The following is a 72089-nucleotide window of genomic DNA, read 5'->3' as shown; positions in this document are numbered from 1 at the left end:
AATAATAATTTATTTAACCCAAATTATATTGGATTAAAATTAAAATTAATTATATTATGAATTAATACACATAATTTGGACCATCTTTAGCCGAAAAATTAATTTGTCTCGGTGCCTCAAAAATCACTTCTTGGTTTTGCGCTTTTAGCAGTGTCTGTCGAGCCAATTCTCGCCCTTTATGCAATTCTGTCGAAAATAATCAAAATTAATTAAAATTTATTATAAATTTAATTAAAATTAATTATGTTAATAATTTAAGTACAAAATAATTATTTTATAATATTTATATATTTTTTGACAATAATTTTACCGAAACTGCATGAATTTGAGTTAAAAAAGGCATGAAAAAGTGTGTATATTTTCGTGTTTCTAAACTCACAAACAACAGGTACAGATTCAATCTTTGATTCAGACACCTTTGTATCCAGTACGTATGCAAGATATGCTTCACAACCCTTTTTCATACATTTTTGAGCTAACATAGACGATATCACAGTAGGTAATTCACTCGAATCATCAGACTCAATCCGAAGAATTTCACTGTTCTGACATTTCAATTCGATAATGTTTCATCTACAATTCACAACTGCATCACGCATAGTCAAATAATCCTTACCCAAAATCACATCGAACTTATCAAATGGCAAAAGCATCAAATCAGCCGAAAAACAGTGACCCCGAACCATTAAAGGATAATTCTTGCATACTTTGACAACTAGAGCCTAAGGGGTTTGATACTCTAATCACAAACTCAGTAGACTCAACAGATAAAATTTTATTAGACAACATATTCATACATATATATGAATGAGTTGATCTAGGATCAATCAATGCAATAACATTAGTGTCGTAAAAATAAAATGTACCGGTAATAACATCTGGTGATAACATATCTTCGCAAGCGCAAATAGCGTAAGCTCTAGCAAGTACTATGACCTCAGATCTCACTGTAGAATCTTTCGTTGTACCACGATTACCACTTGCATTTCTCGTATTTCTTGGCAGCCTCCCTCGAGTAGCTATATTTCTTGATCTTTCAGAGATTTATCTTTTTCATTTAACTCAGGACAATCTCAGATAAAATGATATCGTGAACCAGAACTGTAACAGGCTTTATTATTATTTTTCATCCAACAATCTCCAAAATGCCATCTTCCACACTGTTAACACTCAAGTTTAACATCTTTCACATTTCCAACACTCGATATCGATGTGGCTTGAGTTGTCGATAGGTTATAATAGTCTCAGGATTTCTTCGACGAGGATTGATAAGGTTTACTCATCGATCTTTTCCTCGAGTCTCTTACCTCTGAATCAGCCTTTCTCTTTTCTCGACTAAAATCTTCGATTTTGCAAGCCCGATCAACTAACACCACAAATTCTTTCAAATCCAATATCCCGAACAAAATTTTAATGTCTTCGTTCAACCCGTCAACAAACCACTTGCACATAATCTCTTAGATAGAAACATACTCCTGAGCATACTTGCTCAACCGTACAAATTCTCTCTAGTACTCAATTACTGTCATGCGGCCTTGTTTTAATTCTAAAAACTCTTTATGCTTTTGATCCAGAAAGCCTTGACTAGTGTATTTCTTTTGAAACTCAGTCTGAAAGAATTCCCAGGTGACTCTCACCCTCGGCACCATCGATACTAATGTATTCCACCACTGATACGTGATATCTCTCAAAAGGGATATAGCACACTTTAACCAATCAGATGGCGTGCAATAAAGCTTGTCAAACACTCGAATCATATTTTCAAGCCAAAACTGGGCTCTGTCAGGGTCATCATCAATATTAGCTATGAACTCTTCAACCTCGTGTTTACTGATCATGTCAACTAGAGGCTTATTCAATCTTAAAAGCTCAACTTCTTGAGGAGCTACAGGAATCGGTTGGGGGTTAAGAGGGGGTAGAGGTTGTTGAGCAGCCGGGTTCATACAAATATATTGAGTGAACCACTCGTTCGTCATTTAGAAGAAGGCTTCTTTAGCCTCTCCTCCCTAACTGCCCGTTACAGGTCTAGAATCAGACGGTGTTGTCCTTTGAGCGGGAGCGGGCACATTACTCTAAACCTCATCAGCTATAGCTCGATTGGGATCCATTTACTATATGAAAGCACCTTTAAAAATGCCAGGAGTCATCACACTATCACAATTTATATATGGCATGTATAGCTAGACTCTTACATATGCTACGTTAGTCCTAGAATAGACTAAACCGCAACTCTGATACCAATAAATGTAACAGTCCTCACTATTATTCAACATCAAAGTAGGGTTACAGAGCATTACAGAACTTACAACACTTTTAAACATATATTTCATATACAATTATCAATTGAAATACAACGAAATCATAACCAATCACAGTGTCCCTTAAATAAGCCTAAGAAGCCTTAAACATGCATTGAGAATGGTTTAGGACTAAACTGGATACTCAGGAAATTTTTCAAAAATTAGCAAAATTTTTCTCAAAATAGGGTGTACTGACTTATGCAACACGGCCAAGTCACACACCCGTGTGCCAGGTTGTATGCAAATTAGGGGGTATTCTGACTCGTACCACACGACCGATCACACGCCCGTGTGTGAGACCGTGTGGAGCATACTGACTTCATTTTAATTTCAACACCAGGGGACACATGACCGTGCAGTGTGACCATGTGTGACATACGGCTGAGACACACGCCCGTGTCTCTACCTATGTGGACAAAAATAGGCTATTTACCAAGCCAATTTGCCACCCAAATTTGCATATACCTACACAACCAAAATGGTACCAATTCAAAGTCTAAATAAACATCCAATTCAGCCACAATCAAGACAAATTTATACCATATCAATATTCTAACAAGTTTATAACTTCAAATCTTACTCTATTAAAACGTGCCAAAATACATATACAAATTGACTAGATAACCCTTTACTTAACATGCATTATTTTGTTTCTGTAACATCCTGATTTTCGGGTTTTTCGCGATTCCTGATATTTTAAGTAATTTTCTAAAATTTGGTATGTGATTATGGAATTCATAATTTGGGTGTGTAAATGGGCTTATGGAAGGCTTATGAGTTAGCCAAAACCCGGTTGAATTTTTAAATTTTGGACTTAGGAGTTAGGGGTTCTGGTTAGGTGCCCTTATATTAAGTTGTGGGTAAAGTGTATCACAAAAGAGCTTTGGTAGAGTGGCAAGGGTGACGCCACTAAGCTCCTAAAAAGGTGGCATGTGGAGCATAAGGGAAGACACAGGATCGATTCCTGTGGTGGCAAATAAGATTATTTATTTTATGTGCGGGAAGGGTAAGTGTTGGAACTTAAGTGGATTCGTAAGAGGAGAGTTGGATCAAGTCAAACGCATGGATTAAGGAGGGATAAGGGGAGAGATTTTAGGGATTTGAGAGAAGGATAGAGCTTAGCCGTTTGGAAGGGGTTAGAGAGGGGAATTCGGCAGAAGGGTATTAGGTTAGTAATTTCGGCATTAGGGTCTTAGCTGTGCCGTTTTCTCCTTTGTTTTAGTTTTTCTCTTCTTTCTTCTTCCCTGGCCGAATCTACCATCTTTCCTCTCATCTTTTCTCCATTTTCTTCTTCAAAAACCAGCCCGTTACTTTCCTCTACTCATTTATTGTTCTTTCCTTAATCTCTACTTCTACCGAAATACCGCAAAAAAAGCCGAAATCAGTGAAGATAGGGGGTGCCAATTCTTTGTGACCAGCAACCTTTTCTTTTCTTTTTAATTGTTGGCGTCCAATTCCTTTACCTTTTAGGCATCCGGATTCAAGAGGAGAAAGACTGTGGTAAGTGCTCAAACTCTAAACAATTCCTAGGGTAACTTTTGGCCAAAAGCCGAAACCCCTCTAGTTTAGGGAGGTGGCCGAATGTGGGTGTAGGCCTTATGGGGTCTCCTTTTAATATTTTTGTGGTTTATTTAGTGGAGGAGCAGCAAGGTGTAGTGTCGACTTGGAGTAGCTTGGATCACCGGAGTGGCTAGACCTAGTCATCAATCGCGACAAAGGTAAGATTCCTAAGGCCATTATGTATGGTGGCCGAATGTGTAAGTATTAGTATTAGATGATTTTTGGTTTGGTTCAATTATGGGAAGCTGATTATTAACGATGGATTATAGGAGAAATCGTGTAGGAGATCTCGTCGAGGAATATCGCCAAACAGGTGTGTAACGAACCCTTTTTCATAGCTTAAAGCGATAAATGCCGAAAAGCCGAAATGCCAAAACTCTGGCATTTCGAGGACTTGTGAGCAAGCGAACACTCATTAGTACAATAGATTCGTTGAGATGATGATCGTGAAGGTTGGAAAAGGTAAGAGCGTGATTTTTGGCATTCACGGTAAGTTGGGCATCGAGGGGCTAAAATAGGGCCCAATGGGCATTCGGGCCCATTTGAGTAAAATTGGTAGAATATGGAAACTTGTTAAATTCCGCATAGAGACTGATAAAACTGTTATGGAATATAGTCTGAATAGGCCTAGATGACAAAATTGGCTAAGTAGGGCCATTAGGGGTTTTAGGCCCAATAACTCGATTTCGCTAAAAAATGGGCCAGAATCACTGTTTGCACCTATGAATTGTTAGTAACCGTTAATGAACATGGAAACCCTAATTTTTGGTAAAATTACAAGATTACCCTTATAACATGAAAATGACCATTTTGCCCCTAGGTAAAAATGACCATTATACCCCTAGGGTTTATGGATGATTTTAATACCTGGGATTTTGATAAACATGGTATGTATGATATGCACATGACATGTATGATATGCACATGATATGTATGATATGCACATGATGTAATCATAAATGCATTGGGTTGGGTTTTATATGAATGGAGGAAGTGAAAAGGGCTTATGCCCGTTATTAAAGGGCTTATGCCCCGATTATCAAAAGGGCTTATGCCTCGATTATCAAAAGGGCTTATGCCCGATTATTAAAGGGCTTATGCCCGATTATTAAAAGGGCTTTTGCCCGATTATTAAAAGAGGCTAGGCCTCGGATATATGATAAAGCACTATCTTTGCCGTTGGAGAGTTATGGCGGGGTGGGTCGAGTTAATCCCACATGGTGTCTTTGGTTGGTATGGGTGGAGAGTAGCGGAAGGTGGGTTGAGTAGTCTCCCAAATGGGTTGCATTCTTTCATTGACATTACATGTGTTATAAAAGCAGGCCTTTGGGCCACAATGTTTCTGATAAAGGCTTGGCCCGGTGTTATGAAATATGAAATATGAAAAGGGTTATGGCCCAATACATGTTGAGATTGGATGTGGGCTTAGGCCCAACAGTCGTTATTGTTTTGGGCTCGAAAGGGGCTTGTTGCACTCGAGTTTCCAAACTCACCCTCTTTCCTTAACCTTGCGGGTGAGCCTTGATGTGGGGACTTGGTAGGAGGGATTGAGTGGGCCACGGTGATTGTCTTTGGACTTTTAAATAAGCGTTGGTTTTTTAAATTTCCTTTAAAATTATTTATTTTTGGGTTGTAATAAGGCCATTCTAACTTTCCTTTTATTTCTTTTGGGATTATTTTAATTTTAATAACTTTAAAATTGGTTGATAATTATTCAAATGGGCTAGACTTAGGACGTGTTTTCAAAAGCGATAATTGTTTTAAAATATCTCAACGCCACGATTAATTGATTTATCAAAGACGTCCACTTAAACAAATTTAAACTCAAGATAACAAAGTGTGGCTATGGTTGTGGGCATGTCTAGGATTGGATCCAATCAAAGAGCTTGGTACTTAGCGACCTTCATGGCTCACCTCCCGCCTCGGATACCTACACGGTGCCTAGCTTCCATACACTTTGTTAACTCGGCCAAAATATATGGCTTTTAAAACACTAAAACGAAACACGAATTTTTAACTCCAATGTGGCACGTCAGATTTGGCCATAACATCTGGGCCGGGTTTGGGGTGTTACATTTAGTGGTATCAGAGCCTAGGTTGCAACAACTCGGCTGTGGATCGGGTCCAAAAATGTTTTCGGAGACTTAGGCCTAAAAGGGTATTTTTGAAAATGGTTTTTTTTGAGATGTTTTGCGGGGAATATATGTTAAAAAGGTACAAGTTTTCTATTTTAAATCAAGAGTTCAAAATAAAGGGAGTTTTCAAACCAAAGTTTTTAAATTTCTATTTTTGGTGATTAAAAACATGGTTTTTCAAGTTCTGGATTGAAGAAAGAAGTGGCATGCTTGAATCCCGGCACCAAGTCGTAAGTATATTTTCTTTATGATATATGATATTATGAATAGTATTGAGACCCTACTATGATACTTTAGCTAGGGTAGAGCTGTAAACGGTAGGAATGAGACTGTAGCTAGGCTACGATGATACGAAAACAATCCTTGAACTGCTACACCTCCGTAAGACATTTTCTTAATAAACAGTGGAACGTTATACTAATTTCATAAAAATCGCCAAACAGAAAATTCGATATGAGTACAAGAGGAGCTCGTGAACGAGGCCGCGGACGTGGTCGTGGAAGGGTGCAAGCTGAATCTTCATCCTTTGGGCATAGGCCAGCTGAGGAGCCATCTGTGCCACAAGGAACGGAGACTGGGTCTTATGATTGGGCTGCGGGGGATGATGCTTTATCCCAAGCCATGTTAAGGGTTTTAGAATGAGTGGCTGGAGCTAGTACTGGGACGGTGAATAGGGGGTCTATATCGGAGCGACTCAAGCCAACTGAGCGTAAGTATTTAGGGTGTATCTGGAGTAGCCCCAAATGTGGCGAATATTGGCTAGAGGCAACAGAAGCGGATCATGGACGATCTAGGCGCTCGATGGAGCAAAAGTGAAAGGAGCCGTGTCATTTGCTACGGGACGAGGCATACCATTGGTGGATCACCGTAAGGAGAGTACCCCAATTGAGCAAGTAACTTGGGAATTGTTCAAAGCGCTTTTAAAGGGAGGTATGTTGGAGCAAGCTATGTGGATGCTCGTCGGAAGGAATTCTTGAATTTGACTCGGGATGATAAGGCTATGGCAGTATGAGGCGAATTTTTGAGGTGAGTCGATATGCTAGTGGCATAGTGGCAAGCGAATATGAGCGCATGATGTCCGCCGAGGATGGTCTCGCGATGAGCTTAGGATATTGATAGCTCCATAGAGGGGCGTGGTTTTCTTTGCATTGGTAGAAAAGGCTAAGATAGCCGAGGAGGTGAAGGTGAGTGAGCGGAGAATCGTGAGAAGGATCGACCCATTCAAGAGGATTTTAGACCGTCAAGTGCCACGAATCGAAATGTTAAAAGAGCAAGGATGGAGGAACAGGTTCGGCAGTTCGATAAATACTTATAGACCGCAGCTTGCAAGGATTGTGGTAAGGTGCATATAGAAGTCTTTGAAACGAATGGAGCATGTTTTCGATGTGGGTCTAAGGAGCATAAGTTCGAAAGTGTCCTCGGAGGATAGCTCGGGAGCTAGCGGCGAGCAAAGGGATGTCCAACCATGGCGAGGAGGACCACCATCACGAGAGGGTCGTGGGCAAGGTAGAGGTGGCAATGGTAATGGGCGAGGGCGTGGGGCACTGGCGGAGGTCTTGGACATCTTTCAAGCTCGACAACCGCATTGGTTTATCTTGTCACGATGTCGTGAGGAGGAGACGCCTCGATGTTATAACGGTACGTTCTTCATTCATAGCATGCCTTACATCGCTTTGATTGATGTGGGTTCCACTCACTCGTATGTTTCTTGTGATGTATTTGGGGCTTTGGATGTGCGTTCGAGGAGGCTGTGAGTGGGGTATTGGTGAAAAGCCCATTAGGACATTCGATTAAGGTAGATAAAATTTTTAGAGGCGATCTGTCGGTGACACAAGATAAAATCTTTGAAGGAGATTTGATGGAGCGCCATTTGGGGATTTTGATCTTATCTTGGGAATGGATGGTTAACTAAGCACAAGGCGACGTTGGATTGTCTTTGCAAAGAGGATGGTACTAAGAGCTGCCGAAGATGAGGAGATAATGGTCATAGGGGAACGAAGGATTATTTATCCAATGTTGTTTTGCGTTAAGAGCGAGAAGTTGATTCGGAAAGGATGTGAGGCGTACTTGGCCCTTGTAAGTCAAACGGGACTTGAGGAGATAACGGTGGAGTCGGTTAGGACTATTAAGGAATTTCAGGATGTATTCCCAGATGAACTTCCTGGATTACCTCCGAACAGAGAAGTCGAGTTTGGAATTGACTTACTACCTGGAACAGCTCTTGTGTCCATTGCGCCTTATCGGATGACACCAAAGGAGTTGGTAAAATTGAAAGCTCAGATTCAAGAGTCATTGGATAGAGGGTTTATAAGACCAAGTGTTTCTCCGTGGGGCACCGCATCTTGTTCAGTAAAGAAGAAAGATGGGACTATGCGAATGTGTATTGACTATCGACAGTTGAATAAGCTGACTATCAAGAACAAGTATCTGTTACCAAGAATCGATGATCTGTTCGACCAATTAAAAGGAGCCTCGGTGTTTTCTAAGATCGACCTTGGTCGAGGATATCATCAATTAAGAGTTAAAGAGGGGATATTTATAAGGCGGTGTTCGGGACTCGACATCTTGTCATTACGAGTTTCGGTAATGCCATTTGGGTTGACTAATGCACCGTGACATTCATGGATTTGATGAATCGGTGTTCCAACCATACTTGGATCGGTTCGTAGTCGTTTTTATTGACGATATCTTGGTGTATTTGGAAACGGAAGAGATGCATGATGAGTATCTTCGTGTAGTGCTGCAAGTGTTAAGGGAGAAGCAACTTTATGCAAAGTTTAGTAAGTGCGAGTTTTGGTGAAGGAATTTACCTTCTTGGGGCATGTTGTGTCTGCCGGGGATCAAGGCGGACCCTCTAAGATTGAAGCAATTTTGGAATGGAAGCCACCAAGTCGATATAAAGAGATTCAAGTTTTACGGGGTTGGCGAGGTTATTATCGGAGATTCGTGGAAAGATTTTACGTGTTGGCAAGGGCAGATAATCGAAACTTATAAGGAAGGAGCACCTTTTGTTTGGACAACTAAGCGCAAGAGGCTTTTGAGAAGTTGAAGAAGGTTTTGACAAAAGCGCCAATTTTGATTCACCAGAGTCCGGTAAGGATTTCCTTGTGTCTGCGATCGTCACATGTAGGTTTGGGCTGCGTGTTGATGCAAGAGGGTAAAGTGGTCGCTATGCTTCACGACGACTTAAGTCGCACGAGGTGAACTACCCTACGCATGACTTGGAATTGGCGTGTAATCTTTGCACTCAAGATATGGAGGCATTACGTATGGAGAGAAATGCATCATCTATACGGATCACAAGAGTCTTAAGTACTTGCTAACTCAAAAGGAGCTGAATCTTAGGCAGCGAAGGTGGATAGAGTTGTTAAAGGACTATGACTGTTCGATCGAGTATCATTCAGGTAAGGCGAATGTCGTGGGTGATGCGCTAAGTTGAAGGGCTGTGGCAGAATTAAAGGCGATGTTTGCTCGTCTAAGTTTGTATGACGACGGAAGTTTATTGGCGAGTTGCAAGTAAGACCGACTTGGGTAGAACAGATTAAGAAGCAACAGTTGGAGGACGAGTCGTTGGTTTCTCGGTTTCAGCAAGTTGGGAAGGGGGAGAATCCTAACTTTGGGTTAAATAGTGAAGGAGTTCTTTGTTTTCGAGGAAGAAGTTGTATGCCGAAAGACTCCGACTTGAGATTGATGATTTTGAAAGAGGCACATAATGGACCTTGTGCTATGCATCCAGGAGGGAGTAAGTTGTATCGAGACTTGCGAGAGCAATATTGGTGGCACTGGCTTAGCGAGAAGTGACCAAATTTGTAGGGAGATGTTTGACATGTCAACAAGTGAAGGCCGAGCATCAACTACCTTGAGATTGTTACTGATAGGTAAAGATACCACTTTGGAAGTGGGAAAGGGTAACTATGGACTTTGTGAGTGGGTTGCCGTTGACACCTTCTAAGAAGGATTCGGTTTGGGTGATTGTGGATAGGCTCACGAAATCTACTCATTTTATACTGTCTCGAACCAATTACTCACTTGAAGTTGGCTAAATTGTATGTGGCGGAAATAAAGTGCGGTTGCATGGTGTGCGATGTCGATAATTTTAGACCGAGACCCAAGGTTTACATCTCGGTTTTGGCGAAGTTGCATAAGGCATTGGGAAGCGATTGGATTTCATCGGCTTTTCACCCTCGATCGGATGGGCGATCGAGAGGGTTATTCAGATTTTAGAGGATATGTTGAGGGTTGTGCTATTGAGTTTAGAGGCACTGGAGGACCATTTGCCATTGGCGAGTTCGCGTATAACAACAGTTACCAAGCAAGTATTCAGATGGCTCTATATGAGGAACTATATGGGCGAAGGTGTCGTTTGCCTACTTGTTGGGCAGAATTAGGGGAAGGGACAATACTTGGACCAGAGTTGGTAGCAGATACTAAAGACAAGATTAAGGTGATCAGGAAGAGGTTAAAAGAGGCGGCGAATCGACCAAAGTCTTATGCCGATCTAAAGCGTAAGGATATTGAATATGCGGTAGGAGACATGGTCTTTTTGAAGGTTTCACCTTGGAAGAAGATTTTGAGATTTGGTAAGAAGGGTAAGTTGAGCCCACGGTTTATTGGGCCTTAGAATCACTAAGCGGATAGGGCGGTGGCTTATCGGCTAGAGTTACCTCCGAAGCTGGATCGCATTCACGATGTCTTCCATGTGTCCATGCTAAGGCGATATCATTCGACCCAACTCATATCGTGCGATTCACGAAGTTGAGGTACGGTCGGATTTGACCTTTGAAGAGGAACTGTGCAAATACTTGATCGTGATGTCAAGGTGTTGAGAAGGAGGTCGATCCGTTGGTGAAGGTACTTTGGAGGAACCATGGCAAGGAAGAAGCTACTTGGGAGACCAAAGAGGCAATGCGTCGTGATACCCTCAACTGTTTGGATTATGTAAATTTCGAGGCGAAATTTCTTTAAGGAGGGTAGAGTTGTAACATCCTGATTTTCCGGTTTTTCGCGATTCCTGATATTTTAAGTAATTTTCTAAAATTTGGTATGTGATTATGGAATTCATAATTTGGGTGTGTAAATGGGCTTATAGAAGGCTTATGAGTTAGCCAAAACCCGGTTGAATTTTTAAATTTTGGACTTAGGAGTTAGGGGTTCTGGCTAGGTGCCCTTATATTAAGTTGTGGGTAAAGTGTATCACAAAAAGAGCTTTGGTAGAGTGGCAAGGGTGACACCACTAAGCTCCTAAAAAGGTGGCGTGTGGAGCATAAGGGAAGACCTGGGATCGATTCCCTATGGTGGCAAATAAGATTATTTATTTTTATGTGCAGGAAGGGTAAGTGTTGGAACCTAAGTGGATTCTGTAAGAGGAGAGTTAGATCAAGTCAAACGCATGGATTAAGGAGGGATAAGGGAGAGATTTTAGGGATTTGAGAGAAGGATAGAGCTTAGCCGTTTGGAAGGGGTTAGAGAGGGAATTGACAGAAGGGTATTAGGTTAGTAATTTCGGCATTAGGGTCTTAGGCGTGCTGTTTTCTCCTTTGTTTTAGTTTTCTCTTCTTTCTTCTTCCCGCCAAATCTACCATCTTTCCTCTCATCTTTTCTCCTTTTCTTATTCAAAACCAGCCGTTACTTTCCTCTACTCATTTATTGTTCTTTCCTTAATCTCTACTTCTACCGAAATACCGTAAAAAAAGCCGAAATCAGTGAAGACAGGGGGTGCCGATTCTTTGTGACCAGCAACCTTTTCTTTTCTTTTTAATTGTTGGCATCCAATTCCTTTACCTTTTAGGCATCCGGATTCAAGAGGTGAAAGACTGTGGTAAGTGCTCAAACTTTAAACAATTCCTAGGGTAACTTTTGGCCAAAAGCCGAAACCCCTCTAGTTTAGGGAGGTGGCCGAATGTGGGTGTAGGCCTTATGGGGTCTCCTTTTAATATTTTTGTGGTTTATCTAGTGGAGGAGCAGCAAGGTGTAGTGTCGACTTAGAGTAGCTTGGATCACCGGAGTGGCTAGACTTAGTCATCAATCGCGACAAAGGTAAGATTCCTAAGGCCATTATGGATGGTGGCCGAATGTGTAAGTATTAGTATTAGATGATTTTTGGTTTGGTTCAATTATGGGAAGCTGATTATTAACGATGGATTATAGGAGAAATCGTGTAGGAGATCTCGTCGAGGAATATCGCCAAACAGGTGTGTAACGAACCTTTTTTCATAGATTAAAGCGATAAATGCCGAAAAGCCGAAATGCCAAAACTCTGGCATTTCGAGGACTTGTGAGCAAGCGAACGCTCATTAGTAAATTAGATTCGTTGAGATGATGATCGTGAAGGTTGGAAAAGGTAAGAGCGTGATTTTTGGCATTCACGGTAAGTTGGGCATCGAGGGGCTGAAATAGGGCCCAATGGGCATTCGGGCCCATTTGAGTAAAATTTGTAGAATATGGAAACTTGTTAAATTCCGCATAGAGACTGATAAACCGTTATGGAATATAGGCTGAATAGGCCTAGATGACAAAATCGGCTAAGTAGGGCCATTAGGGGTTTTAGGCCCAATAACTCGATTTTGCTAAAAAAATAGGCCAGAATCATTGTTTGCACCCATGAATTGTTAGTAACCGTTAATGAACATGGAAACCCTAATTTTTGGTAAAATTACAAGATTACCCTTATAACATGAAAATAACCGTTTTGCCCCTAGGTAAAAATGACCATTATACCCCTAGGGTTTGTGGATGATTTTAATACATAGGATTTTGATAAACATGGTATGTATGATATGCACATGACATGTATGATATGCACATGATATGTATGATATGCACATGATGTAATCATAAATGCATTGGGTTGGGTTTTTATATGAATGGAGGAAGTGAAAAAGGGCTTATGCCCTAGTTATTAAAGGGCTTATGCCCCAGTTATCAAAAGGGCTTATGCCCCAGTTATCGAAAGGGCTTATGCCCCAGTTATTAAAGGGCTTATGCCCCAGTTATTAAAAGGGCTTTTGCCCCAGTTATTAAAAGAGGCTAGGCCTCCAGATATATGATAAAGTAGCTATGCTACCAGTGGAGAGTTTTGGCGGGGTGGGTCGAGTTAATCCCCACATGGTATGCTGGTTGGTATGGGTAGAGAGTAGCGGAAGGTGGGTTGAGTAGTCTCCCCAAACGGGTTGCATTCTTTCATTGACATTACATGTGTTATAAAATGGGCCTTTGGGCCTAGCGTTCTGATAGAAAGGCTTGCCCAAGAATATGAAATATGGAAAGGCTTTGGCCCAGTGTTATGAAATATGAAATATGAAAAGGGCTATGGCCCAATACATGTTGAGATTGGATGTGGGCTTAGGCCCAACAGTCGTTATTGTTTTGGGCTCGAAAGGGCTTGTTGCACTGCTGAGTTTCCAAACTCACCCCTTTCCTTAACCTTGCAGGTGAGCCTTGATGTGGGGACTTGGGCCGGAGGGGATTCAGAGTGGCCACGGTGATTGTCTTTGGACTTTTAAATAAGCATTGGTTTTTTTTTAAATTTCCTTTAAAAATTATTTATTTTTGGGTTGTAATAAGGCCATTCTAACTTTCCTTTTATTTCTTTTCGGGATTATTTTAATTTTAATAACTTTAAAATTGGTTGATAATTATTCAAATGGGCTAGACTTAGGACGTGTTTTCAAAATGATAATTGTTTTTAAAATATCTCAACGCCACGATTAATTGATTTATCAAAGACGTCCACTTAAACAAATTTAAACTCAGTATAACAAAGTGTGGCTATGGTTGTGGGCATGTCTAGGATTGGATCCAATCAAAGAGCTTGATACTTAAGCAGCCTTCATGGCTCACCTCCTCTGCCTCGATACCTACCCGGTGCCTAGCTTCCATACACTTTGTTAACTCAGCAAAATATATGGCTTTTAAAACACTAAAACGAAACACGGATTTTTAACTCCAATGTGGCACGTCAGATTTGGCCATAACGTCTGGGCCGGGTTTGGGGTGTTACAGTTTCCATTCACAAGCATGATATCATTCATTCACATATCTATCTATAAATTCAACTAAGAACGATATATGCACATATATGTACATAACCAAATACACCAAATTAAGCCAAGTCTCATGGCTATATGTACAAACCGAAACATGACCATTCACCAACCATTTCAATTGTTAAGACTCACTACCAAAATACATATAAAAAAACAACCATAATCCTATACATGCCATATGACCAAACCAAAAGCTCAGAAGTACCAAAGTGATAGTAGATAGTATGGTGGAGCCTCCAATGATCCACGAATCCGAGTTAGCTTTAAATCACTATAAAAATAACAAAACAAACAATGTAAGCTATATAGCTTAGTAAGTTCATATGAAAAATGATAAGCAAATCTCATCAATTTTTTACCAATCAAATGCTTGAAATTCAATGAACAACAATTTAATTAAGTCTCAAAGCTACAATACCTCATTCACATAACTTATCAAAGAATTCATCAAATACATAATTTCAATATTCGAATAGTATTCCATACATACCTGTACCACTCCGTAATAAACTTGTATCCAAAGGGAAAGTGTTGAATACTCAAATTCTCGCACACTAAGTGCCAATACATAGCCGAAGCTATTATAATCCTGTACACTAAGCACCTTATATAGTCGAAGCTAACTCAGTCTCACACACTAAGTGCCATATATAACCGAAGCTATTCTGAATTGCACACTAAGTGCCATAAAAAGCCGAAGCTATCTCGAATTGCACACTAAGTGCCATATATATATACAATCATTGTCAATCATGACTATAATCTCATATATACAATTTATGAAATATCAAAACATTTAAAGCATAATTGTAACAATGTTTATAACATACGAACTTACCTCGGATATAAAAATGATAATGCCAATCAACTAATCCGACACCTTGTTCTTCCCTCGATCTAAGTTCGTATTTTTCTTTTCTTGATGTATATAATATCAAATTCAACCCATTTAATCATCTATTTATTCAATTTAATCCAAAATTTACTTTAAGGCATTTTTACACAATTGCCCCTAATATTTTACATCTTTTACAATTTAGTCCTTATTTCATAAAATCTCAAATTCATGCAATTTAACCACAACCCATGCTTGCTAAACTTCTATAGTAATCATATTAGCCCATATTTCTCATTTATTTCACATTTCTACCACAAAATTTACGTATTTCTCAATTTAATCCCTATTTTGCATTTTCACTAAAAATCACTTTTCAAAACTTATTTATCTAACATCAAATATTCATAATCTATCATCAAACTTCAAAATACTCATGTATTTATCAATGAATCATTCAAAATCTTTAACAGTTTTGCAAATTAGTCCCTGGGCTAGCTAGTACTAGTTGCAACGATCACAAAAACATAGAAATCATTAAAAACCGAGTAAAAAATCACTTATATGCTCAATATACCATGGTCGAACCTTCAAAAGAATAAAAATGGAGTTTTTTCTTCCTTAGTTTCGGGTAAATGAAGATGAAAGCATAAAAGTTTGTATTTTTTTATTTATTTTATCTTTAATTAACAATTACCAAAATTAACCTTAACTAAAAACCATCAAATTACATGATAATATGTCCAATAATGTCCACTCAATTTAATTATGGTCTATTACAGCATAAGGGCCCTTAAATTAATATTTCATAGCTATTAAGATACCTTTAGCTAATGGAATTGTACTTTTGCATTTTACATGATTTAATGCTTTTTATCAAATTAACTATTCAAACGATAAAATTTCTTCACGGAACTTTCACACATACATACTATCATGTTGTAAACACTTAAAATAATATTAAAATAATTTTACGAGCTCGGATTTATAGTCCCAAAACCACTATTCTGATTTAACTAAAAATGGGTTGTTACATAAATAAAGAAAGATAATAGCAATTATGATTTAAACAGTTCCCTAATTCCTTTTTTGTGGGTCACTACCACATTTAAACATTTCGATCTCACCATTTAGTTTCATGATTAATTCATTCTTTTTAAGGTCAATAGTGGACTAGAAGTGGCCAAAAATGGCTTACTCAATAGAATCAAAATTTCCTAATCTTTCTCAAAATCAAGAATTACAAAATCAACAACGATTATGAGTTAACTCACCTTAACTAATACATAGTCAAGTACACCTTTTGGATGTACCAAAGATCTATCAGCCAATGTAGTGTGATTAAAGTATTTTTGAGCTCCCCCAACCCGAGTTTCTTATATGTACATAAGGGCATAAAGTTGATACGGGCTCCTAAATCATATAGGGCCTTTCCAAATTTATGTCCCCTACCTATATGGGAATGGTAAAACCACCTGAGTCTTTCAATTTCGGGGGTATTTTCTAGTGATAATTGCACTACATAAAGCGTATATATTAATTTGTTCACCCTTTTTAATTTTCCTATGGCTAGCCATTATTTCCTTTAAGTATTTCGTATATTAAGGTATTTTCTCGATAAGCTCAATTAAAGGCAGATTTACATTAAGAGATTTAAATAAGTTTAAGAAACATACAAATTCCACTTCATCCCTATAACACCCCTAACCCGTATTCGTTGCCGGAATAGGGTCCTGAGGTATTACTGAACAAAAGTACAACTCTGAACATTCACACAAGTCATATTCATATATGAAAACGAATGTCCAGTTAATTGTTAATCATGAATTTATTAATACATAATAAAAAATACAAATCATATAATGAACATTGTAATGATATTCGAATATCTAGTAAACATCAATCATTTTAAGTCACATTTCTATACATGTACAAATTAAATCAAATAAGATCTAACACATGGCATTTTAGTCATTACCTTATACGGCATTAATAATCCATAAAGGGTCAAATAAATTTCAATAAATAAATAAAACTTATACACATTTTAATCATAATGAAATGGAACTATTGTCAAACATCAATAATGATGATAATCAAGGTTAGTTCACATACTTAATCATTTATTTAGAGTTAATCATTTTATAACACAAGTAGCAACTTGAATTGCACTCATTTTACATACCAAAATGTATACACACAACTAGTCTTTTTATCACCAATTTGGACATTTAAACATTTCATAAAATGCATATACTCTTGAATATCACCTGTCTAATACATATTATACCTTAGTTAGCTTAATAACCATTATTTACCTTGTGGTTGATGCATATAAACCAAACTCCTTAACATTACATATATTGGACAAACCTTCTATATAAGTCCAAACCAAGGTCAATTGTATACATAACGATGAGCATTACAATCAACTGTATTCATTATCTCATTTTAACAAATCATATCAACCAACTTCACACATATTTATATATATAAATACCATAGCCGAATCAACTAATATACTTACGAACAGATATTTTTATTTGAACCATGACATATACATCATATACTTAGATATTTAAATGCAAAAGCCGAATCATCAATCAATTTATTCAATACATAAATCCAGCATCACACCGAATATACTTGTCAACCAAATTTAACTATTACTATCATCATAAGTCATAATTGAATCATTTTAACTAAGAGTGACACATCAACATAATTCATACCATATGTATATCATGTCCTACTCTTTCAAACCACATCCAAATCATCAAGCAACTTCAACGTACAAAGGCATATATCATATATACTTCTATTCACGAATAACTTTAGCCGAACCATTCACATGCACATCCTAAGTCGTCAACCATTTTTAAAGCATATATTACCTAACACAAATATTATACATTCATAGCACATAACCACGTGACTAAAATGAACATAAACCATACTTAGCATAACCAAATTCAAACATAAAAGATCAGTCATTTTCGCATGGCTTAGATTACACACAACCAAAATCCAACATTTCAAAATGTAATCCGGCCTATACATGCCATAGGTCCAAATATTCAGCTTATAAATACCGAAGACTATCGATAGTGTGATAACCTTCTCTGGCGATTCCCAAGCTCGTAACTTGAATCCAAAATCAATAAAATACAAAACAAACATACACACATAAAGTAAGCTTTTATAGCTTAGTAAGTCATAAGCAAATAAACCATTCAAGGACATAATCCATACATTTAAACTATATCAAATTATACTCTCATATTCAAATTAAACTTCAAAATCTTATGATTTAACATTTATCTTATACTTTCACATATAACTTATTTAAGCTCCTTCCGGTTTCAAAGCTCAATCATTAAATAACCACGTACATGTATACACATAAACATATACTCATGAATTAAAATATAGCTTCTTATGCATAAGCATATCAATGACCGAATGAACACTTATATCATTCAATGGCTAAGCCAAATCATCTTTATCATACCAAATATATGTACACTTATATGCATATACTCGTAAGTCAAAGTATAACAATTACACATATATGTATTTATATCAATGGCTGAACATACCACCATTTGCACATATTCAAAAATCATTTCAATAATACTCATATTATTTATTTTCAAGGTTTAATATATTTTTCACATTCACTTACATTCTTCCTTTACTTCAAATATGAGTTGCAACAAATATTAAGTAACTTACTTACCTTGTTCAAGTAGGTGATAAACCAATTCATACCTGATCACTTTAGCTCATTTTGCACATTTGATCACAACTTATTGATGCCTGATGAACCATTCAGAATTGGATAGGACACTCGGATAATCACACATATCGTACAATGCCAATATCCCAGACGTGGTCTTACATGTAATCACATATCGATGCCACTGTCCCAGACAGGGTTTTACTTGCACACATATATTGGAATCACATATCGATGCCATGGCCTTACTTGCACATCACATATCGGAGTCACATATCGATGCCAAAATATTAAACGTGGTCTTACTCGCTCACATATATAGGAATCACAAATCGATGCCATCTCTTACTTGCACATCACATATCGGAATTCACATGTTGATGCCTCATATACGTCCTTGTATCAACTTTAAATTGGTCAGAGCATACATATGTACATTAATAAAATTTTCATTTACTACCAAGATCACAATATCATCATATAATCGAATATACATATAAATATATGTCCATGATTCATACTTTAACATCACATACATAAACATATCTTATTTTGCCGAATATAAAATTGAAATTTATAAACAAATAATCAATATTTTAATATGTATAGCTCGTGTCACCACTTTTAATACTAGAACTCATTCATTACTTTATCATCAAACGTAAATTATTTTCATTACTCAATGTCGATTCATAATTTACTTCATATTACTATAGCTATTTATTGATCATACATATATTAAAATTTAACCACATCTACTTGCTTAAAAACTTATCTCGGACGATATAAAACGGAACGAGACAGCTAGTCGACAACTTTCGTTTTCCCCCAATTCAAATCTGATTTCTTTGGTTCTTGATCTAAACATATTCAAATTAAGCTCATTCAAACATATTTTCATTCAATTTAGTCCAAAAACACATAAACAGGCAAATTACCATTTTACCCTAACATTTACGCTTTTTACAATTTAGTCCCTATTGCATAAAACACAAAATATACAAAATTTCAACACACCCATGTTAGACCGAATCTTACCCACATTCATACAAGTCCATATATTTCATTTATTTCACATTTTAGTCCTTCAAATCATTATTTTTTCAATTTAGTCCTAATTACTCAAAATCATCAAAAATTCCAATACAAAACATGTTAACCCAAAACATATCTTTCATATTTCATCATCAAACAACAAAAATCACAAGCTTTCGACAATGGCATAACTTAAAATATCACCAAAATCAAAAATTCAAGCATGGGTTTACTAGTACTCGAAGCAATGATTTCAAAAAACGTAAAAATTATCAAAAACCGAGGAAAAACGAACCTTGAATCAAGCTTGAAAGGTGGCCGAATATTTGAAAGCTTCAAACCCATTTTTTTTCTTTTGTTTCGGCAAGAACATGATATAAACAATAAATGGCTTTTAATTTTTATGTTATAATATAACATATATTACTTAATGTTTAATTTACATTTTTAACCTTAATAAATTAATATGGAAACTATATAATATATGCCTAATGCTGCCCATTTATTTGGTCAATGGCATAATTGCAACATAAAACCTCCATATTAAAATAACAAGAACAATTTGGCCCTTTACAATTAACCATCAAATTTTCATTTTACGTGATTAAGTCCTTTTATTTAATCGGGCACCTAAACGACAAAATTAAATCATGAAAATTTCTCAAATATTAATTCACACATAATAAAAACATAAAATAATTTTAAAATATTTTTCTGACTCATATTCATGGTCCTAAAACCATCATTTTGACTAGGGTCTAAATCGAGCTATTACAATCCCCTTTTTTGCTTATTCTCTAATCGTGAGGGGAATGGATTATTTTATGTTTTTATTAATGTTTGGAAATGTATAGTTTTACGTTTCATTTATACAGTAGTTCTCTATAACCCTATTCTGAGGGGTGTTACAATCAAACTTACAGAACATTTAAAATAAATCGGGATCAAATTTGGATTATGATCGCGTGATTTCGTGATAGGTTTTAAATATTTATAATTAATTGTTCTTGAAACTAACTATTATCGCGATGTAGGCAAGTGTACCTATCGAACAGTAGTATAGTTTTAGGAAGACCGGATTGTGGAACCCAAAGGAACTAAAAGTACTACTAATGATTGTCTTCTTATTATCTAACCTAAAAATAAAGAGGTTTTTGTTTTAACTAACTAATTATCTAAACTAAGAATTCACAGAGGATGGAATTGGGGAATTGCTTTTGGGAAAATCGATTGAATTAAGACAATACCTAAGGAAAAATCCATCTAGACTGTACTTATTATTCTGGCTCTGAATCGGACGATTTATTCATTTAACTTGTTCCGCAGAGATCCCTAAGTTATGTTATTATCCCTATTCAAGACTAATAACGTCTAATCCCTAGATTGAATAATTGAGACCTTTCTCTAATTAACACCCTAGGGTTGCATTAACTCGATCTATGGATCCCCTTATTAAGTTTCACCCTAATCCAGCAAAATCTTGTCACCCTATGTCTAGGTGCGCAAACAACTCCACTTAATTATGACAATTGTACTCTTAGACAGGGTCTATTCCTCCTCTGAATAAGAGCTTATCTTGAATCAGTATCCTGGGATATCAAAACAAGAATTAAGAACACATAATTAAGAACAAGTTAAATATTTATCATACAATTCAGAAAATAATAACAAGATTCGTCTTAGGTTTCATTCCCCTTAGGTATTTAGGGGTTTTAGTTCATAACTAAATAAGGAAACATCTCAGAATAATAAAGAATACAAAACATAAAGAAAACCCAAAACTCCTGAAGGGGAAATTGAGGAGAGATCTTCAGTCTTAATGGAGAATCCGACTTCTGAGATGGATCAATCGGCTTCCTTGGAGTAATTCCTTACTCCCTATTTTGTGCCTCCTTTTCTTCCTCCTCTAGGGTGTATTTATAGGCTTTGGAATGCCTAAGAGCCCTCAAAATTAGCCTTTTTTGGATTGGACTCAACTTGGGCTCGGCAGGGACACGCCCTTGTGACACGCCTGTGTGAATCGTGCTTCGAAACTGCCAAATTCACACAACCGTATGGTCTGCCCATGTGAGGAAGTCCAGGCCGTGTTGATTTCGTAGTTTGGCCTATTTTCTATGTTTTTGCCCTGTTTCTCGTTCCTTTTTCTCTCTTATGCTCTCCTAAGTATAAAACATGAAATTAAAGCATTAGGAGCATCGAATTCACCAATTCTAATAAAAAATCATCCATAAAATGCTTTAATCATGGGGTAAAAATATGTATAAATTACAGTTTATCAAATACCCCCACACTTAAGCATTTGCTTGTCCTCAAGAAAAATTTTCAACTTATAATCAAAATAAATTCTTCTCAACTTATAATTTCTATCGATAATATCTCAAAGTAATCCATAGGTAATCATACATTGAGAATTCAACTAAAAGAACATAAAAGTTTCAAACATTCCAAGTTGAGTATTTAATCATGCAAACATAGGTGTCTTCCCTTATCTAAGTAATTACCTTTGATTCAGAATATCACAGAGTTTCACATCCTCACTAAAGATTCACTCAAATCGCTTGAGGTGTTTAAGGACAATAAATGAAGCACTCAATTTTCAATAATGAAAAGTCTTACCATAGGCTTGCATGGAAATCAAATCTCCACCACTATAATTTAAGATGATACATCGATCAAAAGGTCTTTAGAGGATTGTAATGAGGCTTGGCTAGGGGGAGTGGTCACAAGCTGAAAGAAAGGGTTAGAATCAAGATTGAGTTGAAAATTTACCTAACTAGACAAAAAAACTCGTTATCAATTGTGTACAACAGAGCTTTTCTCAGAATATGGAATTTAACTTCTTTAGCTCAGAAGATTACTACTTTTAAGACGTATACACACACTTTTTTTTTAGGAACACATAATTACAAAGTAGAATAAAACATATCTAAGCAACTATTTCAATTCAAATCTCGACAAAAAATGAGGCTCAAATTAATTTAGGGGATTTCAACAATAATGGGTTAAAGGTTAATATTACGGGTAATACAAGAAATGGCTTGTTAGGCTCAAGGGGGTTTACTAGAGGTTAATCGTGGAGGTAGGCTTTTCATGGCATGAGTGGGCATGAGTGGATTAATCCTAATTGCCTTAATCATTTTGACATATCAAATCAAATGGTATGGTCTCGACATGCATAATCAAGCAAGTTCTAGAATAACAGTTCAATAATGATGCACTCAAAGCAATAATAAAGGTGAGCATGAAAGAATTAATAGGTGCTCAAAAGGCTCAAAAATCTCAAAAAAATTATGGCTTTTTGATGTTTAAAACTTTTGAATTCCAACTCAAAGTAATACCTAAACTTTGGGGAAACAACCTAAGATTTTAAATTCTTAAAAATCAACTTATCATGCTTGATTCTCTAATGTCTTGAGGTTTAAACAATCAATGCATAAATGCCTATGTTTTAATTCAAGATATATCAACAAAAATCATAAATCAATCAAAATTGATCCTAAATACAATGTGAGAGCTTTGCAAGAGAACAAGGCAGTTACTCAGGGATTTTTCTGATAATGAAATAAATACCCCTCACACTTAAGATGTACATTGCCTTCAATGTACAAAGATAGGTATTAGAGTATAAAAATAAGATAGGGAGAGAAGTGAAACTTCCTGTATGATGAATTCCTCGAACTGGAGTTTTGGAGAGTAATTGGTTCGAAAGTGGAGGAGGATACTCCGGTGGTCGTAGAGGTTCGTTAGTCCATAAGTCCTGTGCCAAAAGAATATTATATCTAGTGGTAGATATGGTCGTGGTCGATCAGGACATGACAGTCATGAAGAACCTTTCCCGGTGGAGTTGTTAGTTCTTATGCGACGATGAGCTTAAGAGCTCTATATAACCGTGATAAAATCAGAAACCTTTTTAGGGGATATTAGGAAGAATAATTACTCATAAAGAAATAACCGAAATTGATAATTAAAAATAAAATTCTAAAATTTAATAAAAATAAAAAGTAGTTTTAATAAAAATTAAAAACGTAAAATAATAAATAAATGTTTTTAAACATCTTCATCGCTGGATGTTTCGCGAGGTGAGACTGGCGATGAGATGTGGAGGTGCTGACAAATCTGCTGTAGAGTAGCATCAATGTTGTCAAATCGTTGAAAACACTACTGCTTGAATCGATTGAGGCATTCAGAGATGTCAGCATATGAAGCCGCCACATGAACTGAATGAGAAGGTGGTGGTGGCTGAGTCGGTGGGTCCTCGTGCTGTGGAGGGACATCTTCAGAAATGTCCTCGTAGGCCTCCTCCTCGGTAGATTGGGCGAGACGATATTAGGGAGGGTAGGTTCCTCGGCGCCTCTCGATCATCCTCATGCTAAGCATGCTTGAGATGCCTTGTGGAGACATCTGGCCGATAAGGGCAAGGGATGATTCTTTGGCCGCGGTGCTGAGCAGCCCGAAGTGTCGAGCTAACTGAGTAACATAGGGGCCAATGGAGATGACCCCCTTCCTATGCCACTTCGTCTGGTGCTAAATTGCAAGGGCGATGAAATAGGCAAGGCCGATGACGTGCCCATGTGACATGCACCATAAGAAGTAGGTGTCGTGAGTGTTGACGACGCTAGTGCTCTCTCGCCTCCCTGTAATCGTGTGAGCCAAAATGGTGTGTAGGTACCTCAGGGATGGTGGGAGAACTGGTGTGTTGGAGAGGTTAGGATTGTAGGAGGCTGTGCCAGGGCCAAAGTGTGCCAGCACTTTAAGGGAGAGAAATGTATGTGGCGAGTGAGAGCATGTAGTTCATTCTCCTCCTTGAACTTTTTCGTATATAAGCCAAGTGCAGCACCAAACTCTGGGACGCTTAACTGGCAGACTAATCCTCCCAGGCGAAATTGGACCATGCCATGATCATCCTAGTTCGTCATTACAGTCTGAAGATGGAATGTTGAGCATAGTTCTATCGTGAGCTTGAGGTATGTTGGTTCGATGATCCCAAAGAACAGCTCCCAAGGGTCGGTGGTTAGGAGGGCCCGAATTGCATCAGCCAACTGAACTTGTTCTATGGCAACCCGGTCGATGCAATGGCCCGCAATTAAAGGTCAGACCCGAAGAATTTGGAAAAGTTCTTCTTGGGGCCCACGAGGGAACTGCAGGAGAGGGTGACGAATTTCTGTGGTTGGACCCGCGGAAGATGATGCTCCCTTCCTCTTCTTTGAAGCAGGGACAGTGGCCTTCTTTCCTCGTGAAGACAACATTATAAACCTGTAATATAAAGAATAATAATAGTAGGTAAACGAATTTGAAAAAGTAAAAAGTCATGAATTTGAACTAACTATTTCAGCCAAAACTACTAATATGAAACAAACTCAACCAAAATAACTATGAGAATGAGAATAGTAATATCATGGGTACAAGGTTTTCCTTATCTTGATTTAACACGCAATGTATGATAACTAACCTAAGAATGCAAAATAAATGATAGATATTGGCATGGTAATAGCATGAGAATGAGCATAGTAATGTCATGGGTATGAGGTTTTCCTAATAACTCGACTTAACACGAAATGTATGATAACTAACCTAAGAATACAAATTAAATGATAGAATAATGAGCAAAATGGAAAATAGTTCAAAAGAAATGAAGATTATGTTGATAATAAGCATTAGAAATAAATAAAATAGAAGTGAAAGGAGTAAATAAACGTGAAGGGAGAAAGATTGAGCGTCAAAAATGGAGTGGGAAACGGCACACGAGCGTGGCAGGGAGGGCGTGTGGACTTGCAGTGACTAGGGTTAGGGTTTTTGAATGGTGAGGAAAGTGAATAGTGCAAGGTATTTATAGATTTTAGGGCACACGGCTAGGTAACACGCCCGTGTTCCCTAATTTCAGCTCGTGTGATTCGCGAATTTTGAATTTGGGCGCGTCTGACATTTAGTACACACCCGTGTTACTTGGGCGTGTAGGTGCACACGGCTGTGTCGCACGGTTGTGTCTGGCATTGTTCGCTTCTCCCATGCCCGTGCTAATTTGACAGGTTCGATCATGGGTGTTAGACACGGGCGCGTCGAACGCCCATGCTATTTTAATAGGTTCACCCACGGTTCTTCCACATGGGCGTGTCTCACGCCCGTGTTGTTTTGGTAGGTTCAACCACAGCCATGTCGCACGGCCATGGTGTTTTTTCATAGCCCATGTTTAGGAAAAATTATTGTTCTGTTTTCACACGGCCCTAAGCACGCTCGTGTTCTTCGCCGTGTCCCTGTGGAAAACCTGTATTCAAGTCCTCTATTAGTAAGTTAGATGTTGAAGACTAAATTTTAAAGAAGTTAATACAGTTAGTGCTCAGGTTGCCTCCCGAGAAGCGCTTATTTATAGTCTAAGCTCGACTTACCTCTCTGTTGAATGATTATAGTGGTTTGAGGTGTTTATACTCCTCATTCCTGCTATTAATCTCATCAAAATAAGGTTTTAAACGGGTGTTGTTTACCTTAAAAGTCTCGGACTTAGGATGACTCACCTCGACCGTACCGAATGGAAAAATGCTAAGTACCATAAGAGGGATTTCTTCATTCGATGTGGTAGCGAGAATGTGGGGATCTGTGGCATCTAATAAGACTCCATCTCCAACCTTAAGTTGATTTGGAAAGGGATTGAGCTCGTTCTGTTGTAGATTTGGTTTGTCAGGTGTTATTGGTTTATGCGTTCGCCATTCATCTAGCTCCTCGATTTATAGCCTTCGATCTTCATGAATAGGTCCTCTACTGTTGCTTGAGAATGGCTCATGTACTTCCTTCAGACTTATCTCCTGCAAAGTGGGTTGTATCATATTGTCAGTTTTAGTAGAATAGTTTAGACAATTACCTTCAATGTCCATTGTGTTGCTAGAATTGCGAGCTTGAAGGGTGATTCTCCCACATAGAGTGTGAGTTCACCTGTTCCAACATCAATAATTGTTTTAGTAGTTGCTAAAAAGGGCCTTCGTAGAATTAAAGGAGTGTTGCTATCCTCCTCTATGTCTAGAACAATGAAGTCAACGGGAAATATAAATTTATTGATTTTAACTAGCACATATTCAATAATACCCCTAGGGAATCTTATAGTTTTATTTGCTAATTGAATGCTCATCCTAGTCTGTTTGGGTTTCCCAAGGCCTAGTTGCTTAAACATTTTGTAAGGTATGACGTTGATACTAGCCACTAAATCAGCTAATGCATTATTAACATCTAAACTACCAATTAAGCAAGGAATCGTAAAACTCCCTAGAGCTTTTAATTTGTTCGGTAGCTTATTTTGCAGAATAGCTAAGTACACTGCATTTAGCTCCACATGCGATGCCTCATCCAACCTCCACTTATTTACTAAAAGCTCCTTTAAAAATTTCATTGCGTTTGGCATTTGCAATAGAGCTTCAATAAATGGTAAGTTAATGTGTAATTTTTTTAAGAGTTTAAGGAATTTACCAAATTGTTCATCTGAGAGGTCTTTCCTAGTCGCATTGGGGTATGGCACACGAGGTTTATATTCAACATTCACTGATTTATTTTTGTTGTGATCTATCTCACCTTGACCTTTGCTTACCATAGTTTCTTGCCTTGGATCTGGTTCAAGCTCAACAACTCCTTCTTCATCTTGAACGTTAATCGTGTTGAGCTGTTTCTTTGGGTTAGGTTCAGTATTACTTGGCAAACTACCTTGTGGTCGTTCGGAGATTAGTTTGGAAAGCTGGCCTATCTAAGTTTTGAGCCCTTGGATCGACGCTTGTTGATTTTTAAGTGCTATCTCGTGTTCTGAAAATAGGTTTCTGACACCGATATAAACTTTGAGAGCATCTCTTCAAGGTTCAGCTTCTTTTTCTGTTGGTAAGGTGGTTGTTGGTAGCCTGGAGGTGGTTGTGGTCTTTGATTTCCTTGATCGCCCCACGAGAAATTGTGGTGGTTCGTCCAACCTGCATTGTAAGTGTTACTATATGGATTGTTTTAAGGTCGACGATTATTACCTATGTAATTTAATTGCTCGTTATCCATGTTGTGGCCATAAGGTTGGTATTTCTAATGGCTTGTTCCATCTCCACTTGCTTCGCACTGCATTACTGGGTGAACCTGTGAAGAACTAAGAAAACCATCAATTTTCTTATTCAAGAGTTCCACCTGATTAGAGAGCATGGTGACCGAATCAACGTTACAAATGTCGGTTATTTTCGTTGGCTTTGTCCTCATGACTTGCCACTGATAGTTATTCAGTGACATCTCCTCTATAAACTTATAAGCATCTTTAAGTGTTTTATTATTCATGGTTCCGCCAGTAGCTGCGTCAACCATTTTTCGAGTCGAAGGATTTAGACCATTATGGAACGTTTGAACCTATAGCCAAAGTGGTAACCCATGGTGAGGAAACCTTCTCAAAAGGTCGTTGTATCTCTCCCATGCATCGTAGAGTGTTTCTAAATCCATCTGCACAAAAGAAGAGATATCATTACGTAATTTAACCATTTTATTCTGCGAAAAATATTTTACTAAAAAATTTTTGGTCATTTGTTCCCAAGTAGTAATTGACCCTAACAGTAACGAGTTCAACCACTGTTTAGCTTTGTTTCTTAATGAAAATGGAAACAACCGAAGACGTATAGCATCATCAGAAATGCCATTGATTTTAAATGTATCGCAGAATTCCAGGAAGTTTGCTAAGTGAGCGTTGGGATCCTCATCCTGCAAACCGTCAAACTGAACAAATTGCTGTATCATTTGAATAGTGTTAGGTTTTAGTTCAAAAGTATTTGCAGCTACAGTAGGTCTAAGTATGCTTGATTCAGTTCCTGTTAAAGAAGGTTTAGCATAATCATACATAGTGCGTGGAGCAGGATTTTGATTAACCACAACTGCAGAAGGTAGCTGATTGTCTTGGTTTTCAGCCATCTCTGCGGTTGGGGTTTGAGTATCGTTCTCTTGCTTGTTCTCTGTGTATCTTAAGCTTCTCCTTATTTCTCTTTGGTTTCTGTGAACTGTGCGATCGATTTCTTCGTCAAAAAGTAGTGGTCCTGACGGGTTTCTTCTAGTCATAAACTATAAAAACCTGCCAAGAGAAGGAAAAAGTAAATTAATAAGTAATAATAATAATAAAATTAAATTAAATTGCAAGAAAAGTAAATGGCTAAAGTAATAAAAATTGAGCATTCCTAATATCTTAATTCCCCGGCAACGGCACCAAAAACTTGATTGCGTGATTTCGTGATAGGTTTTAAATATTTATAATTAATCGTTCTTGAAACTAACTATTATCGCGATGTAGGCAAGTGTACCTATCGAACAGTAGTATAGTTTTAGCAAGACCGGATTGTCAAACCCAAAGGAACTAAAAGTACTAGTAATGATTGTCTTCTTATTATCTAGCCTAAAAATAAAAAGGTTTTTGTTTTAACTAACTAATTATCTAAACTAAGAATTCACAGAGAATGGAATTCGGGAATTGCTTTTGGGAAAATCGATTGAATTAAGACAATACCTAAGGAAAAATCCACTTAGACTGTATTTTTTATTTTTGCTCTGAATCGGACAATTTATTCATTTAACTTGTTCCGTAGAGATCCCTAAGTTATGTTATTATCCCTATTCAAGGCTAATAACGTCTAATCCCTAGATTGAATAATTGAGACCTTTCTCTAATTAACACCCTAGGGTTGCATTAACTCAATTTATGGACCCCCTTATTAGGTTTCACCCTAATTCGGAAAAATCTTGTCACCCTATGTCTAGGTGCGCAAACAACTCTGCTTAATTATGACAAATGGACTCTTAGACAGGGTCTATTCTTCCTCTGAATAAAGGCTTATCTTGAATCAGTATCCTGGGATACCAAAACAAGAATTAAGAACACATAATTAACAACAATTTAAATATTTATCATACAATTCAGAAAATAATAACAAGATTCGTCTGAGGTTTCATTCCCCTTAGGTATTTAGGGGTTTTAGTTCATAACTAAATAAGAAAACATCTCAGAATAATAAAGAATACAAAACATAAAGAAAACCCAAAATTCCTGAAGGGGAAATTGAGGAGAGATCTTCAGTCTTGATAGAGAATCCGGCTTCTAAGATGGATCAATCGGCTTCCTTGGAGTAATTCCTTACTCCCTATTTTGTGCCTACTTTTCTTCCTCCTCTAGGGTGTATTTATAGGCTTTGGAATGCCTAAAAGCCCTCAAAATTAGCTTTTTCCGAATCGGACTCAACTTGGGCTCGGCAGGGACACGCCCGTGTGAATCGTGCTTCGAAATTGCCAAATTGACACTGCCGTGTGGTCTGCCCGTGTGAGGAAGTCCAGGCCGTGTTGATTTCGTACTTTGGCCCATTTTCTATGTTTTTCACCCTTTTCTCGTTTCTTTTTCTCTCCTATGCTCTCCTAAGTATAAAACATGAAATTAAAGCATTAGGAGCATCGAATTCACCAATTCTAATAGAAAGTCATCCATAAAATGCTTTAAGCATGGGGTAAAAATATGTATAGATTACGGTTTATCAAATTAAATTGAAACTTCTACAAAAATTTAAGTAAAATGTCTAAACAAGGGTCACACGGTCGTGTGAAAGAGACCAATCTTTGTGATCCCAAGCTTGGTGATCTATTGTAATTCGATGTAGCAAATTAAACTAATTTTCACGCTTTAAAAGCTTGAAAAGTAAGCATTTTCATTAAGTTTTAATTAGGTTTTCGTAAGTTTTCCTAAAGTTAATAAAATGTGCAAAGTGAGTCTTTTATTGACCTTAGGGGACGAATGAGTTCTAAGGGTGAGCTAATGAACTTTGTAAGTGTGTATGAGATCGTTAGAAGGTATAATAAACCAATATTAGTCACTATGTAACAACACAGAATAATCTATGTCGCATCATAGGGAGTAGAATGGAGGAATCATGAGACTACCATCAATATCACGACACAGCCTAAGGGTATTGCAACTTACCTGTTGCGTGTAAATAACTAATGCAATTGTGCAAGTGTACACATCATTCAAGTAATAAATTGATAAGTAAGTATAGTCTCTATAGGGATTGGAAATTGATAATAGAATAATTAAGTTATTATAATCCTATTAAGTACACTAAATAGTAGGAAATACTCTCAGGTTGAATAGGATGTTTATATAATGAATTAATGAAATCAAATGCTAAAAACAAAGAATTGATATTACAAATAAAATGTAGTGGCAAATTACAGAGAAAAACAAGAGTAATTTTGTTGTTGAATGAATAGGGCTAGAATTATTTAGGTGAAATGATCATATCAAAATAATGTCTTGGCAAAATATTCTCTAATCAACTGTTCAAAAAGTTACTATTGTAACCTGCCTCTTTCGATAGTAAGATTTAAGCTAAAAATCTAAGTTATTGTATGTCTACAGAACTCTAGATTAATAACTGCAATGAACGTTCTTCTCTGTACAATTCGCAATATCTATGTCTAGAGTGCTACGAATATTCTGTTGAATACTCGCTTGCATCAATCAATTCTAGATCCAGTATATTTAACCTTTTTCAGAATTAAAAATACATCTATGAATACAACATACAATCAACTATGTCTAGAGTTTGCATGCATATATTTAAAATAGGCACAAATCGAATGAAATAGTGATTTAGGCAATCTAAAATCATGAATATTAAAGATGATAACCATCCACCCAAATAACTTCAATCTAGAAAAGATTTAGTTCATGGGTAGAAAAGTAAACACCAAATTTAAATCACTCATCAACATTTAAAGAAGTCTGAATAATAGAAATTAGGAAAACTAAAGGCAGAATTGTAGGATTTCTCACCGCACTCCAGCTTCTCTTTTGTCTTCTGACCATACGTGAATCTAGGATCAATATCTCTTCCCCTTCTTCACGTCTGTATTCTACTCTCTGTAGCCGTTAGCCTTTCTTTCTCTAAAATTCTCCAATGGAGTTTTTTCTCTATGCAGAGAGAGGGTTGCTATCACCAATCTCTTTCTCACACAAATTTTCCTCTCCTTTTCTTCTTCTTTCTCCTTCTTTTATTGGGTAGATCTGTCCCGCATTAGTACATCTTTTTCATTCCACTTTTCAGGTTGGTTTTTTTGGTACACGTTAGTACATATTTTTTATTCCACTTTTCAGGTTGGTTTTTTTGGGACACGTCGAGCTGGTTGAGAGTGATGTGAATAAAATGCTGAGTCATTTTCCCGAAATTACCATGGCAATTCTGTTGGCAATCAATCTTATCAATTGCCACAACAATGTTTCACTTTCCTTATTTTCTCTCTTAATCTTCTTGCTATTCCTACACCTGTATTCACACAAAACCACACCTTTGCTCCCTAAGTGATAAAGTAACAAATAGTGACCATTATATAACAATCAAAGCTTTGTTATGCAATGTTCTAAAAACATCTTAAAAATTCAAATATATTCACTTAATTACAACCAATTAATTATATTTAGAGGCCTTAAATATAACTCCTTTTAAGACTTATTAATACCCCTGAAGATATCCTAAGAGGAGTATAATAACTAATACGGAGCAGGGGACATTTTGGTTCGCATAATCAAACTTAAAGCTCGGGAACATCAGCTAACCTAGGGTTAAGGGATGACCACCTGAAATCTATCAATAGGCTCATGTGTTACACATTATGTATGTCAATTACTTAGTTTAGTTTTCTGCTTTTAATTTTAGTTTAACTTTTCCTTCTTATTAGGTTAGATTTATTTTCGAATTGTTCTTTGTTTATCTCAAGAGAGCTTATTTGTAGAAAAAAAATAAAATTTGTGGAATAACTTCATTCATAATACAAATCAGGTGTTTTTTTAAACTCTATATTTTGATTAATTTATTAGGTTCTCTCTTTATATTGAATCTATATTGTTCATGAAAACTATGAGGAACTAATCCCTCTATGGGGGACTAGTGAGTGGAGGTATGATCTGTTACATGTTTTGTAGGGTTACTTGACGGATCAGCTATTTGGGAAAGAAAAAACATAAACCCCTAGGCCTAACAACCCTAGGAAGTCATCAAGGTAGGAATTAACCCAAAATTGGTATGGCTTGTCCGTGAACACCTTCACCCTAAATCAGTCTAGACTGTGAGGTCACAAGATAAGTAGTCCTTGTCGACTCATTATTTGAGTGGAAGATCAAAAGATCTTGTTGGGATACCAACTAGTTGATTGATGAGGAACTCAAAGCAACAACTAATGGGAATTATTGAAGCGAGCTAATCACCCATATCCAGATTTGATTAATCCTACTTTTCACTCTCTTATTATTTATTTTTTATTGTTTTATTATTATAAAAACCCTAAAAATCCCTTTTATATATGCTTTTGTACTATAACTGACTTAGAGTACTAATTAGATCTTTCTATGTTTAGGTTAAAAGTGATCTAGCACTAGCCTTCCTTGGATACGATCCTCAAAGTACTCACCTACTCTTTTGTAACTATATTACAACTGGACCCATATACTTGTGGATACCTCCTCATATACATATATTTTACTATAGTATTCAAACTCTGGATGTTATTATGTCCGGAGGTGGTCACTTGGCGATGTACCTACTCCATACGCCCATGTACAATTCAAATATAGGGTCACACAGCCGTGTCGCTAGGTCGTGTAACTCTCTGAGACTGCATGGACAATCCTACACCAAAAATTTAAGAACAACACGACCATGCCATAGTCACAGGCTGTGTATGCCCAAAGCTACCTTCAAAATAAAGCCATTACACATTCAAATGCTTGGGCTTCAAGTTATGCAATAACCAACATTCAAACCTATTCAAAATGTGCCAAAACATGCCAAAATATACCAATTCACAATTAACCTATGTGTCTAATTATTGTGCTCTCAGTGGCACCACAATTCCAAATATATACAAAAACCATTCAATCAAAACATGTACCATAAGTAAAAATCATTCAAACATCCTTCAAATTCAAGATAACAAATACCAACATTCAATCATAAACTAAACCATCAAATGCTTATTTAGTTCATCCTAAAATCATATCTTACCATAACCAATTTAGCCATTCTTCAAGCACAAAGAATTTCAAGGTTGCCTATTTACTTAACATACCAAAACAATCATTTAAATGAATCTAGTTATTGACATATGCATCCACCATCACAAACCACAATGAACCAAGTTACAAATAGGATTTACATCAATACATATACCAAGATTTTAAATGCACATTATATGACCAAAACACTTCTAATTTACATTTCCAAAGCCCTGTTTACATGCCACTTATAACCGAGCCAAAATAAGCAAATAACTACCGAATGAGTGTGACAATCTACAAAGAAATAAAATCAAATAAAGTAAGCTTTCACAAAGCTTAGTAAGTTCATAAAATCAAACATATCATACCTGTTAGTTTAAATATAAATCGTACATAACAATGAAACTAACATTTCCTTATTGTATTCCATCATTCCAACTATTCCAGATAATTAAACCTAAATGATTCATATCATCAAAACACAACATGTCAAATAATCGTGTACCAATATAAAATTCATCACATCATCTTATACTATTTCCATCATAATAATTAACTATTTTGCTCGGATAATAATAGTAAATCAACTTCAGATACACGGGAGGAGGGTAATACTCATACGAGCAAACATAAGGACATTAATCGATACATGATGTTGCTCACACAAGCTTTCGAGAATTCACAACACATGCAGGAACTCAAGCCATTGGTACAGTATCCATCATCGATACATAGTACTTGCTAATCAAAACACCAGAAACTAATGCCTGCTAAATATACACCAGCTTAAACCCTACTAAAATATACACCAGCTCAAAGTCTGTTACATACATTGACACAAAACATGTTATGCCCTAATGACATATAATTTTTACCCTAGCTATTCACTAACTTTACACGGGCTTATCCTGCTTTTTTGGTACATTTCATTCTCAGCTGTATACTTCCATCTCATTAATTATCCAATAGATCATAACAACATTCAATTACATTTAATTAAACACATAATAAGTAAAATCATTATAAAAATAATAAATTTAATATGAACTTACCAAAACACGATAGCTAACGACACACGACGATGATTACTCAACAATTTTCCTTTTTCCCGTTTATCAACAGACTAGTCCGTTTCTAAACAGACTAGTTTGTTTCTTGATCTAAATATAATAATTTAATTCAATTAACCAATTTAAACATCTAAAACACTTAAATTCATGGAATTAACCCTTTAATGACATTTTACACATTTACCCTAAACTTTTACTTTTTATTCAATTTAATTCCTAAAACCAAAATTATCACAATTATCACAAATTAACTCAAAAAACCTTGTGTCGAATTCTATATGGTCCCTAAACAGCCCACTTTTACCACTTTAACACAAGAATTACATGATATTTTATAAATTTAACAACTTAGTCCCTAAACTTTAAAATTAACAAAAAATACTTTACAAAATAGTCCTATCTAACAACCAAGCTTAATAAATTTTCATCAAACTTCAAAGACACTACAAACTCAACAATGGAATAATTCTAAACATTTAACAGTTTTACAAATTAGTCACTAGGTTAGCTAGATTAAGCTATAACGATCTCAAAACATAAAAATTATTAAAAACGTATGACAAATACATACCATGCACATGAAAATGAACTTGGCCGAAAGCTTGCTTATCCAACAATGAGGATTTGGTTTTTACCAAATGAAAGAGATGAAAATGATAGTTTATTCATCTTTTGTTTAAGGTAAAATTATTATTTAATTACATTTTTAACCTTACAATTAACTTATAACCTATATAAAATGCATGTACATAAATGTCCACTTCAAATACAAGGTATAATTGCTAAATAAAACCCCAACCATTATTTTATAACTATTTAACACATATAACTAATAATAATTAAATATTACGACTTTTACTATTTAGTCCTTTTCTTTAATTAACTATCTAAATGTTAAAAATTTCTAACCAAATTTCAATATAACACTTTAATAACCTTATAAATAATAAATAAGTAATAAAATACTAACTAACTGGTCGATATTGTGGTCTTGAAACCATTATTTCTGTCACTACTAAAAATAGGCTATTACATCTGAACTAGGGTTTTGTTCCATCAGCTAGTACTTAACCTAGTTATTACCTCTCTGCCTCTAACTAACCTAACTAGTTAGCAAGAACTACTTATCTCTCAACCTCATAGTTCAAATCGGGACAGGCTAAGTGATGCTCAATAGACTATTCTCTCGACCTCATCTATCTGGATAACTTCCTAGGGTTGTCAAGCCAATGGTTTATGGCCTCTCAACCTGAGCCAATTGATCCGACAAGTAACCCTGAAACAATCATTAAGTATTTCCACATCCGCTCGTTAATCTCTTTTAGATCTTTAGTTACCCATGAATCTAAATGCAGAAATCCCTAGATTGAATTTCAATGTTGATGCAATATTGAAAGACAAAAGATGGAGTAAAGAAATCAATTCAGAATATAATTTAGGTGTAGAAACTTGAAGATTTGTAATAATGTTGAGTGAATCAAAATATTGAACACGAAAAGGAATCTTTCATGAACTTAGCTGAAAAATAAAAAGATTACAAAAACAAAATCTAATTTAAGAATTCAACTAAACTAAAAGGGAATAGGTCTCCAATTAAGTTTTGAGCATTCCTATTTATAGAAGTCCTATTAGATGACTCATTTAGACCTAATACAGATGACTAAACATGACTAAATCAAGTTGTGCAGACAAAAACACCCTTGATGTTTTAACAGGTGATAAACCGTAATTTATACATATTTTTATCCCATGCTTAGCACATTTATGGATGATTTCTCCTTAGATTTGGTGAATTCAATACTTATAATTCTTTAATTTTATGTTTTATACTTAGGTGAGCATAGGAGAGTAAAAAGAGTGAGAAACGGGCCGAAAATGGAGAAAATAGACCCACATGGGAAATCAATCACGGCCTGGAGTTCCTCACTGGTCGTGTCACACGGCCGTGTCCATTTGGCAGGATAGAAGCACAACTTACACGGGCAGACTACATGCCCATGCCTATTCAACAGCCTTGACCATGGGCTGGAGTAATTGCACACGAGCGTGTCACACGGGCATGTCCCTGCCAGCCCAAGTATAGTCCTATTCAGAAAATGCCACTTTTGAGGGCTCTTAGGCATTCTAAAGCCTATTTAAGCACCTGGTGAGGCACTTAGAAGAGACACACGGAGTGGGAGGCAAGGAATTACTCAAGGAAAGCCGATTGGTCCATCTCAAAAGCCGGATTCATCGTCAAGATTGAAGATCTCCCTTCAATTTCCATTCAGGGGTTTTGGGTTTTCTTTATGTTTTGTATTCATTATTATTCTGAGATGTTTTCTTTTATAATTATGAACTAAACCCTTTAAATAACTAAGGGGAATGAAACCTAAAACGAATCTTGTTATTATTATCTAAATTGTATGATAAATATTTGACCTGTTCTTAATTATGTGTTCTTAATTCTTGTTTTAATATTCCAGGATATTGATAAAAGTTAATACGCTTATTCAGAGGAGCAAAAGTCTCTGTCTAAGAGTAAATTTGTCATAGTTAAGCGAATTTGATTGCACGCCTAGAGATAGGGTGACAAGATTTTGCCGGATTAGGGTGAAACCTAATAAGGGGATCCATAGATCAAGTTAATGCAACACTAGGGGGTTAATTAGAAAGAGATTTCAATTAATCAACCTAGGATTAGACCTTATTAGTCTCGAGAGAGATAATAATATAACTTAGGGATTTCTACGGATTAAGTCAAATGAATAAATCGTCTGATTCAGAGTCAAATAACAAGTGAAGTCTAGGTGGATTTTTCCTTGGGTATTGTCTTAATCAATTGAGTTTTCCCAAAAGATTTTTCCCAATTTTCTCTCTGTGCACCCTTAGTTTAGTTAAGTAGTTTAGATAAACAAATTCCTTAATTTTTAGGCTAGATAATAAAAAGAAAGTAATTACTAGTACTCTTGGTTCCATTGGGTTCGACAATCTGGTCCTGCTAAAGCTATACTTTTGTTCAATAGGTACACTTGTCTTTATCATGATAATAGTTAGTTTCAAGAACGATTAATTATAAATTTTTAAAACCTGTCACGAATATCACGTATCAAGTTTTTGGCGCCATTGCCGGGGACTTAAGATATTAGGAACACTCGATTTTTATTACTTTAGCCATTTTACTTTATTTGCAATTTAAATTTTTATTTTTTTCTAATCTTTTCTTTTATTCGCTCCTAGCAGGTTTTTATAGTGTATGGCTAGAAGAAACCCGTCGGGACCATTACTATTTAATAGTGAGATAGATCGCACAGTTCGCAGAAACCAAAGAGAAATAAGGCGAAGCTTAAGATACAAAGAGGAAGAGCAAGAAGACGATACTTCAACAAAAAGTAAGGATATGGTTGAAAACCAAGAAAATTCGCTACCTCCTGCGATTGCTGCTAATCAGAATCCTGCTCCGCATACTATGTATGATTATGCTAAACCTTCTTTAATAGGAACTGAATCGAGCATAGTTAGGCCTGCTGTTGCTGCAAATAATTTGAACTGAAACCTAACACCATTCAAATGGTCCAACAATTTGTTCAATTTGATGGTTTACAAGAGGAGGACCCAAACGCTCAGTTGGCGAATTTCTTAGAGTTTTGCGACACTTTTAAAAACAACAATGGTGTTTCTGATGATGTCATTCGCCTTCGGTTGTTTCCCTTTTCATTTAGGAATAAGGCTAAACAGTGGTTGAACTCGTTACCACGAGGGTCAATCACCACTTGGGAACAAATGGCCGAAAAGTTTTTATTAAAATATTTTTCGCCGGCTAAAACAACCAAATTACGTAATAATATCTCCTCTTTTGTACAGATGGATTTAGAAACACTCTACAATGCATGGGAGAGATACAAGGATCTGTTGAGAAGGTGCCCTCACCATGGGTTACAACTCTGGCTACAGGTTCAAACATTTCACAATGGTCAGAATCCTTCGACTCGACAGATGATTGACGGAGCTGCTGGTGGAACTATCAATAATAAGACACCTGAGAATGCTTATGAATTTATAGAAGAGATGTCACTGAATAATTATCAATGGCAAGTCATGAGGACAAAACCAATGAAAACAGTTGGCATTTTTAACGTTGATTCAGTCACCATGCTCTCTAATCAGATAGAACTTTTGAATAGAAAAATTGATGGTTTTCTTGGTTCTTCACAGGTTCACCCTGTAATGCAATGTGAAGCAAATAGAGGTGGATCAAGCAATTCAAAATATCCACCCTATGGCCACAACATGGAGAACGAGCAGTTAAATTACATAGGTAATAATCCTCGATCTCAAAATAATCCTTATAGTTATACTCACTCCACAAAAGCCTACCTTCATAATTAACCCTTAGTAAACCCCTTTGAACCTAACAAGCCATTATTTGATTTACCCTCAATGTTAACCCATAACCCATTAATTTATCTTTGTTGCAATAATTAAGTTCTATGTTATTTGACTTGTTCTTTAAAAAAAATTATATTTGTCGTTTTTGAGATTAAAGTATTAATTCCATATTCTAAAAAGAAGCTCACTTGTATTCAACTGATGACTAGTTATTTTTCTAGCTAGGTATTTTTTCAATTCAATCTCATTCTAACCTTTTCTTTCAGCTTGTGACCATAGCTCCTAACCAAAGCCATATTACAACCCTCTAAAGACCTTTTTGATTGATGTATCATCACAATATATAGTGGTGGAGATTTGATTTTCAAGCAAGCCTATGGTAATAACTTTTCATATTGACTAATGAGTGATTTATTTGATGTCCTTAAACACCTCGAGTGATTTGAGTGAATCTTTAGTGAGGATGTTAAACTCTGTGATATTTTGATCAAAGGTAATCACTTAGATGGGAGGAGACACGTATGTTTTCGTGATAAAATGCTCAACTTGGAATGTTTGAAACTTTGATGTACTTTTAGTTGAATTTTCAATGTAAGAATACTTATGGATTATTTTGAGATATTATTGCTAGGGATTATAAATTGAGAAGAATTTATTTTGATTGTGAGTTGAGGATTTTGCTTGAGGACAAGCAAACACTTAAGTGTAGGAGTATTTGATAAACCATAATTTATACATATTTTATCCCATGCTTAGCACATTTATGGATGTTTATCCTTAGATTTGTTGAATTCGATGCTCTTAATTCTTTAATTTCATGTTTTATACTTAGGTGAGAATAGGAGAGTAAAAAGAGCGAGAAACTGGCCAAAGCCGGAGAAAATAGACCTATGTGGGAAATCAACACGTCCTGGACTTCCTCACACGGGCATGTCACACGACCGTGTCCATTTGGTAGGATCGAAGCACGATTTACACGGGTCGACTACACGCTCGTGCCTATTCAACAGCCTTGACCACAGGCTAAAGTAATCGCACACGAGCATGTCCCTGCCGAGCCTAAGTATAGTCCTATTCGGAAAAGGCCACTTTTGAGGGCTATTAGGTATTCTAAAGCCTATTTAAACAACTTAGGAGGCACTTAGAAGAGACGTATGGAGTGGGAGGCAAGGAATTACTCAAGGAAAGCCGATTGGTCCATCTCAGAAGCCAGATTCATCGTCAAGACTAAAGATCTCCCTTCAATTTCCATACAGGGATTTTGGGTTTTCTTTATGTTTTGTATTCATTATTCTTCTGAGATGTTTTCTTTATAATTATGAACTAAACCCCTTAAATACCTTAGGGGAATGAAACCTAAGACGGATCTTGTTATTATTATTTGAATTGTATGATAAATATTTAACTTGTTCTTAATTATGTTTTCTTAATTCTTGTTTAATATTCTAGGATATTGATTCAAGTTAATGCGCTTATTCAAAGGAGCAAAAGTCCCTGTCTAAGAGTAAATTTGTCATAGTTAAGCGGAGTTGATTGCACGCCTAGAGTTAGGGTGGCGAGATTTTGCCGGATTAGGGTGAAACCTAATAAAGGGATCCATAGATCAAGTTAATGCAACACTAGGGCGTTAATTAGAAAGAGATTTCAATTAATCAACCTAGGGTTAGACGTTATTAGTCTTGAGAGAGATAATAACATAACTTAGGGATTTCTATAGATCAAGTCAAATGAATAAATCGTCTGATTTAGATTCAAATAACAAGTGAAATCTAGGTGGATTTTTCCTTGGGTATTGTCTTAATCAATCGAGTTTTCCTAAAAGCTTATTCCCAATTTTCTCACTATACACCCTTAGTTTAGCTAAGTAGTTTAGATAAACAAATCCCTTAATTTTTAGGCTAGATAATAAAAAGAAAGTAATTATTAGTACTCTTGGTTCCTTTGGGTTCGACAATCCGGTCTTGCTAAAGCTATACTACTGTTCGATAGGTACACTTGCCTTCATCGGGATAATAGTTAGTTTCAAGAACCATTAATTATAAATTTTTAAAACCTATCACGAATATCACGTATCAACAGGCCTCATCGCAGTTGTGTCGTGACACACTCAAGCCATGTCATGACACCGGAAGTAGTATACTCCATTGGTAGTCTAGAAGGTGTGCCGCTACATCCTCTGGTACGTATCACGACATGGACAACAATATACTTCCTAGGCATTCTGGATGGTGTGTTGCAACATAGAGAATGTTTGTTGCAACATAGGAGGCAGTCCACTGACTCATTGGCTTTAATTGGTGTCCTATACACTCAACTAGCACGTTAGTCCCCCCTTTGGCCAAACCAACCTAAAAGGTCATAACACACTCCAAATTGCTCGTTTTATTATCTAAGTACTCTAAATGGAAAGTTAACAAAAACTTTACTTATTTGCTAGAAAACAAGCTCCTTAAGTATTGAAAAGGACCTAATTTGCCACAATGCTTGTTGCATCTTATGTAGAAACCAACTCAAAACCACTGAGCATCTTTTTTGCTACTAAATTATGACAAAGAATTGTTGGAACTCATTGAGTACTGTCAGGCCCTCAATTCACACCAACTGTACTTGGAACGATTAACTTAAAGGCAACATGGAATCCAGAGCTTTCCAAAAAATCACAAAATCTCTATGTACTTAGTTTTCTATTTTTTTTTTCTTTGGGAAATTTGGTTTTTAAGGAACTCTCTTATCTTGAGTCTCATAACTGTCATGTTAGCCTAGAGAAAAGGATCATCAACAAAGTCGGGAAATTTTTTGCCCTTACTGGTGGTCTCCGTTGCCACCCTATCCCAAATCTACATCCTGTTTCTTGGCACCTGCTCTAAGCATTACAAAAATCAATATAAAGAGTTCTATTGGAAATTCGAGTAAAGGAGGAGCCTGTGCAATCTTGAGAAATCATAGGGGCAAATGGATTTGGGGCCCTTTCAAACACATTCTGATGGTCACTATCTCTTGCATTTGAGCTTAATATTTCTCATATCAAAATTGAAAGCGATGTTGAAATTGCCATTAAGTCGAGTACTAATGATATCTCTAATCATGTTCTCTCTACTCTTGTTATTGATTGCAGGTAGTTTATGTCTAGATTTGTCTCAACCTCTATCAAGCATACCTATAGGGAGGGGAACCAATGTATGGATTGGTTAGTTCGGTTAGGGAGTAACTTTCAACAAGACAATCTTAGAACTTCTTGTAATAGGAATATTTTGTGTTTTTGTTTGAAACATCATCTTGTATTGAGGCTTTGTTGAAACCTGATGCCTACATCACTGTTATGTACGGAATTTTTTTTAATTATTCTAAAAGTTGTCTTTTAATAAATAAATAAATAAATATATATTTCTGGGAATGTTAGCAATGCTATCATTCATAAATACCTAATATTTAACATTTGAGCTTTTACAATAAAAAGGTAGGCCCTTACAGTAGATAAATTAATAATGGATTAATGTTTCTTTGGTCTCTCCACCCAATTGACCAATTGGAACTGCACTAATTTCTAGTTTTATCAAAAACGTCTTTTGAAGGTTTGAAAGGTTACATATATAATGACAAAATTTAATCTTTTCAAATCCTCATGTAAGAGAAGATGCTAATGCCGGTTTTTGTTCATTATTAAAAAAGAGTTTAAAAGGAAAAACGAGAGATGGGTATCCAAATTAGAGGAAAGGAAATGAAACTTGGTTATTACATTGAAATTAAGCGTTGAATTGAACTAGAAACAAATAAGGTATTGCTATTTATCTCTATGATTGACAAGTTGTTGGAATGAAATTGCTGCATGATGAATGGCTAGGATGAATTGGTTTAATGTGGTGGAATGGTTGGTCAATTTCTTCTTATTGGCTTCCAATTTGGGCTAGGATGAATTGGTTTAATGTGGTGGAATGGTTGGTCAATTTCTTCTTATTGGCTTCCAATTTGGTCCAAAGACGCAAACAAATCGACCGACACGTTGAATAATTAGTAAGCAGTAAGCAATAGTTGGAGCCATATTTGAGGTGGCGCGTGTTGGGACCTCGGGGGAATTGGGGTTTGGATTTTTTATGTGCGCTTAATAACTGAATTTTTTTTAACTAAATTGAAAATTCGACATGATTTTCAATTTTCTTTTAGATTTTTTATTCCTATGCAAAACAAAATTGAATTACTTGTATTTACAAATGGTGTAATTTCTCCTAATAATTATATTTTCTTCCAATTTTCGATGGATTCACCCAGTAAAGTTGAATTCAATATACCAAACAGTTTATTCATCAATCAATCAATATATATGTCTATATATATTCAAAAGTGGGGTTGTTTAATATCTTTATTACCTAAAAGTTGTCTTTAATTTCTTTAATTTTAAAAGGATATCTCAAACTATGTAATATTCATGTCCAACTTTTTAAAAAATTAATTTTATAATTATAACGCTATTGACACACAATACTTTAACTAATTTTCTTTTTCTTTTACTTAATCATTATATTAAATAAACCCCAACTACTATTTTTCTCTCCATATAATTTTTCTCAGTGATATAAGCTTAGATTGAAAAAGTCAATATTGTAAGTGTACCAATATTTTAATCTTTGAATACTTGGTGATTAATTTATTTCTTTAATTCCATATTATTCTTTGAATACTTGGTGACTGGTTTATTTCTTTAATTCCATATTATTCTTTGAGTACTTGGTGACTGGTTTATTTCTTTAATTCCATATTCTCTATTGTAAGCTAGATAGAAATTAGGGTTTTTTTATGTGGAAATCTAACAAGATGAAGAAGAAGGTGAAGATAGGTGATTTACTTTACTTAGGGCAAAATGGAGAGCCACTGATAATGGTAGTTGAACGAGCTGAAGCAGGGATCAAGAGATAAGGTTGAAGAAGGATAATGTCTTAGAGAAAGAGTCGTCCTCTTTTCTGAAAAAACTGTGGGCTTTTATACCCTTAGCTGCAATCTTGAGTTGTTACATGTTGAGTTTCTATTGGTTGGTCAAAGGCAAGTGGCTAAGTGGTTCACCACAATAAGCTTAGGTAGGGTCGCAATTATGTCACAGGGCTAGAACTTTAATCTAGCAAACCACACAGCCTTAGGTGATTTCTTGAGTTCAAATTCATCTAAGTCAGCCTTACACTCAAAAAATGAGAATTCTCGTAGAATTTCTCTTAAGGCACCGGAGCAAAGTCGAAGGGAACTCGAAAGAGAAAGAAGCCATGAACGGACAAAAAATTCACAAGAAAACAATGCTCATAAAGTGTTTGAGTAAATGCTCTCAAATGTATTCTACTTTGAGTAATTACTTTTCTCCCAAAGTTTGATGCATAACCCACCTCTCCCGTAGGTGGTAGCCCTACTGATAACTCAGCAGGCTTCATCTCAATATTCTGCCCTTTAACATTTCCAAGGTGGTATTTGTAGCATCATGATCTACCAAGTTAGTATTCCCACCACATGAAACATCCTTAGCTAACTGGATTGTCAACAATACCTTTGTTCCACCCCTAGTGTCATGACTCACCAACACAACACATTTTTGTTGTTGAGCATCCAATATACAAATGCAGTTGACAAAATGAACCAAAAGAGTATTAATCTTGTCAAGGAAATCCCAACCAAGTACAAATTCATAATCATTTAAGTGAATTACCTTAAAGTCTTCATTGACTTTCCATTGACCGATCTGTAGCTCCACTCCTTATGCTACTCCCACAACTGAGACCTCTTTGGAATTAACCATCTTGATCTTCTTGGTCGATTTACTAACTAAATGACCAAGCTTACCCACAACTTTCTCTGATATGCAAAGGTTGATGCCTCGGTAAAGTAGACTTTGAAAAACTTAATTCATAAACTTAATCAAATATAGACATGGGTGATTAGTTTGCTTTGGTGGTTATAACTAATTCCTAGTTCAAGTTTCTATTCAATCAACTACTTATTATCCTATCAGGATCTCTCGATCTTCTACTAAACGAACAAGTTGGCAAGAGCTACTTATCTCTCGACCTCACAGTCCAAATCAGTTTAGGGCTAAGGTGTTCACAGATAGGCCATACCAATTTTGGGTTAATTTCCACCTAAATGACTTCTTATGGTCGTCAAGCCTAGGGTTTGAGTTCTTCCTTTCCCATACAGCTGATCCGCTAAGAAAACACTACTTAATGATTAGATAAACACACCTCCACTTGTTAATCCCCATAAGAGGATTAGTTCCTCATGGAATCTATAAACATAGTTGTAACACCCCTTACCCGAGTCTGAGGCCGGGACTAGGCACGAGGCATTACCTAACTTAACCGCATGCATATAATCATTTCTGAGTTATGAAAACTAGGTCAAACTTAACTTTTCTCTTTTAATCTAAAAGTTCTTAATATGGGCCTATTAGGCCTACGTCACGTTTTGGAAATAACCCGGGATTAATCCCCACATCTTTGAAAACTTTGCAAAAATGCCACTTGAAGCAGGGCACACGCCCGTGTGGCCATTATGACATGGTCGTGCTAAAGGCCCATGTAGTTGACATGGCCTAAGCACAAGGGGACACACCCATGCCCCGAGCCCGTGTGAATTAAATTCCAAATTTGAACCTATAGGGGTTTTCACATGGCCGGACACACGTTCGTGTCCATGGCCTGTGTCCTAGACCGTATCTAAGAATCCTGACATTCTATTTCTGACGTCAGCAATAATTTAGGGGCACATGGCCATGGCACATGCATGTGGCCAGAGGCTATGTCCTTCACACGATTGAGAAACACGACCGTGTCTCTGCCCTTGTGTTTTCTACTATGCATACTGACTTGCAAATTCGAGGTGCAGGGACACACAGTCGAACAACACGCCCATGGGGCTGACTGCGTGTTATCCACGGCCTAGACACATACTCGTGTATCTACTTGTATGGACGATATAAGGCTATCTACGAAGCCCCTTGCCACCCTGAAACACAATCTATCATACCCAAGTCTATCACAACGTAATTTCTCAACCAATCAACCAAAACTATGGCCTATATGCATTTCATACATATACGACCATGCCAACAATTTTCACATTCATGAAAGACTTTCTTGCATTCATAAAACAACTTTCAATATTAGCCATTATTCATGGCCTTATACAAAATGAGTCAAGTACTAAATTAAGCCAATACATTTGACTATAAAACAATGTGACTCTTTAACAAAATCGAAGGATTGTATACATGCCATAATCAAAATAAAAAAACTAACTATACCAAGTGCTTCAAAATGATAGTGTGACTGGCTTCTACGTGATAAACTGTAATTTATACATATTTGTACCCCATGTTTAAAGCATTTTCTGGATGATTTTCCATTAGAATTGGTGAATTCGATGGTCCTAATGCTTTAATTTCATGTTTTATACTTAGGAGAGCATAGGAGAGCGAAAGGAACGAGAAACAAGCCAAAAACAGAGAAAATGGGCCAAGGTACGAAATCAACACGGCTTGGACCTCCTCACACGGGCAGACCACACGGCCGTGTCAATTTGGCAGGCTTGAGCACGGCCTGAAGTAATCGAACACGAGCACGTCCCTGTCGAGCCCAAGTTGAGTCCAATTCGGAAAAAGGCTAATATTGAGGGCTTCTATGCATTCCAAAGCCTATAAATACACCCTAGAGAAGGAAGAAAAAGGGAGACGGAGAATAGGGAGTAAGGAATTACTCCAAGGAAGCCGATTGATCCATCTCAGAAGCTGAATTCATCATCAAGACTGAAGATCTCTCCTCAATTTCCCTTCAGGAGTTTTGGGTTTTCTTTATGTTTTGTATTCTTTATTCTTCTGAGATGTTTTCTTATTTAGTTATGAACTAAAACCCCTAAATACTTAAGAGGAATGAAACCTAAGACTAATCTTGTTATTATTTTCTGAATCGTATGATATATATTTAACTTGTTCTTAATTGTGTGTTCTTAATTCTTGTTTTGATATCCTAGGATACTGATTCAAGACATGCTCTTATTCAGAGGAGGAATAAACCCTGTCTAAGAGTACATTTATCATAATTAAACGGAGTTGATTGTGTGCCTAGACATAGGGTGACAAGATTTTGCCGGATTAGGGTGAAACCTAATAAAGGGATCCATAGATCGAGTTAATACAACCCTAGAGTGTTAATTAGAGAAAAGTCTTGGTTGTTCAATCTAGGGATTAGATGTTATTAGTCTTGAATAGGGATAATAACATAACTTAGGGATATCTACGGAACAAGTTGAATGAATAAATCGTCCGATTCGGAGCCAGAATAACAAGTAAAGTCTAGGTGGATTTTTCCTTAGGTATTGTCTTAAGTCAATCGATTTTTCCCAAAAGCAATTCCCCAATTCTTTTCTCTATGCGTTCTTAGTTTAGATAATTAGTTAATTAAAACTTAGGCTAGATAATAAAAAGACAGTCATTACTAGTACTTTTAGTTCCTTTAGGTTCGACAATCCGGTCTTACTAAAACTATACTACTGTTCGATAGGTACACTTTCCTATATCGCAATAATAGTTAGTTTAAGAACGAGTAATTATAAATATTTAAAACCTATCACGAAATAACGCGATCAAGATTTTGGCGCCGCTTCCGGGGAACTAAGATATTAGGAATGCTTAATTTTTATTACTTTAGCCATTTATTTTTCTTGCAACTTAATTTTATATTAGTATTATTATTACTTACTTATTTACTTTTTCCTTCTTTTGGCAGGTTTTTATAGTTTATGAATAGAAGAAACCCGTTAGGGCCACTACTTTTTGACAAAGAAATCAATCGCACATTTCGTAGAAACCAAAGAGAAATAAGGCGAAGCTTAAGATACACGGAGAACGAGCAAGAAGACGATACTCAACCCCCGACCAAAGAGATGGCTGAAAACCAAGGCAATCAGCTACCTCCTGTAATTGCGGTTAATCAAAATCCTGCTCCATGCACTATGTATGATTATGCTAAACCTTCTTTAACAGGAACTAAATCAAGCATAGTTAGACCTGCTGTAGCTGCAAATACTTTTGAATTAAAACCTAACACTATTCAAATGATACAACAATTCGTTCAGTTTGATGGTTTGCAGGATGAGGACTCATTTAACCAACTTCTTAGAACTATGCGATACATTTAAAATTAATGGCATTTCTGATAATGCCATATGTGTTCGGTTGTTTCCCTTTTCATTGAGGAAAAAAGCTAAACAGTGGTTGAACTCGTTACCACGAGGGTCAATTGCTACTTGGGAACAAATGACCGAAAAATTTTTACTAAAATATTTTTAGCCCGCTAAAACGGCTAAATTACGTAATGACATCTCTTCCTTTGTGCAGATAGATTTAGAAACACTCTACGATGCATGGGAGAGATACAAAGACCTTTTGAGAAGATGCCCCCACCATGGGTTACCGCTCTGGCTCCAAGTACGAACATTTCACAATGGTCTGAATCTTCAACTCGACAAATGGTTGACGCAGCTGCTAGCGGAACCATCAACAATAAAACACTGAAAGATGCCTATGAGTTTATAGGGGAGATGTCACTGAATAACTATTAGTGGAAAGTGATGAGGACAAAGCCAATGAAAACAACCGGCGTTTATAATGTCGATTCGGTCACAATGCTCTCTAATCAGGTAGAACTCTTAAATAAAAAGATTGATGGTTTGCTTAATTCTTCACAGGTTCACCCAGTAATGCAGTGCAAAGCAAGATGGAGGTGGAACAAACCATTCGGAATACCAACCTTATGGCCACAACATGGATAACGAGCAATTAAACTACAAGGGTAATAATCCTTGACCTCAAAACAATCTATATAGTAACACTTATAATGCAGGTTGGAGGAACCACCCCAATTTCTCGTGGGGCAGTCATGGAAATTAAAGACCACAACATCCTCCGGGCTACCAACAACCACCCTACCAGCAGGAAAAGAAGCCGAACCTTGAAGAGATGCTCTTAAAGTTTATATCAGTGTTAGAAACCAGTTTTCAAAACACCGAGACAACACTTAACAATCAACAAGCGTCGATCCAAGGGTTCGAAACTCGAATAGGCCAGCATTCCAAACTAATCTCCGAACGACCACAAGTTAGTTTGCCAAGTAATACTGAACTTAACCTAAGGGAACAACTCGACATAATTAATATTCAAGATAACGAAGGAGTTGTTGAGCCTGAACCAAAACCGAGGTAAGAAACTATGGTAAGCAAAGGTCAAGGTGAGGTAAATCAAAATACAAATAAACCAGTGACTGTCGAATATAAACCTCGTGTGTCATACCCCAACGTGACAAGGAAAGACCGCTCAGATGAACAATTTGGTAAATTCCTTAAACTCTTAAAAAAATTACATATTAACTTACCGTTTATTGAAGCTATATCACAGATGGCAAAAGCAATGAAATTATTAAACGAACTTTTAGCAAATAAGCGAAAGTTGGACGAGGTGTCGCATGTAGAGCTGAACGCAGTTTGCTCAGCCATTCTCCAAAACAAACTACGCAACAAACTAAAAGGCCCAGGGAGCTTTACTATTCCTTGCTTAATTGGTAGTTTAGATGTTAATCATGCATTAGCTGATTTAGGGGCTAGTATCAACGTCATGCCTTACAAATTGTTTAAACAACTAGGTCACGGGAAACCCAAACAGACTAGGATAAGCATTCAATTAGCAAATAAAACTATAAGATTCCCTAGAGGTATTATTGAAGATATACTAGTTAAAATCGATAAATTTATATTTCCCGTTGACTTTATTATTCTAGACATAGAAGAGGATAGCAACACTCCCTTAATTCTAGGAAGGCCCTTTTTAGCAACTGCTAAAACCATCATTAATGTTGGCACAGGTGAACTCACACTCTGGGTGGGAGACAAAACAATCACCCTTCAAGCTCGCAATTCTGGCAACACATCAGGAATTGAAGGTGATCATTTAAACCATTCTACTAAAACTAATAATATAGTGCAACTTATTTTGTAGAAAATGAGTCTGAAGGAAGCACACGAGTCGTTCTCAAGCACTAGTAGAGGACCTGTTCATGAAGATCAAAGATTACAAATTGAGGAACTAAATGAATGGTGGACGCACAAACCAAGAACACCCGACAAACCGAAACTACGCCAAAACGAGCCCGATACCTCTCCAAATCAACTTAAGGTTGGTGATAAGGTCTTATTAGATGCCGCAGATCCCCACATTGTCACTACCATACCGAATGAGGAAATCCCTCTAACGGTACTCTGTATTTTTCAATTCGATATGGTGGAGGTGAGTCATCCCAAGTTCGGCACTTTTAAGGTAAACAACACCCGATTAAAACCTTATTTTGATGAGATTGATAGCAGGAATGAGGAGTATAAACTCCTCAAACCACCATGACCATTCACTGAAGAGGTAAGTCGAGCTTACACTATAAATAAGAGCTTCTCGGGAGGCAACCCGAGCACTAACAATATTAATTTCTTTAAATTTTGGTATTTAACTCCTAACTTATTAATAGAAATCTTGAACACAGGTGTTTCCACAGAGACACAGCCAAGCACACAGGCATGCTTAAGGCCGTGTGAAAACAGGGCAAAAGATTTTCCCAACACGGGCTACTATTAAACGCCACGGTCGTGCGATATGGCCGTGGTCGAGCCTGCCAAAACAACACGGGTGTGTGACATGCCCTTGTGGAAGAACAGTGGTTGAGCCTGCCAAAACAGCACGGGCGTTCGACACGCCCATGTTTAGCACCCGTGGACCACACTGTCAGAATGACACGGGCGGGCGAAAACCTACACGACCGTGGGAGAAGCGAAGCATGCCAGACACGGCCGTGCGACACGATCATGTAGCCACACGGCCTATACACACGGGCGTGCGTTAAGGCTGAGTGACGACATCACAATCCTGACAAACACGGACGTGACAAGAACCAGACGGGCGTGTGCACCGGCCGTGCCACTTGAAAAATTAGAATAATTATCTTATTTTACTTTTCTTTTACTAAGTTTTTAAGATTTATTTGTTTTCCTTTTAAAAACGGCTTAGCTTCATAGTCAAGGTTGTCATCCAGAGTTATCTCCAATACTCGATCTCGCCAATCCAAGAATATCACCCATTCTTAATACAGGAAGTTTCACTTCTCCCTCTATCTTCTTTTTATACTTTAATATCTATCTTTGTACATTGAGGGAAATGTACATCTTAAATGTGGGGGGTATTTATTTCATTATTAGAAAAATCCCTGAATGATTACCTTGTTCTCTTGAAAAGCTCTCATATCATATTTAGGATAAATTTTAATTGATTTATGATTTTGATTGATATATCTTGAATTAAAACATAGGGATTTATGCATTGATTATTTAAACTTTAAGGCATTAGAGAATCAGGCATGATAAGTTGATTTTTAAGAATTTAAAATTATAGATTGTTTCCCCAAGTCTAGGTATTACTTTGAATTGGAATTCACGAGTCTAAACATAAAAAAGCCATAATTTTTGTGAGATTTTTGAGCCTTTTGAGCATCTATTAATCCTTTCATGCTCACTTTTATTATTGCTTTGAGTACGCCAGTATTGAACTGTTATTCTAGAACTTGCTTGATTATGCATGTCGAGACCACACCATTTGATTTGATATGTCAAAATGATTAAGGCACTTAGGATTAACCCACTCATGCCATGAAAAGCCTACCTCCACGATTAACCCCTAGTAAACCCCCTTGAGCCGAATGATAAACCGTAAATTGTACATATTTTTACCTCATGTTTAATGCATTTTATGGATGATTTCTCATTAGAATTGGTGAATTCGATTCTCCTAATGGTTTAATTTCATGGTTTATACTTAGGAGAGCATAGGAGAGTGAAAGGAATGAGAAACGGGCCAAAAATAGAGAAAATAGGCCAAAGTACGAATTTAACACGGCCTGGACTTCCTCACACGGGCAGACCACACGGCCATGTCAATCTGGCAGAATCGAAGCACGACTCAGACGGGTATAGCACATGCCCGTGTCATTCTAACAGGCTTGAACACGGTCTGAAGTAATCGCACACAGGCGTGTCACACGGGTGTGTCCCTGCCGAGCCCAAGTTAAGTCCAATTCGGAAAAGGCCACTTTTGAGGGCTCATAGGCATTCCAAAGCCTATAAATACACCCTAGAAATGTAGAAAATGGGGCACACAGAATAAGGAGTAAGGAATTACTCCAAGGAAGCCGATTGATTCATTTCAGAAGCCGGATTCATCATCAAAACTGAAGATCTCTCCTCAATTCCCCTTCAGGAGGTTTGGGTTTTCTTTTTGTTTTGTATTCTTTATTTTTTTGAGATGTTCTCTTATTTAGTTATGAACTAAATTCCCTAAATACCTAAGGGGAATGAAACCTAAGACGAATCTTGTTATTATTTTCTGAATCATATGATAAATATTTAACTTGTTCTTAATTATGTGTTCTTAATTCTTGTTTTGATATCCCAGGATATTGATTCAAGATAAACTTTTATTCAGAGGAGGTATAGACGCTGTCTAAGAGTACATTTATCATAATTAAGCGGAGTTAATTGCGCGCCTAGACATAGGGTGACAAGATTTTGCTGGATTAGGGTGAAACCTAATAAGGGGATCCATAGATCGAGTTAATGCAACCCTAGAGTGTTAATTAGAGAAAAGTCTCGGTTATTCAATCTAGGGATTAGACTTTATTAGTCTTGAATAGGGATAATAACATAACTTAGGGATCTCTACAGAACAAGTTAAATTAATAAATCATCCGATTCGGAGCCAAAATAACAAGTAAAGTCTAGGTGGATTTTTCCTTAGGTATTGTCTTCATTCAATCGATTTTCCCAAAAGCAATTCCCCAATTCTATTCTCTTCGAGTTCTTAGTTTAGATAATTAGTTAGTTAAAAACAAAACCCCATTATTCTTAGGCTAGATAATAAAAACACAGTCATTACTAGTACTTTTAGTTCCTTTGGGTTCGACAATCTGGTCTTGCTAAAACTATACTACTGTTCGATACGTACACTTGCCTACATCGCTATAATACTTAGATTCAAGAATGATTAATTATAAATATTTAAAACCTATCACAAAATAACGCGATCAAGTTTTTGGCGCCGTTGCCGGGGAACTAAGATATTAGGAACGCTCAATTTTTATTACTTTAGCCATTTATTTTTCTTGCAACTTAATTTTATATTAGTATTATTATTACTTACTTATTTACTTTTTCCTTCTCTTAGCAGGTTTTTATAGTTTATGAATAGAAGAAACCCGTCAAGGCCACTACTTTTTGACGAAGAAATCAATCGCACAGTTCGTAGAAACCAAAGAGAAATAAGGCGAAGCTTAAGATACACGGAGAACGAGCAAGAAGACGATACTCAACCCCCGACCGAAGAGATGCTAAAAACCAAGGCAATCAGCTACCTCCTGTAATTGCGGTTAATCAAAATCCTACTCCATGCACTATGTATGATTATGCTAAACTTTCTTTAACAGGAACTGAATCAAGCATAGTTAGACCTGTTGTAGCTGCAAATACTTTTGAATTAAAACCTAACACTATTCAAATGATACAGCAATTTGTTCAGTTTGATGGTTTGCAAGATGAAGATCCCAACGCTCACTTAGCAAACTTTAGCGTTTCTGATGATGCCATTCGTCTTCAGTTATTTCCCTTTTCATTGAGGAACAAAGCTAAACAGTGGTTGAACTCATTACGACGAGGATCAATTACTACTTGGGAACAAATGACCGAAAAATTTTTACTAAAATATTTTTAGCCGGCTAAAATGGCTAAATTACGTAAAGATATCTCTTCTTTTGTGCAGATGGATTTAGAAACACTCTACGATGTATGGGAGAGAGACAAGGACCTTTTGTGAAGGTGCCCTCACCATGGGTTACTACTTTGGATCCAAGTATAAACATTTCACAACGGTCTGAATCCTTCAACTCGACAAATGGTTGACGTAGCGGCGGGCGGAACCATCAATAATAAAACACCAGAAGATGCCTATGAGTTTATAGAAGAGATGTCACTAAATAACTATCAGTGGCAAGTCATGAGGACAAAGCCAACGAAAACAGCCGGCGTTTATAACGTTGATTTGGTCACCATGCTCTCTAATCAGGTAGAACTCTTAAATAAAAAGATTGATGATTTTCTTAATTATTCATAGGTTCACCCAGTAATGCAGTGCTAAGCAAATAGCGGTGGAACAAACCATTCGAAATACCAACCTTATGACCACAACATGGATAACGAGCAATTAAATTACATGGGTAATAATCCTCGACCTCAAAACAATCCATATAGTAACGCTTATAATACAGGTTGGAGGAACCACCTCAATTTTTCATGGGGCAGTCAAGGAAATCAAAGACCACAATATCCTTCGGGCTACCAACAACGACCCTACCAACAGGAAAAGAAGCCAAACCTTGAAGAGATGCTCTCAAAGTTTATTTCGGCGTCGGAAACTCATTTTCAGAACACTAAGACAACACTTAAAAATTAACCAGCGTCGATCCAAGGGCTCAAAACTCAAACAGTCCAACTGTCCAAACTAATCTCCGAACGACCACAAGGTAGCTTGCCAAGTAATACTGAACCCTATCCAAGGGAACAGCTCAACGCAATTAGTATTGAAGATAACGAATCAGTCGTTGAGCCTCGACCAGAACCGAGGCAAGAAACTATGGTAAGTAAAGGTCAAGGTGAGGTAGATTATAATAAAAACAAACCAGTGGCTGTTGAATATAAACCTCGTGTGCCATACCCCAACGTGACAAGGAAAGACCGCTCAGATGAACAATTTGGTAAATTCCTTAAACTCTTAAAAAAATTACATATTAACTTACCATTTATTGAAGCTCTATTGCAGATGCCAAACACAATGAAATTTTTAAAGGAGCATTTAGCAAATAAGCGAAAGTTGGACGAGGCGTCGCATGTGGAGCTGAACGCAGTTTGCTCGGCCATTCTCAAAAATAAACTACCCAACAAACTAAAAGATCCAGGGAGTTTTACGATTCCTTGTTTAATTGGTACTTTAGACGTTAATTATGCATTGGTTGATCTAGGGGCTAGTATCAACGTCATGCCTTACAAATTGTTTAAGCAACCAGGTCACGGGAAACCCAAACAGAGTAGGATGAGCATTCAATTAGCAAATAAAACTATAAGATTCCCTAGAGGTATTATTGAAGATATACTAGTTAAAATCGATAAATTTATATTTCCCGTTGACTTTATTATTCTAGACATAGAAGAGGATAACAACACTCCCTTAATTCTAGGAAGGCCCTTTTTAGCAACTGCTAAAACCATCATTGATGTTGGCATAGGTGAACTCACACTCTGGGTGGGAGACAAAACAATCACCCTTCAAGCTCGCAATTCTGGCAGCACATCAGGAATTGAAGGTGATCATTTAAACCATTCTACTAAAACTAACAATATAGTGCAACCTATTTTGCAGAAAATGAGTCTGAAGGAAGCACACGAGTCGTTCTCAAGCACTAGTAGAGGACCTGTTCATGAAGATCAAAGATTACAAATTGAGGAACTAAATGAATGGTGGACGCACAAACCAAGAACACCCGACAAACCGAAACTACGCCAAAACGAGCCCGATACCTCTCCAAATCAACTTAAGGTTGGTGATAAGGTCTTATTAGATGCCGCAGATCCCCACATTGTCACTACCACACTGAATGAGGAAATCCCTCTAACGGTACTCAGTATTTTTCCATTCGGTATGGTGGAGGTGAGTCATCCCAAGTTTGGCACTTTTAAGGTAAACAACACCCGATTAAAACCTTATTTTGATGAGATTGATAGCAGGAATAAGGAGTATAAACTCCTCAAACCACCATGACCATTCACTGAAGAGGTAAGTCGAGCTTAGACTATAAATAAGAGCTTCTCGGGAGGCAACCCGAGCACTAACAATATTAATTTCTTTAAATTTTGGTATTTAACTCCTAACTTACTAATAGAAATCTTAAACACAGGTGTTTTTATAGAGACAAAGCCAAGCACACGGGCGTGCGTAAGGCCGTGTGAAAATAGGGCAAAAGATTTCCCCAACATGGGCTACGATTAAACGCCACGGCCGTGCGATATGGCCGTGATCAAGCCTACTAAAACAACATGGGCATGTGACACGCCTGTGTGGAAGACCCGTGGTTGAAACTGAGAAACTAGCACGGGCGTGAGATACGCCCGTGTCTAACACCCGTGGTCGAACCTGTTAAATTAACAAGGGCGTGAGGCTTGCACACACGGGCGTAGGAGAAGCGAACAGAGCTAGACACAGTCCTGCGACACTGTCGTGTGAACCCACACGCCCAAGGAACACGGGGCATGTACTAAATGTCAGACGTGCCCAAATTTGAAATTCGCGAATCACACGAGCTAAAATTGGAGACACAGGTGTGTGACATGGCCGTGTGCCCCAAAATCTATAAATACCCTGTACTATTCACTTTCTTCTCCATTCAAAAACCCTAACCCTAGCCGCTGCAACTCCACACGGCCCCCTTGCCACGCCCGTGCACCGCCTTTAACTTCATTTTTGACGCTCAACATCTGTCCCTTAGCGTTTGTTTACTCCCTTCACTTCTATTTTACTCATTACTAATGCTTATTATTAGCATAATCTTCATTGCTTTTGAACTATTTTTCATTTTGCTCATTATTTTATCCTTTAGTTTGCATTCTTAGGTTAGTTATTATACAATGCATGTTAAAATCAAGTGATTAGGGAAAGTTCATACCCATGACTTTACCATGCCCATCCTCATGACATTTCCATGCCAATGTCTCTCATGTAATTTACATTTTTCAATTATTTATCATACATTTCATGTTGTTAGGAAAGCTTCATTCTTTTGTCTTACACATGCCATTACTACATACAATGATAAAGTCACGAAATTATTATATTAGTTATGTTTGGTTGTGGCTGAAATTCAGATTTTTAATTAAAAATTGTATTCCTTCTACTTTGACCACTCATCAAGATGACTTGATGATTCTGATCGCAGGTACCATGTCGTCTTCAAGAGGAAAGAAAACTGTCGTACCATCCTCGAAGAAGAGGAAGGGAGCGTCATCTTCCGCGGGTCCAACCGTGGAAATTCGTCACCCTCTCCTGCAGTTCCCCCGAGGGCCCCAGGAAGAATTGCTCCAAATACTTTGGGCCTGACCCTTAATTACAGGCCGCTGCATCGACTGGGCTGCCATAGAACAAGTTAATATGGCTGATGCAATTCAAGCTCTCCTAACCACCGACCCTTGGGAGCTGTTCTTCAGGATTATCGAGCTGACATACCTCGAGCTCACAATGGAACTCTGCTCAACATTCCATCTTTAGACCGTAATGACAAGGTACGATGATCCCGGCACGGTTCAATTTTTCCTAGGCAGATTAATCCACCAGCTAAGCATCTCAGAGTTTGGTGCGACACTCGGTTTATATACGGAGGAGTTCAAGGAGGAGAATGAACTACATGCTCTCAGTCGCCACATACATTTCTCTCCCTCGAAGTGCTGGCACACTTTGGCCCCTAGCACGGACTCATACAATCCTAGCCGCTCAAAGGCATCAGTTCTCCCACCATCCTTGAGGTACTTACATGCTATTTTAGCTCACACAATTACAGGGAAGTGAGAGAACATTGGCGTCGTCAACACCCACGACGTCTACTTCTTATAGTGCATGTCACAAAGGCACGTCTTCGACCTTGCCTATTTCATCGCCCTTGCAATTCAGCACCAGATGGAGCGACATCAGAAGGGGGTCATCTCCATTGGCCCCTACATGACTCGACTAGCGCGACACGACCCAAGAATCGTCCCTCATCCTCATCGGCTAGATATCTCCACAACGCATCTCAAGCATGCTTAGCATGAGGATGATTGAGATACGTCGAGGAACTTACCCTACCCAGTACCTTCTCGCCTAATCTACCGAAGAGGAGACCTACGAGGACATTCCTGATGATGTCCCCCACGGCACGAGGACCCACCGACTCAGTCACTACCACCCTCTCGTCCAGTTCATGCAGCGGCTTCATATGCTGACATCTCTGAGCGCCACACCCGATTTGAGCAGCAGTGTTTTCAACGATTTGACAACATTGATGCTACTCTACAGCAGATTTGTCAGCACCTCCACATCTCATCGCCAGTCCCACCTCGCTAACCATTCAGCGATAAAGATGCTTAAAAACATTTATTTAGTATTTTATGTTTTTAATTTTTATTAAAACTACCTTTTATTTTTATTTTTATGTTTAGTAGATTTTAGAATTTTATTTTTAATTATCAATTTCAGTTTTTCTTTATGGGTAACTATTCTTCCTAATATCCCCTAAAAAGTTCCTGATTTTATCATAGTTCTATAGAGCTCTTAAGCTTATCACCACATAGGAACTAAACCCCCACCGGGAAAGGTTCTCCGCAATAGCCATGTCCTGCTCGCCCACGACCATAGCTACTACTAGAGATAATATCCTTTTGGCACAGGACTTATGGCCTAATGAACCTCTACGACCACCGGAGTATCCTCCTCCACTCTCGAACCGATTCCTCCCCATAACTCCAGTTCAAGGAATTCATCATACAGGAAGTTTCACTTCTCTCCCTATCTTATTTTTATACTCTAATATCTATCTTTGTACACTGAGGGCAATGTACATCTTAAGTGTGGGGGGTATTTATTTCATTATCAGAAAAATCTCTGAATGATTGTCTTGTTCTCTTGAAAAGCTCTCATATCATATTTAGGATAAATTTTAATTGATTTATGATATTGATTGATATATCTTGAATTAAAACATAGGCATTTATGCATTGATTGTTTAAACTTTAAGACATTAGAGAATCAAGCATGATAAGTTGATTTTTAAGAATTTAAAATTATAGGTTGTTTCCCCAAGTATAGGTATTACTTTGAATTGGAATTCACGAGTCTAAACATCAAAAAGCCATAATTTTTGTAAGATTTTTGAGCCTTTTGAGCATCTATTAATCCTTTCATGCTCACTTTTATTATTGCTTTGAGTGCGTCAGTATTGAACTGTTATTTTAGAACTTGTTGATTATGCATGACGAGACCACACCATTTGATTTGATATATCAAAATGATTAAGGCACTTAGGATTAACCCACTCATGCCATGAAAAGCCTACCTCCATGATTAACCCCTAGTAAACCCCATTGAGCCTAACAAGCCATTTCTTGTATTACCCTTAATATTAACCTTTTAACCCATTATTGTTGAAATTCCCTAATTTAACCTCTATTTTTGTCAAGATTTGAGTTGAGGAAATTGCTTAGTTATGTCTTGTTTGTAATAAGTTAGTCTATGAATATTTAACTTGTTCTTTAAAAAAAACTATGTATACATATCTGTAATTTCATATTTTGAGAGAAACTCTGTTGTACGCAAGTGAAGATTAACTCTTTTTCTAGTTAGGTAATTTTTCAATTCAATCTCGATTATAACCTTTTCTTTCAGCTTATGACCACACCCCCTAACCAAGCCGCACTACAACCCTCTAAAGACCTTTTGATTGATGTATCATCTTAAATTATAGTAATTGAGATTTCATTTTCATGCAAGCCTATGGTAATGACTTTTCATTATTGACTATTGAGTGCTTCATTTATTGTACTTAAACACCTCGAGTGATTTGTGTGAATCTTCAGTGAGGATGTGAAACTCTGTGACAGTCTGAATCAAAGGCAATTACTCAGATGAGGAGAGACATCTATGTTTGCATGATTAAATACTCAACTTGGAATGTTTGAAACTTTTATGTTCTTTTAGTTTAAATTCTCAATGTATGATTACTTATGGATTAATTTGAGATATTATCCATAGAAATTATAAGTTGAGAAGAATTTATTTTGATTATGAGTTGAGAACTTTGCTTGAGGACAAGCAAATTCTTAAGTGTGGGGGTATTTGATAAGCCGTAATTTATACATATTTTTACCCCACGTTTAATGCATTTTATGGATGATTTCTCATTAGAATTGGTGAATTCGATACTTCAAATGCTTTAATTTCATGTTTTATACTTAGGAGAGCATAGGAGAGTGAAAGGAACAGAGAAAATAGGCCAAAATACGAACTTAACATGGCCTAGACTTCCTCACACGGGCAGTCCACACTACCGTGTCAATCTAGCAGAATCAAAGCACGACTCAGATGGGTATAGTAGATGCCCGTGTCATTCTAATAGGCTCGAACACGACCTGAAGTAATCGCACACAGGTGTGTCACACGTGCGTGTCCCTGCCGAGCCCAAGTTAAGTCCAATTCAGAAAAGGCCACTTTTAAGGGCTCATAGGCATTCCAAAGCCTATAAATGCACCCTAGAAAAGGAGAAAAGGGGGCACACAGAATAGGGAGTAAAGAATTACTCCAAGGAAGCCGATTGATTCATCTCAGAAGCCGGATTCATCATCAAGACTGAAGATCTCTCCTCAATTCCTCTTTAGGAGTTTTGGGTTTTCTTTATGTTTTGTATTCTTTATTTTTCTGAGATGTTCTCTTATTTAGTTATGAACTAAATCCCCTAAATACATAAGGGGAATGAAACCTAAGACGAATCTTGTTATTATTTTCTGAATCGTACGATCAATATTTAACTTGTTTTTAATTATGTGTTCTTAATTCTTGTTTTGATATCCCAGGATACTGATTCAAGATAAGCTCTTATTTAGAGGAGGAATAGACCCTGGCTAAGAGTACATTTATCATAATTAAGCAGAGTTGATTGCGCGCCTAGACATAAGGTGACAATATTTTGTCGGATTAGGGTGAAACCTAATCAGGGGATCCATAGATCTAGTTAATACAACCCAGAGTGTTAATTAGAGAAAATTCTTGGTTATTCAATCTAGGGATTAGATGTTATTAGTCTTGAATAGGGATAATAACATAACTTAGGGATCTCTACGGAACACGTTGAATGAATAAATCGTCCGATTTTGAGCCTGAATAGCAAGTAAAGTCTAGGTGGATTTTTCCTTAGGTATTGTCTTCATTCAATCGATTTTCCCAAAAGCAATTCCCCAATTCTATACTCTGTGAGTTCTTAGTTTAGATAATTAGTTAGTTAAAAAAAAAAACCCCATTATTCTTAGTCTAGATAATAAAAAGACATTCATTACTAGTACTTTTAGTTCCTTTGGGTTCGACAATCCGGTCTTGCTAAAACTATACTACTGTTCGATAGGTACACTTGCCTACATCGCGATAATAGTTAGTTTCAAGAATGATTAATTATAAATATTTAAAACCAATCATGAAATAACGTTATCACCTAACAAGCCATTCCTTGTATTAACCTCAATATTAACCCTTAACCCATTATTGTTGAAATCCCCTAAATTAATCTCTATTTTTGTCGAGATTTGAGTTGAATGGACTGCTTAGCTATGTTTTGTTCTTAAAAGTTAGTCTATAAATATTTAAATTTTTCTTTAAAAAAAAAAACTATGTATACTTATCTGTAATTTCATATTCTGAAAAGAAGCTCTGTTGTACGTAAGTGAAGATTAACTCTTTTTCTAGTTAGGCAATTTTTCAATTCAATCTCGATTCTAACCCTTTCTCTCAGCTTATGACCACACCCCCTAACCAAGCCTCACTACAACCTTCTAAAGACCTTTTGATTGATGTATCTTCTTAAATTATAGTGGTAGAGATTTCATTTTCATGCAAGCCTATGGTAATGACTTTTCATTATTGACTATTGAGTGCTTCATTTATTGCCCTTAAACACCTCGAGTGATTTTTGTGAATCTTCAGTGAGGATGTGAAACTCTGTGACAGTCTAAATCAAAGACAATTACTCAGATGAGGAGAGACACCTATGTTTGCATGATTAAATACTCAACTTGGAATGTTTGAAACTTTTATGTTCTTTTAGTTTAAATTCTCAATGTATGATTACTTATGGATTAATTTGAGATATTATCGATAGAAATTATAAGTTGAGAAGAATTTATTTTGATTATGAGTTGAGAACTTTGCTTGAGGACAAGCAAATGCTTAAGTGTGGGGGTATTTGATAAACCGTAATTTATACATATTTTTACCCCATGTTTAAAGCATTTTATGGATGATTTTCCATTAGAATTGGTGAATTCGATGCTCCTAATGCTTAGGAGAGCATAGGAGAGTGAAAGGAACGAGAAACAGGCTAAAAATAGAGAAAATGGGCCAAGGTACGAAATCAACACGACCTGGACCTCCTCACGCGGGTAGACCACACGGCCGTGTCAATTTGGCAGGCTTGAGCACGGCTGAAGTAATCGAACACGGGCGTGTGCCACGGGCGTGTCCCTACCGAGCCCAAGTTAAGTCCAATTTGGAAAAGGCTAATTTTGAGGGCTTCTAGGCATTTCAAAGCCTATAAGTACACCCTAGAGAAGGAAGAAAAAGGGAGACGGAGAATAGGGAGTAAGGAATTACTCCAAGGAAGCTAATTGATCCATCTCAGAAGCCGGATTCATCATCAAGACTGAAGATCTCTCCTCAATTTCCCTGCAGGAGTTTTGGGTTTTCTTTATTTTTTGTATTCTTTATTCTTCTAAGATGTTTTCTTATTTAGTTATTAACTAAAACCCCTAAATACCTAAGGGGAATGAAACGTAAGACGAATCTTGTTATTATTTTCTGAATCGTATGATAAATATTTAACTTGTTCTTAATTATGTGTTCTTAATTCTTATTTTGATATCCCAGGATACTGATTCAAGACATGCTCTTATTCAGAGGCATAATTAAGTAGAGTTGATTGCGCGCCTAAACATAGGGTGACAAGATTTTGCCGGATTAGGGTGAAACCTAATAAGGGGATCCATAGATCGAGTTAATGCAACCCTAGAGTGTTAATTAGAGAAAAGTCTCGGTTATTAAATTAGGGATTAGATGTTATTAGTCTTGAATAGGAATAATAACATAACTTAGGGATCTCTATGGAAAAAGTTAAATGAATAAATCGTCCGATTCGGAGCCAGAATAACAAGTAAAGTCTAGGTAGATTTTTCCTTAGGTATTGTCTTAAGTCAATCGATTTTTCCCAAAAGCAATTCCCCAATTCTTTTCTCTGTGCGTTCTTAGTTTAGATAATTAGTTCATTAAAACTTAGGCTAGATAATAAAAAGACATTCATTACTAGTACTTGTAGTTCCTTTGGGTTTGACAATCCTGTCTTGCTAAAACTATACTACTGTTCGATCGGTACACTTGCCTACATCGCAATAATAGTTAGTTTAAGAACGAGTAATTATAAATATTTAAAACCTATCACGAAATAATGCGATCACTTCGACATAGGTGATGATCCACGAGCTACTTTTACATAACTATAAGAAAATGTAAAGGAAATGGGGTAATCATAAAGCTTAGTAAGTTGTATGAAAATAAACATCAATTAATAATCATAGAACAATATGTTCATAACATTTCATAGCTTGTTCATCAATACCATAAATAGATATAAGCATAACTTACTCATCACCATCCAATACAATTCATATGGCATATATTGAGACCACATCTCATACATTTCAAATAGGCACCTATAGCGCTCACCACATGGTCATAACCTTTCAAATTTCGATATAAATCATAAATCTTTCGTTGAACCATTTAGAATATTACCAGATACTCTATAGCCCCGAACATGGCATAAAATGCCGACGCCATGTCCCAGACATGGTCTTACACTGGCTAGTACATTAAAGTCGATGCCGTGTCCCAAACAGGTCTTACACTGACTTTCATATATCGAGGCCAATTCCATGTCCCAGACAGCTCTTACACTGGCTCTCATCTATCGGTGTTGATGGCATGTCCCAGACAGGTCTTACACTAGCTTGTATATCCCGAGGCTGATGCATATCCCAGACATGTCTTACACTAGCTCTTGTCTCAATGCAGATGGCACTCATGATGTGGCCAATGTATGTCCCAGACATGTCTTACACTGGCTCACATACCACCCAATGTCATGGTATGAATATTCAAGTCTATTCCAAATGTTCAACCGGAAATCTTTATTACATTAATTTCTCAACATGCATTCTCATATTCACAATCATAACCATTTATGCAATATTAATTCAATCATACATCATAACAATATAGTTGCATTATTGACATACAACTTACCTCGGTATACAAAACGTGAGTGACTATTTCGACTTAGCACGTTTTTCCCTGGTCTAAGCTCAGATTTTGTAATTGTTGATCTAAAATGGAAAAATTCGTTCATTTAATCAGCATATCAATCTAGACACTTACAAATTTATATTTTGGGTAAAACGACCATTTTGCCCATAGACTTTCACAAAATGATCATTTTACCCCTAGGCCCGAAAATTGATTTTTATCAAATTTCCTTATTAACCAAGCCTATCCGACCATTTATTACTCTTATGCAAGCCCTAAATTCCCACTATTTCACACAATTACAACCTATTTCATAACTTTTACAAAATGATCCCTTTAGGTGTTTTCCATGAAACTTACTTTACAAAAGTTGTTTATTTCACAACCATAACTCATATTCTTCCATAAAATTTTAGGTAACATCACATATGCTTTCATGGCAAAACTCTAGACTCTCAACCATTTTGCAAAATAGTCCCCTCAATAGCTAGATTAAGCTTTAGGGGTTCCAAAAACAGAAAAATCATAAAAAATAATGATCTAAATCACTTACTTATGAGAGAACTTAGTGGATGAAAATTTCAAGCTTCCAAGACCCCTTCTTGCTAAATATTTTGGTGGTGTAGAGAAGAAGAGAAAAAATATAACTTTTCTTTATTTTACTTAAATAGCTAATGTCATCAAATACCAACCCTACTACATTTTTTTGACTTTTGACTCTCCTTATCTCTATGGCCGACCACCTCTCTAAAAAGGGGCTATTTTCCCTTTAAAGACCTTCAAAATATGATTCATATTCAATTCACACCTTTATCTAACAAAACAGGGCTTTTGCACTTTATGCGATGTAGTCCTTTTTCGCAATTAAGCTTACAAACGCTAAAATTAATTCACCAAATTTTTCATGAACTGGTATAATATGCTATGACACCAAAATAAAATGATTTCTCTAACTTCAAATTTGTGGTCTCAAAACCACTGTTCTGACTAGGCCCAAAATCAGACTGTTACAATTCTCCCCCTTAGGGATTTTCGTCCCTGAAAATCTTACCGGTGAATAGATTTGGGTATTGGTCTCTCATGGTCTCCTCAGGTTTCCATGTGGCTTCTTCGACTCCATGCCTATGCCACAAAACATTCACGAGTGCTATACTTTTATTCCTCAACTGTTTAACCTCTCGAGCCAAAATCTTAACCGGCTCTTTACTATAAGTCGTATTCGGCTGAATCTCAACCTCAGTTAGTGCGATCACATGCGAAGGATCCGATCTATATCTATATAACATGGACACATAAAACATGTCCTGAATCGTTTCCAACTCTGAAACCAAAGCCAATCGGTAGGCAACAGGCCGTACTCTCACGGTAGTCTCATAAGGTCCTATGAAACGAGGACTCAGCTTGCCCTTTCTACCGAATTTGAGGACTTTCCTCTATGGGGATACTTTCAAAAACACCTTATCACTGAATTGAAATTCAATTTCCTTTTGTTTCAAATCCGCGTAAGATTTTTGTCTATTCGAAGCGGCTCTCAAACAATCACGAATAACTTTAACCTTCTCTTCTATATTTTTGACTAAAAATTGACCCCGTGAATCTGACTCTCTCTAAGTTTTGTCCAATATAAGGGCGTTCGACACTTGCATCTATACAAGGCCTCATAAGGCACCATTTTCAAACTCGACTGATAGCTATTATTGTAGGTGAATTCAACTAGCGGTAAATACCTTTCCCAATTACCTTGAAACTTGAGGACACAACACTGTAACATGTCTTCTAGAATCTAAATTACTCTTTTCAACTGACCGTCAGTTTGCGGGTGAAAAGCGGTGCTAAAATTTAATTTCGTCCCTAACGCCTCTTGTAACTTCTTCCAAAACTGCAAGGTAAATCTCAGATCTCTATCCGAAATAATTGACAAGGGCACTCCGTGAAGTCTCACGATCTCAAAAACATATAGATAGGCCAATTTCTCAAGGGAGTAGTCGGTACGCACTGGTATAAAATGTGCCAACTTTGTAAGCCTATCAACAACCACTCAAACCGTATCATTTTTTCTTAGCGTCAAAGGCAGTCCCGATACAAAATCTATGGTAACATGGTCCCATTTCCACTCGAGAACCATTACGGGTTGAAGCAAACCCAAAGGTACTTGGTGTTCAGCCTTTGCTTGCTGAAAAACTAGACACTTAGAAACAAACTCAGAAATGTCTCTTTTCATCCTCGATCACCAGTACATTTTCTTCAAGTCGCTATACATTTTCACACTACCCGGATGGATAGACAGGCAACCACTATGTACCTCTCGTAAAATCTTCTGTATGAGCTCATTATCCCTGGGCACACAAATTTTGTCTCAGTACATCATACAACCGTCGATACCAATATGAAATTCTGATTCATTTCCTATCTCACACTGAGCCATCTTAGCTTGCAAGTCCTTATCACCTTTCTAAGCTTTACAAATCTCTTGAAGGAACATCGGTCTAGCTCTCATCTTGGCTAGAATAGAACTAACATCAATCACGGTCAATTGAGTATTCATAGCCTTCAAGGTGAACAATGATTTCCTACTCAATGCATCGGCGACTACATTCGCCTTTCCAGGGTGGTATTCAATCACCAACTTGTAATCCTTTATTAACTCCAACCATCTTCGTTGCCGTAAATTCAACTCCTTTTAAGTCATCAAATACTTCAGACTCTTATGGTCAGTAAATACCCAGCATCTCTTGCCATAAAAATGGTGTCTCCAAATTTTCAACGCAAACACGATCGCGGCCAACTCTAAATCGTGCGTCAGGTAGTTTTTCTCGTGTAGCTTTAACTGCCTCAAGGCATAGGCTATTACCTTGCCTTCTTACATGAGCACACATCCCAATCCATTTAAGGAGGTGTTGCTATACACCACAAATTCCTTTCTCGATTCCGGTTGCACTAAAATAGGAGCTTCGGTCAACAAGGTCTTTAGTTTCTCAAAACTCTGTTGGCACTTCTCCGTCCATTTGAACTTGACATCTTTTTCTAACAACCTTGTCATCGGAGTAGCTATTACTGAGAATTCATTTACAAATCTTATGTAGTGCCCAGCCAAACCTAGAAAACTTCTAACCTCTGACACATTCCTTGGCGATTTCCACTCTACAATGGTCGATATCTTACTAGGGTCAACTCTAATCCCATCACTCGATACAATGTGTCCTAAGAATCCTACCTCTCGGAGCCAAAACTCACTTTTACTAAACTTAGCATACAACTGCTTCTCTCTGAAAGTTTGCAAAACCGTTCTTAAATGTTCCACGTGTTCGCCTGTATCTTAAGAATAAATCAATATATCATCGATAAAGACCACCACGAACTTATCCAAATACGGTCGAAAAATGCGATTCATCAGATCCATAAAAATCGCAGGGGCATTTTTTAAACCAAAGGGCATGAAAAGTAACTCATAATGCCCATACCTCGTCCTAAATGCAATTTTTTGTTCATCTTGCCCCTTTACTGCAACATCCTGAAATAGGCCTAGTCGGAATAGTGGTTTCAAAACCACAAATCTGATGTTGAAATAATTTTTTTATGATTATTATGGGGCCTAGAGTATGAAAATATGCATCTGTTAAAGTTTCATGAAGAAATTCTATGAGTGAGGTGTCCAATTGGAAAATAAGGACCAAATTAAATAAATTGCAAAACTTGGATTCTAGAAGCAATTTGCATGAAATTACTTTAGATTATTAATTAGAAGGTCTTAAAGATCAATTTCTCAATTTCTAAGTTTCTAGACAAAAATAGGCATGCTTGGAAAATTTTGGAAGTTTAGTAAGGAAGGGCATTTTGGTCATTTGGTAATAAATAAAATAAAAAGGGAAAACGAAGGCAAAAATCAGCCATTCTTCTCCCTCATGCAGCCAAAATTTTCAAGCCCTCCATCTTGTTTACCTTTAGTATATGGATATTGTTGTAGGCCAATTTTGGGCCCTTTTACAAAATACCCACAGCCCAATTTTATCCATACTTAAACCTCAACCCATTTCATAAACCTAATACCCATCTAAATTAACCCAAATAAAACCCAAGTACAACCCAATTACCCAAACCCCCTAAAACCCAAATACAACCCAATACCAACCTAACCACTACCCATACCAAAATTAGCCTAATAACAAATAGCCCAATTCTAACCCTAGCCCAGGAAAAAAACCAAAACTTTCAGCCAAGGGAAACCCTAGGCCACCGCATGCTAGGCATGCCTCCACTCCTCTGACACCAGTACCATCCCTGGTCACCCCCATACCTAGACATCGCCCATGCTTCTGCCAACACCACCCCCGCATGCCTGGTAGCTCCATACCCTGCAAGCAGTAATGAAGAGACAGAAAGTAATAGAAAATAAAATTGTAAGGCTATAAGAGCCATGAAATCAAATGTAAAGTTTTTGGCTTTTTTTTTCCTCTCCTATTTTTGGCAACTCTAAAATAATACAAAGAAAAGCATTTGTTTTTTAAGCAAAAAGATAGCGATTCCATCAATATTGAAAAGAATAATCACCAAATCAAGCACAAAATCAGAGAAACCGAGAACAAAAATCGAAATCAAAGAACGAAGGTGTTTTCCTTTTTTTTTTTCCTATTTTATTTTCATTTTTTAAGCTTATTTTCTCACATATATATTTTAAAACATATAAAAATATAATAATAAAAATATAAAAAATTTATTTTTTCCGCCCATCATGGTGGTGGTGGCACGGCGATGGACGGCGGTCAACGATCGGCCGGTGACAAGCCCCCCTGGCTGGATTTCCTTTCGCCCTCCCTTCTCTCTTCTTTCTCCCTTCTTTTTTTTTCTTTCTCTCTTCAAAATGATTTTTTTGTCAAAAATTGGCCTTATATAGCTCTCCAAAACGACGTCGTTTTGGGGGCTGCCCTTTAACCCCAAAACGACGTCGTTTTGAGCCTACCCGACCCGACCCGATCCAAACCCGCCAAGGATCCGCGTGTTTTCTATTAATGGTTTATTTATGCGTGCGGTCCTTCCGCTTTTTCACTCTTTTGCAATTAAGTCATTTTTTATTTTCAATTTGGCCCCATAATTTTTTGCGCCTTACGATTTAGTCCCATTCAATGCGGTGCGTTTTGGAGGCTTGGGAAAATTTCCCTTTTAGCCCCTCAAAGTTACGCGTATGTTATAATTTCGTCCTTTTCTTTAGTTTTTATTTCAAATTGGCCTCAAAATTTAGTTTTTAATTCAATTTCGTCCTTTTTTACCTTTTTTCGTTACTCTACTTTAATTATTATTATTATTATTATTATTATTATTATTATTATTATTATTATTATTATTATTATTATTATTATTATTATTATTATTACTTCTAATGTGCCCATATTATGTATTGTACTATGTGTATATATATATATTTATATGTTACGTACTTTTAATATTATATTTATATATATTATTACGTATATTTTAATAAGTATGTATTCGTGAAGTATTATCAATATTTTTTTATTATTAGTAGTTTCAAAATGTATATATTGTGTTTATATTTTAATACTACGCTATATATGTTCTCGTATTATGTATGTATATTTTTAAATATTATATATTGAGCATTTCTAACGTTATTACTATATATACGCATTTATTTTTATCGCATAAATATTTTTATTTATCACTTCTAATGTATATATATATCATATACGTTTTATATCGTATATTTCCCTTATTTATTTTTTATTAGTTATATGTTTTTATTTCATGTACATATCTTTATATCGTCTTTATTATTATTAATCTTAATACATGTTTTATATATATTATGTATATTTTAATATTATATTATATGTACGTATTCATATTATAGTGTTTTAGTTACATATTTTGTACTATATTATTTTATTAGTTTTGCTATTATTAGTATTAGTTTTAGTTTCAATAAATATTCTAATATGTATATATATATATATATATATATATACTTTAGTATCATAGTTGTATACTTTTATACGGTCTTATGTACATATATTTACACGCATATTTTCTTTTATATACATTTTAATATCACATATGTATATGCGTTTTTACTATATTAGTTAGTCTTTTTCCTATTTTATATATATATTTCAAATACTATGTATAGTATATTTATGACTCCATTACTATATATATCTTATGCACACACTTTTAATATTATTATTATGTATATATACTCGTTGTTTTTATTTCATGTTTAATATTATCATTATTTACGTTTAATATCGCATGCATGATTATTGTTTTTAATATTATTATCCTATTTATTATTTGCTTTGATATATACCGCACTTTTATTTATTTCTATTTCATATCAATTTGCTTTGCATTATTTCGAAAATCTTATTCCTGTTTTTCGATTAATTTCGAGGCATACGGCAACATATCAGTTTAACACCAAGTCGTCAATTTCATCGCTATGCTGGGTGAATATCAATCGACTCGTGTTAAAACGGTATATCCTTCTAAAAAAAAAAATCAAAAAGATTGAAAATTCTTGTCTTTTCAAACGGATCACGGTTTAACTTATATTGAACTCGTATTTTTGAAAATCAAGACAACACGTGTTTATAAGATACCAATTTTGGGCGTTGCGAGGGTGCTAATACCTTCCTCGCGAGTAACCGACTCCCGAACCCTAAATTTTCTCTAGATTTTAACGTAGACCTAAACTCAGCCTTTTATTTGTTTTAATAAGAGATCTAATAGGTGTCCGATCACACCTAGGAAAAAGGATCGGTGGCGACTCCCTATTTATTTCAAAAATAAAATGTCAAATTTCAAACTTTTTTTCAATAAATCGCCACAATTAGCGACCAAGCTAAGCTAAAATTTTTACGTCGCTACAGATGGCGACTCCACTGGGGAACGATTTTTGAGAGTGGAGTTGAATTAAACGCGTGTTGTCAAAATTTTCAAAGTTCCTTGTTCAAATTAATATTTAATCATGATCCTTAAGTTTTGTTTTCGAAAAAATCATACATACATATCTCCTAATTTGTTTTATCTTTCGTTTTTCAGCTTTAAGTTTTATGGTTTTAGTTTTGTAGTTTTAAAATAAATGAAAGGTTTGCAAGTTTCTCCCCATACACCGTGCACATGCATTTTTGTTGCATAACATGAGCTCTATACTCGGGCTCCGTCCCTGTTAGGTGAAAGTAAACGCTACGCCTTCGTGAGTTAACTCATTCCTCCGCACAGGTTAGTGAATACTTTCGGGTTACATATGACTTATGCTTTCGTGAGTTAACTCATCCCTCCGCGTAGGCATAAGTAAATGTAATCCCTCGAATTGATCTCGTAAGCCTATGATGGGCCATGACCGAGGCTCTGTACTAATCTTAGTAGATGACAGTACAGACGATTCGAGTACCCATCTAGAACCAAAACCGCATATAGTGAACCATACGAGCCATCCAACTAGAGCCGTGCCGAACCTCCGTCCGTTTACTGGTCACCGAAATAAGTACATGGGAAAAACACATCTTACCTTCTGTTTCTTTTACATTTACGCTTTCTATGCAAGGGAATCGAGTCTATTGGACCAAGTAGCTTAATTTATTAGATTGTCTATAGTTTTTCTCTGTTCATATGTGTTGTGCTAACCAAGTTTGTTTGTTTTTATTCTTATTTTACATCATGCATTATAGGCATCATATTAGGAAGGTGTTGACTAGAGATCGGTTGCCAAAAAATGGGTT

At 36.6% G+C, this 72089-nt stretch overlaps 4 non-coding genes across 4 annotated transcripts; 1 reads left to right on the top strand and 3 right to left on the bottom strand.

Moving 5' to 3' along the window:
• Nucleotides 1–28017: 28017 nt before the first annotated feature.
• LOC128281539 (small nucleolar RNA R71) lies at nucleotides 28018–28124 on the top strand. The gene has a single exon (XR_008271766.1). It is a non-coding gene; the product is annotated as a small nucleolar RNA R71 (small nucleolar RNA).
• A 10425-nt stretch (nucleotides 28125–38549) lies between these two features.
• On the bottom strand, nucleotides 38550–38656 carry LOC128282473 (small nucleolar RNA R71). The gene has a single exon (XR_008272752.1). It is a non-coding gene; the product is annotated as a small nucleolar RNA R71 (small nucleolar RNA).
• Nucleotides 38657–48441: 9785 nt separating this feature from the next.
• LOC128282499 (small nucleolar RNA R71) lies at nucleotides 48442–48548 on the bottom strand. The gene has a single exon (XR_008272780.1). It is a non-coding gene; the product is annotated as a small nucleolar RNA R71 (small nucleolar RNA).
• Nucleotides 48549–53946: 5398 nt separating this feature from the next.
• LOC128281606 (small nucleolar RNA R71) lies at nucleotides 53947–54053 on the bottom strand. The gene has a single exon (XR_008271854.1). It is a non-coding gene; the product is annotated as a small nucleolar RNA R71 (small nucleolar RNA).
• Nucleotides 54054–72089: the final 18036 nt, after the last annotated feature.

Source organism: Gossypium arboreum, chromosome 1, assembly GCF_025698485.1.
Source record: "Gossypium arboreum isolate Shixiya-1 chromosome 1, ASM2569848v2, whole genome shotgun sequence".
NCBI lineage: Eukaryota > Viridiplantae > Streptophyta > Magnoliopsida > Malvales > Malvaceae > Gossypium > Gossypium arboreum.
This window is presented reverse-complemented; position numbering and strand designations above follow the sequence as displayed.